General features: G+C 40.6%; 1 protein-coding gene across 2 annotated transcripts; it reads right to left on the bottom strand.

Annotated features, from left to right (window-relative positions):
• Positions 1–26,346: 26,346 nt before the first annotated feature.
• On the bottom strand, positions 26,347–60,525 carry NFKBIZ (NFKB inhibitor zeta). 2 transcript variants are annotated; one of them, XM_033211405.1, is made up of 13 exons: positions 59,234–60,525; positions 57,736–57,811; positions 34,845–34,984; positions 34,305–34,335; positions 34,083–34,186; positions 33,208–33,983; positions 32,409–32,514; positions 31,883–32,029; positions 31,629–31,692; positions 31,170–31,339; positions 30,186–30,296; positions 29,890–30,057; positions 26,347–28,027 (listed from the first exon to the last, which is right to left on the bottom strand). In XM_033211405.1, the coding sequence occupies exons 3-13, from the start codon at positions 34,971–34,973 to the stop codon at positions 27,974–27,976; spliced, it is 1,860 nt and encodes a 619-aa protein (XP_033067296.1). In that variant the 5' UTR covers positions 34,974–34,984; positions 57,736–57,811; positions 59,234–60,525; the 3' UTR covers positions 26,347–27,973. The 2 variants fall into 2 exon arrangements, with proteins under 2 accessions (XP_033067296.1, XP_033067295.1); XM_033211404.1 differs by lacking the exons at positions 57,736–57,811; positions 59,234–60,525 and adding an exon at positions 37,116–37,649.
• Positions 60,526–60,948: the final 423 nt, after the last annotated feature.

Below are 60,948 nucleotides of genomic sequence, written 5' to 3' on the forward strand. Positions count from 1 at the left end.
CTCACAAAGTGCTGGGATTACAGACATGAATCACCAAGCTCTAAGTTTTAAAGATCTCCTTAAAAGTTTACATTAGAAGGTTGCTTAAAATTGGCTCGTCTTCGGTTATGCCAAATCTGCAATTGCCGCAGATTTCTCTCACCCTCACCTAGCCAGAAGCCCATAGAGACCAACCAAGTCATAACGTGGCCCTGTTGGCTGCAAACACTGGAAATTTTTGTCTTCCTCTCCCTACAGAGTTTGCCAGGATTCTTGGGAGTGCCTTCACCTCACGCTACCCTGGCTTCCAAGAACCAACAGGCCCTAACCCAGAGGCACTGGCCTTCCCTTCTACTTCTGCCTTGAAGGTGCAGAGTCTGTTGTGTGCCTGCCTTGCTAGAGAAATTCTGCCCGTTACTGTTTATGAGGGAGGCGTCTCTCACAGGGATGGCGTGACCAGAGAAACATATTCACACAGAGGCAGTTTTATTTGTTTCATGTGTTTAATTATTTGACTGTGGTTGTGGTTTTGGGGGCTTTACGGTGAAGAAGTGGGGAAGGAGTTGGCCAAAAGAGGCCTAGAGGATAGGAGCAAAACAACCATAAAAAGCTATGAGACCCGACCACACTAAGAAACAATTCCAACTGCCTGGCCCTCCTTTTCCTCCCATCTTTTGCCATACACATCCACCCACCTACCCACTCATTCTAGAGAGGGAGGAAGGGAGGCCACAAAGAGAGACAATACTTCAAAACTGCACCTTCAATTGCAACCAAACTGTTGTTACTAAGTCACCTTATAACAAAGGGATGAAGTCCCAAAGATCTGACCCTTTAGTGATTGTGGAAGATTCTGGAAATCTCATGTTGCCAGGAGAGAAGAAATTGGATATTCCCTCTCCACTCGGTTCTTCTCAGCAAAGCTGCAGAGTCTCACAAGGAAAAACAATAACAAAAAGAATTCCCTTCAAAATTCAAGTCAGGAAAACTCAGGCCTTAATCCGAAGCTCAGGATAGTATAGTATACAGTGCTCCAAGTTGGGAATGACTTAAGAACTACATTTATGCTGCTCTTAGTAAAGACCAGATTCTCCATAGTTTACATATTGGAAGAGCAGGCTAAAGGGAAGGAGGGACAGAGCAACAGTTTGCAAAGGACAGCAAATGCAGTCAATCAAAAAAGTGATGATGGTAAAACATGTGGCACTGCTCCTAGCTTTTGCTGCACTAGTTGCCATGCTTGTGATTTTAGTGTCATCGTTCGTTCCACTACGCTACTACAAGGAAATGGTAAAAAGTTATTTCATGTAGGAGAGTAGAATTCTGAGTGGTGAGTGACCATTATGAGAGGCAGATTTCAGTTCTGGCTGTCAGAGGGGCTGCTCAGAAAGGCAATGAGATGCCTATGCTGTATGTACTCATGGTCATCAGGGGAACTGCTGCTTAGAATTGTAGGGGAAAATCAAGTCAGAGGCACTGGTCTTCAAGATGCCTCTTGGACTAGAGAGTCAATGATTGCGGCAACACAGATTACTGAAACTGTCTTTCTACCCCCAGTGATTAACAAATCTACTTCATCTAAATTTTGCTTCCTCATTCCTATTTAACCTTTCAAAGTAAGCCTACTGGCAAATTTTAAGAGTCTATTAAGTACTCAGTACAGGGACAGATTTTCTGAATAATAGACGAAAATTTATTGTGCTAGAGAGCAAAATGAGAAAGAAAGCTAAAGAAATAGAAAAGTAGGCTGGACACAATGGCTCACGCCTATAATCCCTACACTTTGGGAGGCCGAGGTGAGAGGATCCCTTGAGGCCAGGAGTTCAAGACCCTAGGCAACATAGTAAGACTCCATCTCTACAAAAAATAATAATAATAATTAGCCAGGGGTGGTGTCACACACCTGCATTCCCAGCTATTCAGGAGGCTGAGGCAGGAGGATTGCTCAAGTCCAGGAGTTTGAGGTTATAGTGAGCTATGATTGAACCACTGCTCTCCAGCGTAAGCAACAGAGCAAGACTCTGTCTCAAAAAATAATAATAATAATACATTAAATTAATAAAAACAAGAATAGGAAAACAATTGAAAATTCCAGAACCCTTTGAAAATCTTCCTCTCTCCCTAATAAAGACCACGGGGCCTCCTTGTGTGTAAAGAAGCACGACTGTCCCAGCATTCTGCCTGGCTATGGCTACTCCCTTGCTTGACTCATTTTCACCTAAGGGTAGAGAGAGCAAAATTACAGGGAAGTGTTTGTTGGGTTTCGGCCACACTTTTAAACTTACCTGGGTCACACTCTGTGGGCTTGGAGCCAGCTGCCTCTCCTTGGTGATTAATGCAGCTCCACAGAAACCTTCTGTTCTCTGTTCCTCCTCCTACCTGGGGCAAGTACCAATGGTTTTCAGACTAGAGATGAGAGGGAAGGCCAGTATGAAGAACACTTATCTGTGATTAAAATGATGGCAAGATAATGAAGACCTCATGACTTGCTGTTAGTGGGATCACTATAAAGATCCGACTATCACTTTTACTCAGGGATCCCTTGAGTTAAGAATGCCCAGACCTGCAATACCATTCAGGACATAGGCATGGGCAAAGACTTCATGACTAAAACGCCAAAAGCAATGGCAACAAAAGCCAAAACTGACAAATGGGATCTAATTAAACTAAAGAGCTTCTGCACAGCAAAAGAAACTATCATCAGAGTGAACAGGCAACTCACAGAATGGGAGAAAATCTTTGCAATCTATCCATCTGACAAAGGGCTAATATCCAGAATCTACAAAGAACTTAAACAAATTTACAAGAAAAAAAAAAAAACCATCAAAAAGTGGGCAAAGGGTATGAACAGATACTTCTCAAAAGAAGACATTTATGCAGCCAACAGACACATGAAAAAATGCTCATCATCACTGGTCATCAGAGAAATCCAAATCAAAACCACAATGAGATACCATCTCATGCCGGTTAGCATGGCGATCATGAAAAAGTCAGGAAACAACAGATGCTTGAGAGGATGTGGAGAAATAGGAACACTTTTACACTGTTGATGGGAGTGTAAACTAGTTCAACCATTATGGAAAACAGTGTGGCAATTCCTCAGGGATCTATAACTAGAAATATCATTTGACCCAGCCATCCCATTACTGGGTATATACTCAAAGGATTATAAATCATGCTGCTATAAAGACACATGACACATATGTTTATTGTGGCACTATTCACAATAGCAAAGACTTGGAACCAACCCAAATGCCCATCAATGATAGACTGGATTAAGAAAATGTGGCACATATACACCATGGAATACTATGCAGCCATAAAAAAGGATGCATTCATGTCCTTTGCAGGAACATGGGTGAAGCTGGAAACCATTATTCTCAGCAAAATATCACAAGGACAGAAAACCAAATGGTGCATGTTCTCACTCATAAGTGGGAGTTGAACAATGAGAACACATGGACACAGGGCAGGGAACATCACACACCAGGGCCTGTTGGGGGTAGGGGACTGGGGGAGGGATAGTGTTAAGAGAAATACATAATGTAAATGATGAGTTGATGGGTACAGCAAACCAACACGGCATATGTATACCTATGTAATGAACCTGCACGTTGTGCACATGTACCCTAGAACTTAAAGTACAATTAAAAGGAAAAAAAAAAAAAAAAAAACAAGAAGAACACCCAGAACCGGACAGCATTGTAATGCAAACACCCTGATCCGGTCCCATGTGTTTTTCCTGGGGAAACAGGGACTTGAAATTTTGACCTTCCCAGGCTTCTGTAGACCACAACATCCTCCACACAGCCGTCAGATCTTTCTAAATTATGACCTGATCCTGGTTCTTCCTCGACTGAATTATTTCTGGGGATTCTTCTCTCCTACATCCCAATTTCCGTCAAAGTCAGTGAGGTCCTCCAAGATCTAACCCTTGTTCTCTCTCTCTCTCCCGTCTCATTTCCCACCATGCCAGGTCTCAGACTCTTGCAAATAAGTCAACACAAAATTCTGTTTCATATTTCTGTGACTTTTGCACGTATCTTTCTTCTTTCCTTTGTTGGACTGACTACCTGACAAACCCATACTATCTGAAGGTGTGGTCAATCCTGGGTTTTTCCTGAGTTAGACCCTGGGGCAGTATGTAAATGAAGCCATGAGGAACGGGCAAGTTCTTGCTCATTTTTATATTGCCATGTGCAATCAACTCACATGTGTAATCAACTCCTCCAGATCTTACTTTTTGTAGGGAATGAACAACGCAACACTTCTCAGCCAATGTGGTTAGCCCCTTTTGCCTAGAGGGAAGATGATGGAGAGAGACTTAAGAAGGTGCTTTTCCTTAATGCCATTGAGGAGGACAGTAAAGATTACTTTTCTCTGAAGATTCTAGGTAGCAAAGGTCCACACTCTTGAAGACCCTTATAGAGTGTGGGACATGGATCTGTTAGAGTGCTATGCTAATTACACCCTTCCTCTCTATCTTTCTTCCTACTTCTCTACGTCTCACGTCCACCATTTCCACCAAGTTTAGTGTTTTATAGTCACTGGAGTTGGATTAAAGATTTAGCAGAAAGTAATTGTTAATTTAAATATTAATTGCTTCAACTCTTCCTACTAGGTTACATGTAGTTTTTTGATACACTGGAGAAAATGTATGTCCTGATCAGGTACACACTGCTGATATGTTTTCTTTGGAATAATATGTAAAATGTTTTATATTACCAATTCTATCACTAATTAATTGTTTCTCACCTTTGTAGAGTGCATACTTTATACTTGAGCAGATATTATTACATTATTATTACATGATCCTTGCATCAGTTTAAAGCCTCATCAGAAATTCTGTCTCATCAGAAATTCTGTCTGTTCTGTCTGTTAAATCTCTCTCAGACCTGACTTATCCTCCCTTTTTCTTTTTGCCTCTGCCTTACTTTAGGCCTTGAGCAATTCTCACCTGGATTTTTATATTAGCATCCTCAACAGCCAGCCAGACCAGCCAGTACCCTGTTTTTCTTTTTCCTCTGTCTCCACTGCCTCCCTCAAAGTCCATTCTCCACTACTACATACCTTTCTAAATTACAGCCCAATCCTGTTACCTCTGTAGTTTAATTACTTTGGAGGTTCCCTTTCACCTACACAAAACTCTTTTCCATGGTACAAAAGGCTCTCCAAAATCTGTTCCTTGCCTGGCTCTAATCTTGTTTCTTACCCTCCAGGTCTCAAATTTTTAGAGTTGACGGAAGACATAATGCTTTCTTATACATTTATGCCTTTATATATCTTTCTTCTGTGGAATGCCCTTTTGATCTTTGTCTATTTGGCGACACATACTCATCCTTTGACAGACTAATCTAGCGTCTCCTGTTCTATGAAACTGCCCCCACCACTCAAAGGCAGAACTTACTACTCTCCCCTCTAGTCACAACTTAACCCTATACTTATTTCTATAATGGTACTTATTGCACTGTTTTGAAATAATAACTTCATTATGTTACTGTCTCCCACTAAGCTATGAAAACAAGATATTTGTAATATTTATCTTTATATGTTTATTGCTTGCACGGTTCATTGCAGTTAACCTAGAAATCATTGTTAAGTAAGTGAACAAATGGAGGAAGAAGAAAGATGAATATAGGTCTGTTATTATTATTCCCATTTCACAGGAGAATAAACTGGGCTCAGGGAGGTTAGGCCTCTTGCCCAAATTCCACCTCAAGCCCATGGCTCCTCACTTCAGATCCAGGAGTCTTTTCTTCAAACCATCTTCCTTCAGCCAGATGAGCATAATAATAGTATACCTGAAATCTACTTGCACTCTGGATTTTTCATTTCTTATCTCTGAAACAGGAAACTAAGATCATGCATAGGACTTACAAATCAAAATTTTGTGATCTATGACCTGTATACAAGATAGATCAGTGGTCTATTGCTGCATAACACACCACTCCAAAATGTAGTAGCTTAAAACAAAAATCACTTATTTTGCTCATAAATCTGTAGCTTGGACAGGACTCAGTGGGAACAGCTTATCTCAGCTCCATGGTGCCTCAGATGGGGCAGTTCACTGGGAGACTTAAGGATACACTTTCAAATGGCTCCCTTATATGGCTGGTATGCTGGTCCTGGCTGTCAATTAGGACTTCAGTCAGGACTGTGGGCCAGATTCCCCTGCACATAGTCCTTTTTGCAGCCTACTTAAGCTTACTTACAGCACGGTGGCTGGTCCCAAGTGCCTCAAGAGAAACAGGCAGAAGCCACATTGCTTTTATGACTTAGCTTCAGGAGTAATGCAGCATCACTTCTGAATCCAGATTTGAGGGTAGGAAATATAGATTCTACCTCTTTATGGGAAGATTGTCAAAGTCACTTTGTAAGAAGAACTAGTGGACAAGCAATCTGTCATTATTGATCTCTCTAATGGTATGGAATCAAAAAAAAAAGAAAGAAATGTGAATATAGAATGTATATGCCCAATGAGTATTATCTTTAAAATATCCTGGAAAAGCTACGTTCATTACTCAGAATATCTGGGAGGTCCCCTCTGAAATTTTCTTCAGGGCTTGGCATGGTGGCTCATGCTTATAATCTCAGCACTTTGAGAAGCCAAGACAGGTAGATCACTTGAGCCCAGGAGTTTGAGACCAGCCTGGGCAACATAGTGAGACCTTGTCTCTGTTAAAAAAGGAAAGAAATTGTCTTCAGGATCAATGTTAAAAACATTGAACACTTACTTTTACCATGTACTAATATAAGTCACTGCTAAAACTAGTCATGCAAAACTGAAGGCACTTAAACCAAAAACTTGGTAGTTCTAGTAGCTATACTAAAAGATAGAAGTCAACACAAAATACTATTGGAGCTCAGAGAGATTAACTTAAAATTGGGAAGATAGGAAAACTGTCATTATATAGATTTCTAAAGACAAGTAGGAATTCAGCAGGAATGAAGAAGGCCACATTAAAACTTCTGCAAAAAGGGAGTAATAAATATAAGTCAATGGGAATAAGGAAAGGCTATTCCATAAGGAGCAACATGGGCAAAGGCATCGAGTTGGTAAATATTGAAAGTCAAGTAGTTCAATGTAACTAACCAGAGTTAATGGCACTATCATAGGAAGTACGTCTGTAAAGTTAGCTTGAGCTCAATGAGGGAAAGTCTTGATACTTTTATTCTGCAAAGAGGAGGTCTTGGAATCAAAAAACTTCATCCCCAGAGTTCAGATTTTAAAAGTGGACTCTGGCAGCTCTTTATAAAAGAGATTAGAGCAACAAGAAATGGGAACTCCTCAGGCAGGATTGCTCAGGCCCTCTGCTCATGTTCTACTACTATTTATGTTACTCAGACTGGTCATCTACTTCACTTGGTTTCAAATAATGTTAAGCTGTTCTCAAAAAACCAAACCCACTCTAAGGAGCGAAACTTACTACCCTGGAAAGTTTTAAAAAACAAAACATTCCCAAAAAGTGAAATCCCCAAAGCTGGAAAATCACAATAATGCAGAAATATGCTTTCATTTGGAAGGGGGTAGGCTACATTGGGATATTTAAGTTCAGGTGTGTTTATCAAAAAGAAAGTCATATTACTTTAGAATCGATAGTGGGTATGTATAAAGTGCATATAAATCTGTGAATCTGTGTGTGCAGGTATCAACGTGCCAAGAAGAGATTAAACAGTGTGAGGACCCTGTGTTAAGTGCTGTAGCTTTTGGAGTTCTTCCCTGGTAACCATGGCCTCTCTCACTTCAGATAAAAGAATATCTGTCATTTGCCAGGGACAATGACTCATGCCTGTTACCCCAGCACTTTGGGAGGCCAAAGTAGGAGGACTGCTTGAGCCCAGGAGTACAAGCCAGCCTGGGCAACATAGCAAGACTGGCTCTCTACAAATAAAAAAATTAGCTAGGCATGGTAGTGCATGCCCATAGTTTCAGCTATTCAGGAGGCTGAGATGGGAGGATCACTTGAGCCCAAGCCCAGGATGTCAACGCTGCAGTGAAGAGTGATCAAACCACTGCACTCCAGTCTGGGTGACAAAGCAACACCTTGTCTCAAAAAAGAAAAACAAGAGATGGGGGGTGTCTGTCATTCAACCACCAACCAAAACCAGAGTAACGACTTAACTTGCAAAATAACCAACAAGTACCACAGGGTCTGCCTGCTCCTTTGTTGCCTCCTCAACTCAATTCTACTAATATAAAGGATGAGTTTCAATTGTAGCAAATTATACAGAAGAGAAGTAAAGATTTTATAGACGGAGTAGAATTTTAGTTAACATTATTCATGTCTGGGCCTCTGTGACAAAATATATATATATATATTTACCAATCTTTCAGGGACGTTGTGAGATTTAAATCATTTATGTGGTACCATAAGTTTCAACCAAAGTGTTCAATATGCTTTCTCTACAATTAAGTCAGCTGTATAAAACTACAGCTCATACTCTACATAGCACTTTATTACATAAAATTTGTCTCAAGCAAATTTATTATATAAAATTTTACCCAAGCAAAAGTATATAACCACAACAGGGAACTGGTGGAATCATCTTTGTTTTTTCAACCATTTTTTTTTTTCACTGGTTGCTGAGCAAGATTCTAGAATAGTCCTTCGGGGAATCTCACTAGCAAGATTGTAGCCCATGTGCATTATGAACTCATAATTATTCAAAGCATGTTTTGTTTTGGTAACTTAAATGTTCTCTTTTTGTATGAAATAATATATTTCCTTCTCCTTTTTTTGGTACTCAGCAGTTTCTTAACAACCAAGACAATTTCCCTTTTCTGGCCATCCAAATATATATACAACAACATTGTATACATGTACACAATATATACAACAACATTGGAGTCTCTACGAAGTACTGTCCTAAGTAAAGCAATACCTAGAATCATAAGTTTTAAATGCGGATTAAAATATCCACTGCTCAATACAAGATTTTTCTCTGCAAAGGAGACAATGTTGTATGATAGATAAAGCAGATGCATAATAAAAGATAAGATGAACCGTGCCATGACCTGATATTATTTGCTTTGCCACCTCTCCCGACCTCAATCTTTTCATTCTCAGAAGTGAGATAACCTACCACACAGGGTTAGTAGGAGGAGAAAACCAAATCTTGCCTATGAAATCAGTTTGTAAAGCAAGGAGGTTTATATAAGTTACACTGTCATCAGGATGGTGTAAAGTTACCAACTCTGGATACCTTTCCATTAAAATATGCATACGGTGGGAAGTTGGGATTTGGGGAGAAGAAAGAAGGCACTGGACTAGTTATGGAAAGGATTCGAGGGCAGGGGAGAAAAGGTTAAAACTAGAAAACAGTGCTAGGGAGACAATAATATGGACCTATGCAGAGTCATGTGAAAAAAACCAAAGAAGTAAAAATGTACTTTTACTAAAAATTATTTTGCATAAAACACAACACTTTGTGTCTCCATGTTTTAAAGAACCTATCTTTTTGAGAATGTTTGCCAGAGATGCAAACCTGGTCATTAGAGTTTGGCCTTTTGAAGACAGCGTCAAATGAGGTATATGTTTGCCCACACATGCTTTTGCCAGAGTGCCAACAGGACACTCCCTATAAAGAGAGTGGCTCTGGTTGCTGTCTTTCAACAGGCTCACCTTTAACTGCTTCTCTAAATTACATTTGTTTTTCCTTCTCAGCATTCCCTGTTTAATCTAGTCTCATGGCTGTCCTACTTTGAAAGGTTGCAATCACTGACAGAGAGTAATTTTAATATTATCATTAAAATGTTATTTACCTAAGCAAAGTATACAACTTATTGTCTTTATTGTATACCAGATATTTTATATATGTATTGTTATTCAATTCATGCAAGTTATCAGTGATAACATTTCACAGGTGAGAACACAAAGGCTTGACTCTCCTAGCCCAAGTTCCCCAAGATCAAAATAGCATCCAAGAAATGGTTGGTTAAAAGTTATCTGAAAATTCCATGCTTCTCAGAAATGTTATGCAAGATTTTATTTAATGAAATTTAAGCAAAAATCCTCAGGTTTCACCACTCCCTTGCCGTTTCACTGGACACTCCTAATTCCAGAGCTTATACAACAGAAAACTGCTACAAACATTGAGACGAAATCTACCTTTTGGAGACCTGCACCAAACCTGGAGGACTGAACCAACTTTTTGGAATTCAACTCACAGCAAAAAGCAGGTTCAGAGATAGACTGTCAATATATCCATTCATTTCTTTAAGTAGCTGTGCGTATTTTATCCCCGCTCTCCCTCCACCCTATTTGTACTGCCACCATGTCAAATCTGCCCAAACTTGAGGTTGGCACTACCCTTCTAACAATTATATGAGTCATAGCAGGAGGGTGCCGTGATGCTAACTCAACTCACTCCATAGTCCACAGCCTGGGGAGAAACATCAGGAGGAGCTGAAAAATCTACCCTTAAATTTCACTGAACAAGACTACAACTCCTGCTTTCTGCTCATAGGCGTTTTCCACAAGATCAACTGGACTTTCAGATATTGAGAATAGATGAGGCTTGGATCAGAAAGCCCCAGTTTGTAGAACCTGTTTTTACAAAAGTACGTTGGGATATCAATAAATTCAGAATACTAAGGGCTCCTCTCATAATGATCACATTACCCTGTTCACCTCCAACAATCCTAAAAAAAAGATAGTTTTCTGTCTTCGCGCAACAGGATCACCTCAGGAAATTGCTAAAAATATACTTTCCCAGAGTTCACTCCAAGTCTACCGAACCAGAATCTACAGAATTTCCTGTAGAAACCAGGGATATCTGTTTTAACAAGCTTCCTAGTTGAGCCTAATGAAAATGCAAATTAGAGAAATACTGCTTCAGCCTAAATTGGTGACACAGTCATTCAAAATCATGGTGTAATTCATGGTGCTATGGCACTAAACATTTTATTTAGAACTTGGATCTCTCCTAGACTATCTAATTGCCCTAAGAGATGGCAGTTTCCTTGCCAGAGAGCTCTAAGCTCATGCTTGTGAGCATTCAACAAGGGGCAGATTCCAACTCAGACCCTAAGCCTGGCCAGATGAGGTGAAAAGATAGACAATTTCCTCCCTTCCCCAACTGCCTTCACTCCTGGCCAACCAAGAGCCGGCTGGTCACAAATGTAGTTACTTCATCAATAAGAATCAAATCCTATGTCAGCATTCGTTTGTTTTGGGAGGGCAGGTTCGCAATAAAATGACAAAACTAGTTGGGCAGAATACTCCTTTTTATGTCAACAAAAAAGTTTAACGGCAGAATACATTTACAGAATATGATATCTTCACTTTCACAAGGAAGAACTAAATCTCCATTTCCATGGTAAATACGTTGAACACAAAAAGCTTGGGACTAAGATCCCGAGGGTGAGAGCTCAAAATGGCACTGAATGCAACAGGTAAAGATCTGAATCACAGTGTGGCCTGTAGCCAGGCGAGGCCTGAGTTTACTCTTTATGCTCTGAACCTCAGCGGAGAGGAAGTTCAAAGCCAGTTAGCAGTTTCCAATGGGAAATTCATGTTCATTTTCAGCATTGCCTGTTTTTCCCTTTTTCACTTCCACAGTTGCAAGCTGAGTTTCTATACGCAAGCAGACAGCCACGGGTAAGCCCAGTTGAAGTGGTGCCAGTGGACCAGGTCACACAAAGATAAATGTCTAGTGTCTGATAGAAAGCTGGAGGGAACTGCATGTGGCCATGCAAAATAGGATCATCAGTGTCTCGTGAAAATGGGAGAGTCCTTGATCAAATATTTTCTAAAACACCAAAAAGATACACATTTAAAACAAGCTTGTGAAAATTATTAAAGCGTTCAGCTAAAAATGCAGTAAGAACGTATTCATTGATGCATTCAGAAAATGTGTATTTATCACATACTTACTATATGGCAGTTACTGTTCTAGGCACTGGGGATTCAAAGATAAATAGACAGACTTACCCCCAAAGAGCTTTGATTCTTGTAGGTAGGAGACAAATATGGGAACATCGGTTAGCAATGAGGAATGATGGGTGTTATAGCAGGTGGGTGGACAGGTAACTGTGGGAACCGAAGAGGGAACGGTCAAGTGGTTTTTGGAAAGAAAGCAGGAGAGAGCCTGTGTCAAGTCTTCAATAATGAGCAGGTGTTCGTTGGCAGACAAAGTGAATAGAAACTTTCAGGGAAGCATGAACAAAAGCCTCAGTCATGAAACAGATGGTACCTTTGGAAAAATGAAATAATTTGGGACAACTGGAACATCATAGACTGTAAGCGACAAGACCCAATGAGGATGATTCTAAAGAAGCAGCTCCTCCTGAGGAGCTGTAAACGATATGCTAGGTGCTAAGTAAGGCTCAATGGGACACCAATGAAGAACTTTAAGAGTCTTAGAGCTGATACTGAATATAAGAAAACCGGTATTATAGGCACGGAAAAACCAGGATGGAGACCATTGCAATGATCTGGACAGGATCATAAAGCCTGAATTAAGGCAGGAATACTGAAATAGAGATGTGTACAGATGTTAGAGCTGTTCAGAGTAGATATAATTCAGAGTAGAAATAATAGGCCATTCACAAAAGCTCAGCTAACCTAGTATCCCTCTTCTGATTCTTCCAAGTAGTCAAATTATTTGTTCAAATGATTCCACATAAGACATAAATGCGAAGACAACAGTCTAAATTCGATTTCACATCTCTGATGTTTAGGAATGTTACTGAGCAGTAAGATCGCTGAATATATAGACCAAGCAGGATGGAAAAGAAAAGAAGAGCCTGAGGTGATGTAAAATAAACAATTCTCTATGGTTGCTGGCAGTTGAAGGTTGGGGATTTAACTACAAAAGTTATCGAGAGGGAATTTTTTGGTGGGGAGCAGAGGGACATGAAACTGTTCTATATCTTGATTGTGGTAACATGACTCTAGACTTTTGTAAAAACTCATAGATCTATACACCAAAAAAATAAATTTTACTGTATGCAATTTTTTTAATAGGAGAGAAAGGCAAAAAATAGACAACCCTCGATGATAAATCAAGTTCATAAGAATCTGAGACAGGAAACCTACTCACTCTTCAACATTCCTTCATTTATTTAACAAATACTTATTGAACACATACACCATGCCAAAAACTGTGGTAGGTGCTAGATACGTGGTAGGAAATGGGTTTCATGGAGCCTGTAGTCTAGTGGAAAAGACATCCATTAAATAAATATTTAAGTAAATTCAATTATAATTATGATTTAAAAAATAAAATACATGTTATGAAAGCATTTAACAAGGTTCCTGGAAGTAGCAATATTGAAGCTAAATTCTGAATTACACATTTAAGTTGATTGATGGGGAACAGGTTGTGCTCAAGGGAAAGAACATTTGGAAAGACTCCGAGGTAGGAGTTCTCACATACCCACATGTGCTCACAACTTCCCTCACAAATTTATGATGCAGGTTAATGTAATTTGAGTTTCTAGAATCCTTTATGCTATATAATATTTCTTTTCTTTTCTTTTTTTTTTTTTTTTTTTGAGACGGAGTCTCGCTCTGTCGCCCAGGCTGGAGTACAGTGGCCGGATCTCAGCTCACTGCAAGCTCCGCCTCCCGGGTTCACGCCCTTCTCCTGCCTCAGCCTCCCAAGTAGCTGGGACTACAGGCTCCCGCCAACTCGCCCGGCTAGTTTTTTGTATTTTTTAGTAGAGACGGGGTTTCGCCGTGTTAGCTAGGTTGGTTTCGATCTCCTGACCTCGCGATCCACCCGTCTCAGCCTCCCAAAGTGCTGGGATTACAGGCTTGAGCCACCGCGCCCGGCCATTTCTTTTCTTTTTTAGAGACAGGGTTTCACTCTGTCACCCAGGCTGGGGCACAGTGGCACAATCATAATTCATTGCAGCCTCAAACTCCTGGGCTCAAGCAATCATCCCACCTCAGCCTTCCAAGTAGCTAGGACTACACGCATGCACCACCATACCTGGTTAATGTGCTTATTTTTTGTAAAAACAGGATCTCACTACGTTGCCCAGGCTGGTCTGTAAATAGGATTTTTAATTAGTAATTAATCATGTTCAGGTACTAACTAGTAGTTAATTGGTGATTAATTGATTTGTTATAAAGAATTGGTTAATAAATATAAAGCCTTAAATACAGAACCTAGAACATTAAGTATATAATAATTGTAAGTTATTATTACTACTATTATTTTTAGAAACCTTCTTTTTGTTTCTTAGAGAGGGGAGATGGCTATTAGACTCAATTTTTAGAAACAATGCAGAGAAACTACACGCTACTCCACCATACTAACTTCCTATGAATGGAGTCAGTGTCTGAGTCATAGGATGGGACTCATGACTATTATAAATGCTTTTTCAGCCAAAACAGAATCTTTGGGCCCCCTCTTTGGTAAATTCGTTTCTGTTTACATAATTTAATCTTTAAGAGCACATCTTGCAAACTTTCACTTCCAACTATGATGAAACAACTGGTATAGGACTAGCCCTCCACCCACAAACAATGAAATGGAAAAAAACATGTGAGGCAATTGTTTTTCAGCATTGGACAACAGGAAATTAAACACTGTGATCTCGGAGAGAGGAGAAATTCATTAGGTGAGCCCCATGATTATCCTGGATCTCTGCAAGGGTACATTTTTCCAACCACAGCATAGCAAGCTAGAATCCAGTCTGAGCACAGTAGTTCTGCTGAGCTGACAGGGCAGAGATCAGAGTTGAAGACAGGAAGCAGTATGAACCTGTTGAGCCAGGCACCAAAAAGAAAGGTATTTTGGGGGTGGTGAGAAGGTGGGTCCCAGAAGTTGTATGGAAGATTCTCTATGAATTCTTGACTCAGAGCTAAGGTGCACGTGCCCATGTCAAGACTACCTGGATCCTACAGTAAATATAGAGAATTGTTAGTGCAGAGACAAGTACAGAACAGAAATTGTAGACATTAAACAGTGCTGAAGAACATTGAAGTTTTGGCCAATCCAGAGTGACAAGACCTTGTTATTAATTTATTAACACACCAACCATCTAACTGAGATACCAGAAGAGATTAGAACCATGCTTTAGAGTAAGGTCTACTCCAGGCCCACATTAACAAAAATAAAAACCAAGCCTCATTTTTTTTTTTTTTTTTTTTTTTTGTGATGGAGTCTCACTCTTTTGCCCAGGTTGGAATGCAATGGCGCTATCTTGGCTCACTGCAACCTCCGCCACCTGGGTTCAAGCAATTCTCCTGCCTCAGCCTCCCAAGTAGCTGGGATTACAGGCACCCACCACCACACCTGGCTAATTTTTGTATTTTTAGTAGAGAGGGGGTTTCACCATGTTGACCAGGCTAATCATGAACTCCTGACCTCAGGTGATCCACCCACCTCAGCCTCCCAAAGTGCTGGGATTACAGGCATGAGCCACTGTGCCCAGCCAAAACCAAACCTTTAAAATATCTGCAGAATTGGAGGTTGAAATGTGCCAAGATAGAAGAACTTGGGAAATATATTGAGTTTTCCGGAGATGTACCCTAGCAAAGCATGAAAACTAGCCCACAGAAGTGCAAGGTAATCTGCAGGTAATGAAACTGCCTAATAGAAGACAGGGTAACACTTCTCACAAGAAGAAAACAAAATCCAGAGCCTAAAGTCTACACAATGTATCACCAACAATGTCCAGTGTACAACTTAAAAATTGGTAGACATTTAAAAAAAAAAAAAAAAAGGCAAACATGATCCACATTACCCACAGTCAAAGAGAAAATACCAGTCTCAACATTACTGAGATCTTGGGTTTAGAAGAAAAAAAAAGACTTTAATTTTTTATTTTATTTTATTTTATTTATTTATTTTTGAGACGGAGTTTCGCTCTTGTTGCCTAGGCTGGAGTACAATGGCGCAATCTCTGCTCACCACAACCTCCGCCTCCAGGGTTCAAGAGATTCTCCTGCCTCAGCTTCCCGAGTAGCTGGAATTACAGGCATGTGCCACCACGCCAGGCTAATTTTGTATTTTTAGTAGAGTCGGGGTTTCTCCATATTGCTTAGGCTGGTCTCGAACTCCTGACCTCAGGTGATCCGCCTGCCCCGGCCTCCCAAAGTGCTGGGATTACAGGCCTGAGACACAAGGAAAGACTTTGAAAGCAGCACCTATAAATGTGGCTCAAAGAATTAAATGATATATGTTCAAAGAATCAAAGTATTGGTTTAATGAGTGAAAAGACAGAAAATCTCAGCACAGAAATGAAACCTATAAAAAAGAACTACATAGAAATACTGAAACTGAAAAGTTTAATGACAAAAAGACATCACAGTACATCAGAGATGGTAGAAGAAGCACAGTGAAGTTGAACACAGGAAAACAGGCCAATAGAAAATATTCAGGCTAATAGATGGAGAAAAAATAGATTCAAGAAAAATAAACAGATCCTCAGAGACCTTCAGGACAATAGAAAATGGTATAAATAAGTATAATTAGAGACCCAGAAGAAGAAAATGAAAATGGGGCAAAACAATTTTTTAGGAAGTGATAAAAAGGCAAGCCACAGACTGGGAAAAATTCTTACAATACATATATCTGAAATACATTTATATCTAGAATATATATTTTAAAAAACAGTTACAACTCAATAATAATACAATCCAATTCTTTTAATGGATGAAAACTTGAACAGATGCTTCACTAACAAGATATGTGAATGGTAAGTAAGCACAAGAAGAGATGCTTAACGTCATTAGTCACCCTGGAAATTAAATCTATAAGATAATACTACGCATCTTAAAAAGACTGGCAATACCACGTTTGAGGGAAGATTGAAAAATCTCTTCTGCATTGCCATTTGAAGAGAAAAATGACACAACCACTTTAAAAAAGAGTTTGACCATTTCTTTTAAGGCTAAACATACACTTATATGAACCAGGTTCTTCACTCCTAGGAATTTAAAATGAAATGAGAACATATGTCCACACAAATACTGTTCATATCAACTTTATTCAATAATAGTCCCAAACTGCAAAGAACCCAAATAGGTGAATGGCTAACAAACTGTTATGAGTGCAATGGAATTCTAGTCAGCAATAGAAATATACTTTAGTGATCAACGCACCAATCCGGATGAATCTCAAAAATATCATGCTGAATGAAAGAAACCCAGAAAGTAGTACAGACTGTATGATTCTATTTCAATGAGGTTCTTGAAGAGGCAAAAACTAATCTACAATGATACAATAGAAATCAGATCAATAGCTGTGTAGAAGGAGAGATTGACAGCAAAGGGGCATGAAGGAAATTTCTGGGATGTCAAAAATGTTCTGTATCTTGATTGGGTGGTGGTTACATAGGTGTATACATTTGTTAAACTGTACACTTAAAATGTATGCATTAATTACACCTCGCAAAGTTGATTTTTAAAAGAACACTTGCATAACCCTTTAAATTAGGAGCCTTATTATCTTCATCATCATTCTTTAATGAGTCATTCAGCAATAAATTTTATAAGGAACGAGTTATTTACGAATCACACAAAGGCACCCCAAACGAATGCCTAATCATTCGTTCATTTCTGTGTGCACGGCTGGAGAAATAGATGCTGGTTAAACCAATAAAGCCCCTGCTCGTCATCTGTGATCCCAGGCTGCAGAAAAAACTGTAATGTAAGTTCTCATCTTAGTTCCAAGAGCTCTTGACAACTGTTTGTTGACCAGTCTCTGAAGTGAGTGTGTCTATTTATTTTAAACAAGTTGTACCATCTGAAATCTTGGCTGCTACAGAGCTAAGGGGTTCTTTCCCTACAACAGGGTTCCCCAACTCCCGGGCCATGAACTGGTACTAGAGATGGGTGAGCCAGCATTACCACCTGAGCTCTGCCTCTTGTCAGATCAGCCTCCGGCATTAGATTCTCACAGAAGCGTGAACCCTATTGTGAACTGTGCATGTAAGGAATCTAGGTTGCGTCCTGCTTATGTGAATCTAATGCCTGATGATCTGAGGTGGAACGGTTTCATTCCGAAATCATCTGCTCACCCACATCCCATCAATGGAAAAATTGTCTTCCATGAAACTGGTCCCTGGTGCCAAAAAGGTTGGAGACCGCTGCCCTACAAAACATGCCCCACTCTTACAGTAGAGGTAAATGGCTAGAGTATGGCAACACAGTAAGCTGATGCTACTACTGGTCAGATATGCTGTACTAATCACCTTCCCCTGCTCCAGGACCGTTTTATAGATTCTTTTGAAAACACTGGCAATAGGGAAGCTAAACTTTCCTTGAAATTTTCCAGGCTGGGCACGGTGGCTCATGCCTGTAATCCCAGCACTTTGGGAGGCCAAGGCAGTGGATCATGAGGTCAGGAGTTCAAGATCAGCCTGGCCAACATGGTGAAACCCCATCTCTACTAAAAACCACAAAAATTAGCCAGGCATGGTGGCACGCACCTGTGGTTCCAGCTACTTGGGAGGCTGAGGCAGAAGACTCGCTTGAATCCGGGGGTGGAGGTTGCAGCGAGCCATGATCATGTCACTGCACTCCAGGCTGGGCAATAGGGCGAGACTCCATCTCAAAAAAAAAAAGAAAAGAAAAAAAAGAAATTTTCCTATCTGGAATGGGGAAGTGATGGACAAAAGTGAGGTATCATAAACTAAAGACACTGCTAGCCTGTGTAATGACCACACATCCTAAGACAAGTGCCCCGTTTATTGGAAAACTTCTCTTGCTGATTTGCAGCCTTAATTAAAATAGCAGGAAATGTATAAAATTGCACTATAAGCTCAAACCCTATGTTATATATTGTATTCACTTTCTATTGTTGTGTAACAAATTACCCCTAAATTTAGCAGCTCAGAACTCCACCCATGTGTTATCTCACAGTTCGGCAGGTCAGAGTCTGGGCGGGGTTGGCTTGACTCTCTGCATGGAGTAACACAACGCCAAACTCAAACACCTGTCACCAGGGCTGGGCTCTTATCTGGAGGCTCTGAGCAAGAATCTGCTTCTAAGCTTAATCAGGTTGTTGGCAGAAGTCAATTCCTTGTGGATGTAGGACTGATATTCCATTTTCTGTTTTCATATTTAAAAACTACCTGCATTCCTTGGTTCATTGCTCCCTTGCTCCATCCTCAAAGCCAGTAATTGTGGGTTGAGTCCTTCTCAGGCTTGGAATCTCTAGGATTTCCTCTTCCGCCTCCAGCCAAAGAAAACGCTCCGCTTTTAAAGGGCCCATGTGATTAGATGAGTAGTTTCCCTATCTTAAGCTCAGCTGGTTAATAATTACTTTATTTACATTTGCAAAATCACTTTTGCTATGTAACCTAACAGAATCACAGGAGTAACACCTGGGGCAATGGACCATCTTAGAATTCTGCCTACGATTCCAACGCTGGAGTCTATCCAGCACCACTCACCTTTGTGTCCTCAAAAATACCACTGACTCAGGCATTTTAAAGTTGTATTTAAAAAGTAAATGCTGCAGTAGCACACACCTGTAATCTCAGCACTTTGGAAGGCTGAGAAGGGAGCATTACTTGAGGCCAGGAGTCGCCTGGGAAATATAGTGAGACCCCCATCTTTACAACAAAAATAAATTAGCCGGGCATGGTAGTATGAATCTGTAGTCCCAGCTACTCAGGAAGCTGAGGAGGGAGAATCACTTGACCCCGGTAGGTCAAAGCTGCAGTGAGCTATGATCATGCACTGCACTCCAGCCTGGATGAGAGTGTGAAAAAGAGAGGGGAGAGGAGAAGGAGTGGGGAGTGGGGAGTGGGGAGGGGGGAGGGGGGAGGGGGCAGAACAAAAGGAAAGAAAGAGAGAAGGAAGGAAGGAGGAGGGAGAGAGGAAAGGAATGAAGGAAGGAAGGAGGAGGGAGAAAGGAAAGGAAGGAAGGAAGGAAGGAAGGAAGGAAGGAAGGAAGGAAGGAAGGAAGGAAGGAAGGAAGGGAGGGAGGGAGAAGGGTAGGAAGGAAGGATAAAGGGAAGGAAGAGAAAATGCTGCTAGTCAGTGATTCATAGCTCACTTTCCTGATTGCAATAATTAAGTCTGGAATATGACAGAAAATACCAGATAATGAAAGTTAGAGGAATTGTGTTTTAATCCCAGGAGTTCAGGGAAGAGAGCAGTCAGTATGAGCTGGAAAAAGTTTAATAGAGAAAGTGGCACCCAAGCAGGGCTCTCTAGGATGCACAGAATTTGGGGAGGTGAGGACATGACAAGAGACAGGAATAAACGGAGCACCAGCTGATACAGTGAAGAGACCCACCTGATAGCCCACTGGGGAAAAATGAGATGAGATAGCCAGGCAGGGTCAAGCTAAGGTCAACATACCTTTGTAAACCAGAACAAAAGTTTGCATCTGATTCAACAGGCAGCACTGAGCCTTTGAAAAACTTTCTATGTTTCTTTAACAGTATGCCAAGTGGTGGAAATTTTTTGATTGGTAAGAAAAGCAGGAAGATTGGAGGAAAAATAATTAGAAAGCTATTTATTGGGGACACAAGTTACTCAGCTATTAGCGATTTTTACTGACAATTTATAATGCTTGGAGTGGGCTTTAACTTATTCTAGAAGAAAATGTGGGGGCAAAGAAGAAACAAAAATGGCAAAATGTTTATAATTGATGAAGCTTCATGATAGATATATGTGTTCAATATACTATTCTGCCTACTTGTGTGTTTGAATGTTTCCATAATAAAAAGTCAGGTTTCTAAGTCTATTGTGGTAATCCAAGAATAAAGTCTTGAAAACTTATATGTGGGTGGTGGCAGAGAAGATAGAAAAAAATATTTTAACAGACTTTTTTTAACTACCCTAATAACTGATTAACAGACATTTTGACCTTGATAACAGATTTGGTATAACTTTAGCTGAGGAAAGAAACAAAATTGATTGATTTATATAGACAGGGAAATAGAATAATGTCATAAAAGAGAAACTTGTCAGCTGTCTATAAATCCTGCACTTTAAATGATGTACCTCATTAGCCTGTATGATTAGAATGTGTATAGAAATTAATAACCTGTGTAATCCCAGCACTTTGGGAGGCCGAGACGGGAGGATCACGAGGTCAGGAGATCGAGACCATCCTGGCTAACACTGTGAAACCCCGTCTTTACTAAAAAAATACAAAAAATTAGCCGGGCGAGATGGCGGGCGCCTGTAGTCCCAGCTACTCGGGAGGCTGAGGCGAGAGAATGGCGTAAACCCGGGAGGCGGAGCTTGCAGTGAGCTGAGATCCGGCCACTGCACTCCAGCCTGGGCAACAGAGCGAGACTCCGTCTCAAAAAAAAAAAAAAAGAAAGAAATTAATAACCTGTGTAAATTAAACTTCTGTCTATACATCTTATTACACCACACTGGCATGATCATGGATGGCTCACTGCAGCCCAGAACTCCTGGGCCCAAAGAGTCCTCCCGCTTCAGCCTCCAAGTGGCAGACACTACAGGCATGTGCCACCACACCTGGCTAAAAATGTATATTTTTAAAAAATTTTCCAGGAATATTTTGGGTAGAGGCACCATCCAAATGCTTACTTGTTTTCCCAAATCATATATTTTGAATTTTCCTTACATATGTGTAAGAAGTTACACCAGACAAAATTGCTATCCTGAAGACGACCAATTCTTCCATATCTGTGAGAGCCTAAAAAGGAGAACTTTTTGAAATTTTGAAAGTATTCTGGAAGGAATACTTCTTGGGAGCAAAAGAAAAGGATACCTTTTTTAAAGACAAAAGAAAAGTGACATCTAATGTGAAAATAAATAAATAAATAAAACAACTCTGGCACCAATTCAGAAAAGCAGACTCGCAGTGGACACACTCCCACTGAGGCAAACACCAAAACTAACCCTGGAGTGCTGGAATAAAAGAGCAGTTCGCCTCCAGAGCAGTCCACACCTGGGGCTTCCACAAAGGCCAGTCAGGAAGTACCCTACAGTCTTAGGCAATCACTCGAAATTAAAAGTCCTACCTGAGAGATGTTCAGAAAGAAATATTCATCTTATAAGTTCTAGAGATCTGTTGTACAACGTTGTCCCTCTTATTGTACACTTTACAATTTCTTAGGAAAATAAAATGAATGTTCTTACCATGATAAAATAATTTTTTAAAAAAGGAAATATTAATCTTACTCGTTTTTTAAGAGAAATAATGGTAACAGAAATTATTATAAATCCTCTTTCCTGGCGTAGTAAGTTTTAAGTTAAGGTTGCCCAAAAGATATATCCACATCCTAATCCTCAGAACCTGTGAATGTGACCTCATTTGGAAAAAGGGTCTTTGTACAATTAAGAATATTGAGGCTGGGCATGGTGGCTCATGCCTATAATCCCAGCACTTTGGGAGGCCAAGGTGGGCAGATCACTTGAGGTCAGGAGTTCGAGAGCGCCGTGGCCAAAATGGTGAAACCTTGTCTTTACTAAAAATACAAAAATTAGCTGGACATGGTGGAGCACGCTTGTCATCCTAGCAACTTGGGAGGCTGAGGCTAGAGGATTGCTTGAACCCAGGAGGCAGAGGTTGCAGTGAATTGAGATTGTGCCACTGCACTCCAGGCCTGGGTGACAGAGAGAGACTCTGTCTCAAAAAAAAAAAAAAAAAAAAGGCTGAGCGCTGTGGCTCACGCCTGTAATCCCAATACTTTGGGAGGCCGAGGTGCGCGGATCATCTGAGGCCAGGAGTTCAAGACCAGCCTGACCAACATGGTGAAACCCCATCTCTACTAAAATAGAAAATTAGCCAGGTGTGGTGGTGCATGCCCGTAATCCCAGCTACTCAGGAGGCTGAGGAAGGAGAATCGCTTGAATCCAGGAGGTGGAGGTTGTAGTGAGTTAAGATGGCACCATTGCACTCCAGCCTGGGCAAGAAGAGCGAAACTATTCCTCAAAAAAATTAAATTAAATTAAATTAAATTAAATTAAATTAAATTAAATTAAGATGAGGTCATCCTGGATTACTCAGGTGGCCCCTAAATTCAGTGGTAAGAGTCCTTGTAAGAGATATACAGAGAGGAGGCACAGGGAGAAGAGGAGAAGGCCATATGGAGATGGAGCAGACACTGGAGTTACATTACCACAAGGCAAGGAACACCTGGAGTCACTAGAAGCTGGACTAGAAGGCATGAATTCCACCTACGGCCTTTGGAAGGCACATGTTTCTGCCACCACCTTGGTTTCAGAATTCTGGCCTCCAGAACTGTGACAAAATGAATTTCTCTTAGTTAAGCCACCAAGTCTGTGGTTGTTATACAGTCCTGGGAAACTAACATACTTGAGAAACTTACACTAGAATCACCTTAGAAAAGTGATTTCTGAAATCAGGAAAAAAAAAAAAATAAAGCAACTCATGATTGTATCTTCAAAGCTAGTTTCTATACCATAGGATCCAACGTGCCTGGCACACGGCACACCATCAATTGCTACTTCATCCCCATATGCATTCCAGCAACCCATTCTGTTACCGCCATATGGCTACTGCCCAACCCCAGCTACTCTCCAAAGTCTGCATTTCCTAATTAATTTAAACTAAAACTGCACTAGAATCACCACATATAACCTGCCAGAAACCTGAAAACCCTAGAGGTTCTGATTCAGGAAGCTTGTTTAACAAGCTTCACATAAGATACTAATGTCCACCAAAGACTGAAACCTCCAACCCAGGGCACTCAGCAGCTGCGCTATCTCATCCCCAAATCCTCTTGGGCTGATAAGCCAGGGGAATGGTGTGATGGAGAGAGCAGGGACCACAGGCCAGAGGACAAGGAGTACAAAGAAGAAAGCAAGACACATTTTGAGAGGAATCTACAATCAGTCAGGCATGATGGCTCATGCCTGTAATCCCAGCAGTTTGGGAGGCTGAGGTGGGCGGATCACTTGAGGCCAGGAGTTCGAGACCAGCCTGGCCAACATGGTGAAACCCCATCTCTATTAAAAATACAAAGACATTAGCCAGGTGTGGTGGTGCGTGCCTGTAATTTCAGCTACTCAGGAGGCTGAGGCACAAGAATTGCTTGAACCTGGGAGGTGGATACTGAGTGAGCCAAGATCTTGCCACTGACTCCAGCCTAGGCAGCAGAGCAAGACTCCATCTCAAAAAAGCAAACACACAAACAAACAAAAACAACCAATCTTACTCCTCCTAGAAATGTGCCACCCATGCAATGTTTCTGGGTCTGCACAGACTCCAAAGGCTTGAAGCATAAAAGTACTGGATTAAGTCATAAACTGTATGTGAATACTAAAAATATTTGTAGACTGAAGAATAAATATGCCAAGAAAAAAAAATTTTTACGAAGTCTTGAAATTAAATTCAATTTAGGAACTATTTATTGAATGTCTACAATGTGTCAGATACTGTGCTAGGTGCAGGGCCTCTGATGACTAATGAGGCAGTGTCTCCCCTTCTCTCAAGGATTAATCCAGGGCACCAGCAGGTATAGCCAAAACCTAGTAGCATGGTTACAAGTAATCTCAAACCTTGTACCCAGGCCTGATCTCAGAGGAACCATCACAAACTTAGCCAGTGACTGAAGCTGATTTCTCTCTGAGGTCATATTCAATACAGAATAACTGAGGTTATCAGAAAATGGAAGTTAGTGGCTGTATGTTTAAGTTGACATTTGTTAAAAGTCAGAGACATTTGAGGAAATTTTCCTGTCCTGATTAAGCAAAAATATAGAAAGGATATTAAATGTTACTGATTTGACTAACAAATCGAGCTAGAAGATTTGATCTCTGACTCTTGTAGGGTGTTCTTAGTCAATATCAAACTACAGTACTAACATTAGTCCTTTGTGTTTTTGTTTGTTTGTTTTTTTCTTTGTTTGTTTTTGAGATGGAGTCTCGCTTTGTCGCCCAGGCTGGAGTGCAGTGGCGCGATCTCGGCTCACTGCAAGCTCTGCCTCCTGGGTTCACGCCATTCTCCTGCCTCAGCCTCCGAGTAGCTGGGACTACAGGCACCTGCCACCACGCCCGGCTAATTTTTTGTATTTTTAGTAGAGGCAGGGTTTCACCGTGTTAGCCAGGATGGTCTCGATCTCCTGACCTCATGATCCGCCCGCCTCAGCCTCCCAAAGTGCTGGGATTACAGGCGTGAGCCACCACACCCGGCATTAGCCTTTTGTAAAGACAGACTGCCTGATTTATTTTCTTTAATGAGTCCAACTATGCCCATGCCCATTTTCATTAACATATCATCCATGTCACTGTGAAATCATGTGGCAGAATTAAATTCAGAACCATGATAGTCAATAATTCATTAGTAATTAATAGTATAACTCTGGCTCAAAACATCACCTCCCCCAACACAATCAGTGACTCTAAGTAGGACTGGCATCCATTGGTTCACTCATTTAACCAATATTTTATGAACCATTTCCATGTGCCAGGCACTGTGCTAGGCACTGAAGTTGCAGCAATGAGCACACAGACTTGGCTTCTGTGAGGCTTTAAGATATATTCAATCAAGAGCCATTTCCCATATTCCTGTGGCAGATATCACGAATCAACCACAGTAACCTCTCCTGACAAGCCCCTACGAGCCCAAGGATTTTTCTCAACTTGATACTCGAGAATATTACCAGAGGTGGAACACAAGATGAGTTTGATTGACCACTCCAGAGTCTAACTAACTATATCAAAATCACCTGCTATTCCCACTGACGACTATGCTTTGGTTCATACTGTTTGTTTCTTTTACCTGCCTCTCCTCCCTTTAGATGAACATCCAAATCAACTATTCAGAAGATACAGTTCAAATGCTCTACCTTGAATCCTCCCCATGTTATATGAAAGAAGAAAAATATTTGATGTGCAGAAATGAAACTAGAGTGGATTCCTGCGAGTCATGGTCTTCTGAAGGTTGTAAAGCCCCAAATATTGTACATAATATTTGTGTGTACACATATATTTGCATTTTTCCAGGGAAAGGATTCATAGCTTTCACCAGATTCTCAAAACAGGCTATAAGAACTAGACTATATGTGCAGTAATTGTAATGACATACTGACAGACATTGATGTGTTTGTTCTCATACATGTCAAAATGGCTTGCTGGCAAAGGGAAGAACCTTTCCCAGGTTTACATTTCTCTAAGGATGACCCTGGTAATCTCCAAACTGTTTTTCCTATGATTCACTGCTCCCACTTAGCTTTTTTTTTTTTTTTTAGCATCTAAACATCTGAATGATTGACAGCATCTATTAAACGTCCATGATAATTTCAAAACCTAACACACTTCTACTAGTAAACTTAGCAAATAGATTTTGATGTTAACTCTTGTATACTTTCAGGAAACATGTTATCCAAAAAACCCAAATTAACACATATTAACTAACTCAAAGGTATTTAAAATCATCATTAGTACTTTTTTCTATCTAGGGAAATATAAATAAGACACTAGGAAAAGAAAATGCATGTAAGACAAATAATATTAGTGAATTAGTTTATTTAAAACCATCAGTTTTTCCAACGTGAATGGACTGGTTCATATCACACCCTATTTAGAGATACAAGGTGATTATAACTAATGTGTCTACAAGACATACTGGGTCAAACAATGTGATCAATCCAAAGGGTATCTTTTAAAAAGAATTTAAGTACTCAGCTGCAAACATAAGTTAGTCACAAATGAGATTTTAAAAAAAAAAAGTTTTTAATGAGTCAATTTTATTATAAAAACTTAGCGTGTAATCACAGCCAAATGCATTCCTCAGGCATGCCAGTGGCAAGCAAAATGATGTTAATAGAATGTTATTAAAAAATAAAACTTTTTCTGAATGATATATGTAAAACATCATGGCACATTATCATCATTTGACAACAGAAAACAGGACAGGAAGACATGTTTCAATATTGACTTTTTGTTGTTTCTATAAAGGTAAAAAAAACAAAAATTTCAACAGAACACATAAATCAGAAATTCTAAAGAGTAAGCCATAAAGAGGTGTTCTCTTCCATGCAATTGCCAGCCGGGCATGGTGGCTCACTCCTGTAATCCCAGCATTTTGGGAGGCTAAGGCAGGCAGATGGCATAAGCTCAGAAGTTCAAGACCAACCTGGGCAAGGTGGCAAGATCCTGCCTCTACAAAAAATAAAATTAGCCAGGCGTGGTGGTGCACACCTGTAGTCACAGCTACTCAGGAGGCTGAGGTGGGAGGATCACTTGAGTCCAGGTCAAGCCTGAAGTGAGTCAAGATCATGCCACTGCACTCCAACCTGGGTGCCGAGCAAGACCCTGTCTCAGGAAGGTAAAAAAGCATGCAATTCCCTACAAATAATGTCTAATTTCAATGCATGAGAAAAAGTATCTTTACAATTCAAATATATCTTTCAGCCAACAGAGGAACAACTCCATAACTCCCCATCTGCTTTATCTACAAAGACTTAGTGATTACACAATAAAAACTCCTTGGAATTGTAAAATAAATTTTAAATAGCAATAATTCACTTGTTATTTTCTATTTTATTGACTTATACATTTTCAAATATGACCATGTTAATGACCAAGTATGTACAATATTTTTAAGGACAAAATAACAATTATATACAGTTTGCAAAGATCAAATTCTAACCATGGACACCTTTCTTCTAGTCCAATGACCGAAGCCTGTCCAGTGCCAGTAACTCCCAGGGACTGCATAAGGCCAAATGAAGCCTCAATGCTGTATTTACCTTTTTCCTTTCACACGCTTTCATTTTTCTTAAAGAAACATTTACAATGCACCTGCTTTGAAAATATTAACAATGTTTTGTGCCACAGATCAAAGTCCTTGCCTACTCACAAGCTACTGTTAATTGAAGGCAATGTTACCACTCAGATCAAATTCATATGTCTAGATCCCAGATACCTGGGTATGAAATATGCAAATCTGCCAAGAGAAATTAGATATTTTTCTTTTCTTTTAATATAACCCACTATATAATAGTGAACTAAATATGTTTGTTTCATAGAAACAACTCACATTTGCCAATATGAGGCAAATGGTCTATGTACAGATATATCAGGACTGCCTAACTGACAGTGAGTGTTGCTAGCCAGGCTCCAAGCTAATGGAGCTAATACGGTGGAGCTCTCTGCTGAATGGACTTCCCCTTCAGGATACGTCGGATCTGGAAGAGAAACAAATAAAATTTGTGAGGTTTATTTCTTATGGCCAATGCAGTGTATTTCCTTCTGGGTTTCATTCCTTTCTTATACAATCTACACTACTCCTATTAACTTGTAAGTATGTGAAGAAATACATACAATACTTATCAAGATTTTGAGGTGACTCTTAAAAACACTAAACTCCTTTTAAAGCTTATTTCAGATCTCCTATAATAATCTTTGGGTCCAAGAAAGTAAAACATCTCCATTAAAAATTATCTGAAGTTGAAAATCTCCATAAACTTAAGTAACACCTATATTCTTTTCCTAATTTTTACTCTTGCTATTCGTGAGAACATTTAATATAAGGCAGTAATTAAGGCAAATTATAATATCTCACTTATCTTGAAGTCAGCCTCAACTAACAAGAACACAAAACCCACATTTTATGATACACACACACAAGTAAATCCTTAATACCATTCGAGTCAAAACAGCTGTCATGATATCCATTAAAGCATCTACACATAACTTCATGGATCACAGTAAAGAACCCGGCTCATTCAGAGTGATTCATTTTATACCCCAGTCTGACAAATTTTATTTTCTATCTCTCAGCCTCCAGCAGATAAGAAGCAACAATTTAGAAGAAAGGAGATTGAGGTAGGAGATACAACTGATAGCTGCTAGAAGGAAACACACGATCACAGTATGACGATAAAAGCCAGGAAAAAGACCCTCTACCTGCCCAACACACACAAAATACCAAAGCAAAAAGGAGATAATCTGAGAACATTGAATGAAGAGCTAAATGGCTTAACACGTCAGTAATCCCTGAGAGCATAGTTATAGGACTGCATACCACAGACAGTGAAGCAGAAGCAAATACTGAGCTTAGGACTCTGCCTTTTCACAAGTTAATGATGGTTCTGGTCCTCGGAACCTCTCTGAGTATCAATTTTCTCAGCTGAAACTTGGAAGTTGCAAAGTTCTTCTAACTATTAAATGATATACATGAAAACTCTTTACAAACTATCGAAAGATTCCTTCTAAATTACACAGAGCTCTCTACCTAAAGGCTACTATAACACTATGGTCATAATGACAGCTCAGAATCAAAGAAAAAGCTCAACTGCAGTCCACATATTTTATTTTGTGATTAGTAAAGTATGTAATGACCTACCCACAGCCACAATCTCCCTCATTCCCCCCAGGAAAAGAGTTCTATCAAAAACATTTTAAGTTCTTAAAAGAGTAAGTTCTTATTATCTAAAAAGTTTACTCATGAAACTATTCAATCCTCAATGATAACATATAACCATATTTGATGAATACAGCATTAATTCTGTTTAAAGTATAAAGTATTTCTAGGCTTGAAATTATGTAATTTTTCCATTTTTGGTTCAGTATCACTTTGTAGCTAGAAACAATTCTAACGACTGATGTTCACTGAGCTCTTCTTACTCTGGACCTGGGACTACTGTCAGCACTCCACATATAACAACTCATTTAATATCCACAATATCTGAAGGCTCATACCTTACAAGACTAAGATTCTCTTTCCTTGGTATCTGCAGGAACCTTGGTACCTTCTCTTTCCGCACCTTAAACCATTCTGACTTACTCTAACCCTAAGTCTGTGTCACAGAATACTACCTGACCTCTAACCATTTTGAGTCTATGGATAAACTCTCAGATTTCTTAACTGCTCTGTTTCCAAAGGAAGAGGAACACCAAAATGCTATGATGGCTACCGTGAGACACAGACACTGATAGAGCCCACCTAAAGAGCAACAGCGGGCCTCTGCCCTGCACAGCCTAATCTCCCTTTATGTTTCAGACTGGAGTGCCAAAAAGTACTTCCTCTCCCTCCTGTGCCTCTCACCTGTTCTCCCACAGGGCCATCGGGAACCAAATGCACTGGCTGTTCGTTCTCCAAGTTCCGAGTACTTGGGTCGGCTCCCTTCCTCATCAACAGGCGGACGGCATCTAATTGTGTCAGCCGGTACTGCAGGCTGGCAGCAACATGGAGGGCAGTGTTGCCGTTGTAAGCCTGAAGATAAAATGAAAGACCAGACATCGGGAAGGGGGAAATTTCATGAAAGGAGCTCAACAACTTTGACAAGGTGTACAGAAGGCCATTCCCACTCTGGTGTGGTTATTGAAGCTTTCTAAAAGTACCTTTGCATTCACAAAAGACAGGCAACTGGGCAGCTCCAAAAAGAGGCGAATGAGTTCCAGATTTGCTTCTTCAGCTGCTAAATGCAGGGCTGTGCGGCCACTTTTGCGATCCTTGTCAAAGGCAAGAGGGAGAAAAAAAAAAAAAAGAAAATCCAGATACCATGCCTTGGAATACACTTTTCACCCAGTCTCTTGAATATCTGATTCGGCTTCAGAGACTCACTTTGAATGCTCCCTTCTCCACAATGCCTTGCTTAATCCCAAGCTAAAGGGAATCTTATTTCTCTTAAATTTCCTATTAATTTGCCTATATGCCTCTTGTCACAATGTACCTTTTTATACAGAGTGGCCATAAAATGTAGAAAAATAAATGATATTTTTAAATCCTATGTCGTAACATATCAGTAAACTATGTATTATGTATTCACCTGCATTTCCAGACTTGGTAGCCTCCCGGTAGAGCCATATTTAGCTATATCTCTCACCTCTTTTACTAGACAGTAAGCCTCAAGGGTCCAAACGGTTTATGACTTAGGCAATTTTCCCCCACATATTCAGTGAATAAAACCAAATTTTAAAAGAATATTTTCCAGCTTAAAAAACAGAAGATGAATTTCACATCCCACAACAATGAAGAAACCCTTACAAAAAGCACCACCTTTATTCTCAGTGTATGAAAATGGAAGCCAAAATGACAATATCAATTTTAGGTATTTTCTTTTCCTTTCAAAGACTAATTTATTTTACACCTAAATGACCTTTTGGATAATAATCCACAGATGCAAAACAAATCAAAAAAACACATGAAACAATCTGTTAAAATCTGAGCTTCTTAACCACCCCATACATTGCTACTCACACCATTAATTTCAAAAAAAAAAAAAAAAGAGAAGTTTGAATCTATACTTGGAAGCAAGGTCTTTTGCTCTTCTGCTATAACCAGCTTCTCCCCTACCCCATCTTAAACCTTTTCTTTAAATTTACCTTCGCTTCCACCGCTGCTCCCATTTGAATTAGGCACTTAATGGTATCAACCAGACTCTTATTCTTCAGTAAAAGCTCCTGAACTTCAGGTGAATGAGGCTGTTGATTTCTCTGGAGTTCATGGACCACAGCATTGTGGGCTATGACTGCACAATGAAGGGGAGTCAGGCCTAGAAGAAAAGTATAATCAAGCAGTGGTCGAGCATCCCATCGGGTCTTTTGGTCCTTCTATAACGACAAAAGTTGAGGATGGCCTGTAACTTAACCTACAAATGGGCTTCACAAGAACTAGTAAAGCAATCTGAATATAGTCCCTTTGTTGGGTCTCAGTGCTAATTTTACCTACAGAGTATTTTAGCTTTAATTACCTTCCTTCTTAGTATGATACTTAGTACCCTTAGACCTTATGGGTCCCCCCCCCCAAGGGGCTCTCAATCTAATAAAGTTTCAGTTGCTTACCATCATAGTTAGTTGCCTCAAGATCCACAAACTGATTACTTCCCACTGCTCCCTTCTGAATCGCCTGCAGGTTTTAAAAACAGACATCTGTTAGCAACACAAGCTGTGCATATACGTAACTATTACAATCCCCAAGAAATGAGTAAGTTAACTCAAAATAGATTATTGCAATAGGCAACCTATATCCAACTTCTAATATCCAACTGTATCTCTCCGGCCTTGCAATGATGGAAGCCTGGTCTGCTGCCTCTTACCTGAAGCACCTGGGAGTGGCCCTTCTCAGCACAGACATGCAGAGGTGTTCTCCCCCAGCAGTCTGTGGTGTTCACCTGCGCCCCGAGGTTCACCAGATCCTGCACAATGAGATGCTGATTGGCAGCCACTGCCACCTGAAAGGCACTCTGTGGATATCCAGAGGAAAAAAGGTATTTTAAACATACAATGTTATCATAACAAGGAATATGAAACTAAACTATGACTGAGGGAAAAACCCACATAGAGAAAATAAATCCGTTGAATAAGCAATCAAATACTGTAAGACAAGGAAACTCAAGTAAGCCGAGGGTGTGGCTTTATTACACTCAGTGTTTGGTCAAATAGCTACAAAGTTAATGTTAATAACTTCAAGGTTAATGATAGCAAAAAGTCAACATCTCAAAGTTAATATTAACTAAACTCTCTTGATGTTGAGCTCTAAGATGATCTACACATAAGGCTGGTCATCATTCACTTCACCATGACCCCCTCTTTGCCATTTCAGACTCTGTCAAGGTCCTTCACCTGTCCATTGTGCTCTTTAATATCCAGCATGTGAAGTGCATTCATCTTTCTTGCTAGAACATAGGAAAGTGCCCTTCTCCCTTGGGCAACAGCAATATGAAGGAACCTGGGGAACACAGAAAGGAAAAGGGGTAAATTATTTCTGATTTCACTAAGTTGTTCTTTTGAAAAAAAAAAAACTTCCTTTAGCCCCCTTTTTATATATTGGTACACTCAAATGCAACATTACAAAGCATAATTTGTCTTTTCTGCTACATTGATAATACACCCCAGTTGAAACAGGATGGGTTAGGCTATCAGAAATAAGAAAAAGAAGAATGTCAAGCACCATGCTGATCACCTTACATCTATTATTTTTAATACTCATAAAATCCCTATACAAGAAGTATTATCATTTTACATCTCCAGGAACTGAGACATAAAGAGGTTAAATAACTTGCCCAAGGCCACAAAGGCATCAGGACAGATTAAGATCAATCTGCAAACCAACTCACAGTTTATCCCTAATCATGATCTAATTGTTTCTGTTCTACAGTCTACGCTGGTCTTCCAAACCCAATTATTCAAGATGACACAGATATTTTTACGATTTAGAACAGGTTCAGCCAAAAAATTTCTTTGAAGGAAAACCCTTTCTTGACCTATTAGCTATCACTGTGTGGCGGTTTCTATCTATACTAGTCATCTTGGTAAGCCAACCACTAAGGTATACCTTGGTATACCCTAGAAAAATTCTATGCTTACTAGTCCAACAAGTGTGGCTTACCTAACTAAGAACATGAGATAAAAGGATACTCACGTGTCACCATCTGCATCCTTTGAAAGAAACTGGTCTTGGGAAACATTTGCCAATTTGCTTTCTTCCTGCTCCACTTGCCACTGAAAAAATGATTTCCCTAACTGTATGGTATTCAGTGGATTTCCAGGGATGTTTGGGAATGGCAATGAAGTGTTTGAAGCATCCGAGGCCATCTCGTGCCCCGCCATGGCCTCACAGGAGCTGCTGGACATCATGCTGAAGCTGTGCAAGTGAGCATCATTTTGCTGCTGAACACTGGAGGAAGTCGGAACGGGATGAGCAATATTCTCAGATTCGCTGTCATTATTAAGAAAGGAAACTAAGCTTTGGTTCGGGCAAAACTGTGATTCTTGACCATCAAAGAGGTTTGGTTCGTAAGTGGGGGACTGGGAAGGTCTGGAGAAAGGACTGTATTCCAGAGTTGGTTTGTGGGTGTAGTGCGGCTGCTGCTCTACGTGCTGGCTCTGTGGAGAATACTGGTACAGGGAAGCCTGGTCTATCACTTGTGGGGAGCTGCTGACTTGGAATGGTTGGTATTTCTGAGGTGGAGAAAAGACCTGCCCTCCATGGAAGTCTTGACACTGCTCTGCAGGGGAGCTCTGAGGGACCACCACAGGGTTCAACCAGCTAACTTGAACTGTGTTCAGGGAAACGGGGCTGCATTCATTCTTAATGTTGATAATGTTCTGAAGCAGATCAGCACTGCTGTCCTGTTTGGGTTCATTGTGATGAACATCTTCCATGCTCTCTCCAGGCGTTGGTGTTTGAGGTGGTGTCTGGAAAGAAGTAAAATGCAACTTGCACTCACTTCCTTCTAAAATTATCCCAGGAATAATTTCCAAAGGATAGTCAGAGGACAATGGTAAGATACTTACCAAAAATTGGGAATGCAACAGAGTTGGCCTTTTGCAAGCTGGTCCATCAGACAACGAATCGGGCCCTTTCCTTTTCCCACCATATGATACTGTGTTCTTCCATTCTGTACCCAAAGGAATACAGCCTCTGTGATCATCTTATTTGATAAATGTTACCCATAATTACACTCTATGATTTTACTCTAAAGCCCCGAAAAAATTATGAATACAAGTAACTCTTACCTCTGAACTGTTCTATGTTCACACCTTGTGTCTATAAAGAAAAAAGTTTCCAATTTAGTGTATACAAAATGACTTCCTCTTAATATAACATCAATAAGTAAGCTTATCTCTAACACCCTTTATAGCTTACCACAAATCTCTGATACGGTTTTTCTATCAATATTTATTTTCTATGTCAATTTTTATTCTATCTTGCAACTTCCTCATTTTCACTTTCACCTTAGCTCAACGCAGGTCAAGATGAAATTAATAAGAGCATTTGATTTTTCCTCTTCTAGTTAAAATGTTCCATTTCGGTTGAGTCCCTGAACTTGCCTTCATTTATTCACTCATTAAGTTTCTCTTGCCCGCCTACCAGATGTCTGGCACTGGGCTCAGTAGGATACAACAGACCAAATATGGTCTCTGTCCTATGGACTCTGTCATCTATGAAAAATTTCAAGTAACTTACTTGATGACTGGACCTAGGCCATCATAACAACCCTGGCAGACTAACCCCTCCCCACCACTCTACACTCAAAACAGAAAAACAGATGTCACCTTAAAATCATCCACAGCTTGGCCAGAGCCCTTCTGTTTATGACTTCGGATGTGCAACAGGAGTTCCTTCACCGAGTTCTTCACCCGAACACCTTGAAAAGGGCCTCTCTGCTGCCTGCCAACCCCCATATGGGGCTCAACTGTTCAAAAGAAAACAAAACATATTCCTGGTTAAATATCTTCACAGACATAAACATTACTAATCCCAAAAGTATAGGTGTTGCCTAATGTATAAAGTCCCCAAGCAACAGATTGCAAAACATTTCCAACTTGCTCTGGTCAATCAATGGCCTTGTGAGTCCCGAGCTCTGCTCAAGGGTCCTAAGTTGCCTGATACCTTTCTCTACTGGGTACCCTAAGAAACTAAAGCTCATACAAATGTGGCCAAGGATCCTCAGAACCAAGAGGTAAACCCAAATTAAGCCTATCTTTCAGCTCTAACCACCCATAGGAATGGATCACAGATTTTGCCATCCTGACTCTCATAGATCTATAATTATTCTTGACTTTGGAAAAACCTTGGGGAGCAAGTGATAAATTATGCACTTTTCGCTTTTTAAACCAATGGTTTTATGTTCACATAGAAATTTTAAAGTCTATCAATTCCGCTTACCCAAGAAGGCACAAAACTTCTTTCAAAGACCTCAATGTACCAAAACCTGACAATTAACAATGTCTTAGATTTATGTCTTATTATTTCCTTCAATTCAACCATGCCCAAAAAAAAAAGCTGCTTAAATTAACTGAGCTTAAACACATTTCTACATATGCAAACAGGATTTCCCCTCACTGACTGTTTTTGGAATTACTTACACAGGTCTCCTGAGTAAAAAGGAAATATGCTTGTTTCACTTTTAAATTCTGAAATAGACTTTAGCATTTAGTATAGAAGTACAGTACACCACTTTTGATCACTATTATGTCACAACCTCTTAGTATGTGTGTTGAACATAAATTCACAAAAAGTCAGGAAATGAATAATTCAGCCACTCCATCAAGTGTAGAAAAAATAAGGTGGGGCAAGAAACAATGCATAATTTGAACATATGTATCTATCATAAATATATGAGATAAATAGTTCAATGATAGGGTAAGTGAAACATTAGTTGGCTTTAAGTTTAGGGATTTCAAAAGATACCAGAATTGCCAGAATCTAACACAGCATTTTTCTGGAATGAGAGCAGTTAATAATCCAACGTCACAGAGATTAAAAAAAAAAAAATGCAGTTTCAGAAATCCCCTGTGGCTGTGTGGTAAACCAAGGGACTAGCAAAAGTTTCAACCAGATGAAGGCCAAATGGGGAAGAAAAGGTCCTAAACACACACTCTCTCTGGATCTGCTACACAGTGGTTTAAATCACTTTTCACATCATTTTAAATGACTTAAAATGAAAATGAGAAGTCACTTTTTAAAATAAATGACAACCAAAACAGGAGTGGCTAAGAGCGGGAAACACCGGAAAGAGATGTTCTTTAAAATCATGCTGATTAGACTCTCAACGGTTCAATTATGAAGGCGTTTTTCTAGCCTACCCACAGGGGCATCCTGTTTTCCCCCAAATTATGCAACTCGGTTCACTAAGAAAGGAAACCAATTCGCAGCCAACGAAAGATAACATTACGTCTTTCTCTGCTAGATATGGCTTATCCGTTGTTTTTTTTAAGGCATACAGAACAAAAATAAGACCTCAGAAATTCTGGACAGACTTCCGAAACTCGCCAAACTAAAGGCATAACTTGAGTTGGTTTTCAGCCCTGCTTCACCTTAATAACCGCAGTTTTCTTTTCTTTGACGGTCAAGTATTTTTACTTAAAACTTTCACAAATACTGACGAAGAAATAAGTCATGACCTTTAACGCAATCCCCAAACCCTTATCCTCTGCTACAGCTTTTCACTAAAATAGTCACAAGAAGAAAATTACACCTACATCAGACCCCAAATCTCATCATAGTATATTAATTATAACTCAACAAAGCTGCTGCTTAGAGAGTGAGAGATCTCCTGGTCACTCGCCCGGCAGTCAGAGCTGGGCTGAGCGGTTTCCGAAGCCCCGAGGCCCGCAAGAGGGCGCCGGTACAGCGGGCCGCCGAAGGGCGTGTAGATCTGGCAGGCGTCCGGCCCGGGCAAGGCGGGGAGGGGTAACTGATGGCTAAGGTGCGTACGTCCTAGCTCTAAGGAGGGCGCAGGGGCCACCCTCCATCTGGGGAGTCTTCCAACCTCCCAGGGCGTGCGCGCCCCGAGAACGCAGCGGTGCGGGGCCGGCTGGTACCTGGCTGGCGCTCGGCGCGGGCGCCGCCTCTCGGCCGGGACTCCACGGCGCCGCAGGAGGACACAGACGAGGCGGAGGAGAAGTCCGAGGAGTCGGAACCCGGAGAGCCGGGCGCCGAGGGGCCCGAGGCCGAGCAGCTGGCGTCGCAGGCGCCCGGGGCGGCGGCGGGCGGCGACGCGCCGTAGAAGTAGCCCAGGTTGAGTGGGCTGGTCATGAGGCCGCAGCCGCCCGCCGCGTCCCGCAGTCCCTCTCCGCCGCGGCTGTCGTCCAGCAGCTTGTCCACAATCATACTCCCAGGCTGCGCGCTCGGGACCCCGACACCTGCGCCACCGGCTCGCTGCGCGCGGCTGCCTCCCGGGCGGGCTCAGGTAGCTGTCGGCTGGCGGATGGCGCGGGCGGGTACGGGCGCGGCGCGGAGCTGCCAGGGTATTTAACCGGCCGCTGGGCTCGCCGACCTTCCCGGCGCCCGGCCCGGCCATTGGCGGTGCCCGGGCCGCCTCCCAGCCCCTCCTCCGGATGCGCCCGATTTCCAGTAAAATGTACAGGATGAGGCAATGCGCCCTCCGCCCTCCGCCCTCGCCCCGCCCGCCCGGCTCCGCCCAGACCGACCGGTTGTTTTCCTGCCCTTCACCTGGAAACCCCGACAACGCGCGGCCTCCCGCCTCCTGCCTCTCGTCTCCCGCCTCCCGCCTTCCACCTTCCACCTTCCACCTTCCACCTCCCGCCTGCGGGACCCCGACCCTCGCCCGGGCCAGTCCTGCCCTCTAGGCCCCCGCCGGGCCTGGGAGCCCGGGGAGAGGGCGCGCGGCGCAGGGCTGGGCCTGCAGAGGGAGGCGGGAGTCAGCGGTGGGAACCGGTCGGCCTGGTTCTTGGGGCTGGCAAGTCCGGAAGGAGCGCGCCCCTCACCCCTCTGCCTGCCCTGGCGCGGCGAGCTGTTAGCCCAGTTAACGCATCTCTGGAAGGTTCTTAAGGGCCTGTCTCCTTGGGCGCCCCAGCGTAGCCTCCCTTCTCAAACAGCTTTTGTCGACTTTTTTAGGCAACATCCCGAATTGAAAAAGATGTTGGAGCATTTTTATGTTCTCAAATTATCTTCTGGGACGCAAATAATTTTTTAGGTGCAGCCATGAATAAAAAGTAATGCCACACTTCTGTATCCTTCAGCACTAGAACAAAGCCATCTTAGCAAAATAATTAATACACAAACATATAGATGTCTGTATTATACATAGATGTAATTTTTAAAATTCTGCATGGCTTTACATTGCATCTGATAAACACACACAGTAATTTTGACCTTTCCTGTCTTGAATACTTTTTTCCAATGGATTTATACAACTATTTGTTCAAGTCCAACTAGCAAAAAATGCAGGAATGATAAGGTTAAGTACACACATGCTATGTTAAAAGAAACCGATTATGATTAAATAACACGAGGGATACAAAGTTCAGTGAGCCACCTAAAAAGAGAAAGAACAGGTCTGGTAGAGGAAAAAGGAGGTCAGAAGGAAAGTCTTTGCAGGGGTGGTGGCATTTAAGATAGTTCCTAAAGGATGGGGGGGGGGGGCATGGGGCCCACAGCATTTACAGAAAGAACAAGAGCAAAGAATTAAGGAGAGGGTTCATATTAGAGTGTACAGTCCCCTTTTACGATTGTCAAGAGAAGACGATGACATTAAACATAAAAGGTAACTTGGTGCCTTTGGGTGGAGCACCTCCAGCAGCTGAGACAGTGGAATTTTATTTAATAAACATTGAGGAAACATGAATTTTAGGTAGGCAAAATTAATCTGCAAGCAGTTGAGAGAAGATGAGCCCAGAGGCCATTAGGATCCACTGCAGTAGCCCAGGAAATGACTGGGCACTGGGGCAGATACAGTGGGAAAGGAGAAAGTAAATGGAAAGAAAGCAGAGCTGGGCAGCATTGCTAGGGCAGAACCCACAGGTCTGGCTCTTTTGGAGGTGGGGAGCAATGAAAGGGTCCCCGGTCAGGCCATGGCTTGCAGCCATGACCAGGTGAACAGGGCCACCAGCTCCAGATCACAAGGAAAACACCAGAGCAGAATGTTAGGGTTTTAGGAGGAAGGGAGGGACACCATGAGTTTGGATTGTTACTCAGTATTAGTAGGTGGTATAAGACCCTGGTGGGGACAGGTCCAAAGTAAATACAGCCATGCCCCACAAAATGATGTTTAAGTCAACAATGAACTCCATGTACAATGGTGGTCCTGTAAGATTGTAATACCATATTTTTTACTGTGTCTATGTTTAGATATGTTTAGATAGATAAATACCTCTGTTACAGTTGCCTACAGTGTTCAGTACAGTAACATGCTGTGCACGTTTATAGACCAGGAGCAGTAGACTACACCATAGAGCCTAGGTGACTAGTAGGCTAGACTATCTAGGTTTGTGCAAGTACATTCCATAATGTTCAAACAACAACAAAATCACTTAACGACACATTTCTCAGAATGTGTCTCCATCATTAAGCAATGCATGACTGTATTTCCTTGTTTCTCACGAGTGTATTTCCCTAAAACTTCTTGCTGTCTCTCCCTCTAACTTTTTGATAACTTTTAAAAAATAAATAAATAAATAACAAAACAAATTCCTTGGTGTATCTGTGGAAAATACAAGACTTCAGTAACTGTAATTCCTTGGAAACCAAAATCATTTAAAAGATGCTCCAAATAAGATGTTGAGTGTGATGGTTAATTTGATGTGTCAGTTTGACTGGATTAAGGCATGCCAGGCAGCTAGGAAAACATCATTTTGGGGTATGTCTGTGGGAGTGTTTCTGGAAGATATTTGCATTTGAATCAGTAGACAGGGTGAAGAAGATCCCCCCTCGCCAATGTGGGCAGGCATCCTGCAATCCACTGAGGGCCAGAACAGAACAAAAAGGCTGAAGCTATCTTCTTGAGCTGGGGCATCCATCTTTTCCTACCCTTAGACATCAGCACTCCTGGTTCTTGGGCCTTCAGACTCTGACTAGGACTTACACCACCAGCTCGCCTGGTTCTCAGGCCTTCAGGCCTGACCTAGAACGGCATCACCAGCTCTTCTGGTTCTTCAGCTTACGGATGGCAGATGGTGGGACTTCTTGGCCTCCGTAATTGTGTGAGCCAATCCTTCAAAATAAATCTGTTTCTACATATTTATATGTACCCTATCGGTTCTGTTTCTCTGGAGAACCCTAATACGTTAGAGTTTCTCAATAAAATCTATCTGAATTTTGTTTTCTACCTACTAATACTTTATGTATAATAAAGGATTTAAATGCCCATTCAAATAAATCCATCGAAAGTAATTTTTTACAAAATTAATTATCCTCCTGTTTTAATTATCTTCCCATTTTGCATGAGATACAAAAATTCAAGCCACAAATTCGTGACCCCTGGAGAACTTAATATAGACCAAGATGATCAACAAAAGACTAATGTTTCAACATGAAGTTTTGTGGCAATGCCAAAACAATAGTACTGTTTGACAAGACCACAACCCCCAATGCCCAGAAGCCCTCCCACACACATCAAAAACAGTTGTTAATATCGCTACAAAAAAAATTTAAATGTACTTTGCTTTATGTAAATGTCGAAATACAAATTCAGTTTGATCCGTCAGGTCAAATGATAGGATGCTGCCATTGTTCTAATCAAATATGGTTGAACACTCATGCTGTGGGAGACAGCCACCATGTTACGAGGACACTCCCTGGAAAAGTCAACTGAGGCCAACAGCCAGCACCAATATGCCCGCCACGGGAGTGAGCTACTTTGAAAGTAGATTCTGCCCCCGCACATCAGGCCTTCAGATGACTGCAGCTCTGGCCGACATCTTGACTGTAGTCTTATGAGAGATTTTGAGCCAGAACTCTCAAAAACACTCAGAGATTCCTGATGCACAAAAACTGTATATGAAATATGAGGCCTTGAGAATTTGTCCAGTTACACTGCTCCATCAAAAGCAAAGAAGAGATTAAAATCCTCATCAAATTGACTCTGGAGCCTCATCTTTTGCTTTAAAAAAAGAGATTAGAGGATTCACTTCCTCCAGACTCAGATGGACTGTCTACACCTAAAGATACAGAAAAAGATGAAATGATCTATCAGAGAGTTCTGTGACAACTCATAGAGGGGAGAAATCTAGTCCAAAGCTACTGGAAGAAACATATACGAGAATGCTGTCTTTCCCCAGGCTTTATAAATGTTAATAATTTACCTTATTGTATCTTATGCAGTAGAACATTTTTGCATAGTTTTATGGTGTCAATTAACATTGTAACACTATCTTGAGACCAATAATTCAGAGTTTCAAAAAAGGAATTGAGGGCTGGGCTGGGTGCAGTGGGTCACTCCTGTAATCCCAGCAATTTGGGAGGTCACGGCAGGAGGTACTGCTTGAGCCCAGTATTGCTTCAAGACCAGCCTGGGCAATATAATGAGACCCCATCTCTACATAAAATAAAAAATTAAAAAATTAGCTGGGCATGGTGGCACATGCCTGTGATCCCAGCTCCTTGGGAGGCTGAAGTGGGAGGATAACTTGAGCCCAAGAAGTCAAGGCTGCAAGCAGTAGGCTATGACCATACAACTGCACTCCAGCCTGAGTGACAGAGCAAGACCTTGTCTCAAAAAAAAAAAAAAAAGGAATTGGATTTTTTTTCTTTTTTTTTTTTTTTTTTTTTGAGACGGAGTCTTGCTCTGTCACCCAGGCTAGAGTGCGGTGGCATGATCTCAGCTCACTGCAAGCTCCGCCTCCCAGGTTCACGCCATTCTCCTGCCTCAGCCTCCCAAGTAGCTGGGACTACACGTTCCCGACACCACGCTCAGCTAATTTTTTGTATTTTTAATAGAGATGGGGTTTCACCGTGTTAGCCAGGATGGTCTCAATCTTCTGACCTCATGATCCCCTGCTCCTCGGCCTCCCAAAGTGCTGAGATTATAGGCATGAGCCACTGCACCCGGCTGGAATTGGATTTTTAAGTGTAGATGTAATGAACTTTTGAAAAGCTAAGGACAATTTGGAACAGCTTTTCAAACTTGAGATGAAAAAGCCAGTATCTTATAGGATAAGTTATTATATTACTTTGGCTGAAGAAATGAACATCATAGGTGAGAGACCAGTAAAGCCTGGTAGAGTTCATTTTGCTGAATGCTTTCTAGATGAAAAGTCAGCAAAAGAAATCACAGTGCTGCCACGTTGCAATGATACAGTAGCTCACTGAATTAAAGACTTAACTGCACACTGGTTTTGTCTGCAGAATTGCACTCTTGCCTTAGAAATGGATAGGTTTATGGACTGTCTGGACTTGCTATTTCAGTTATATTCACTTACAGCACCAGCCAGTCATCAAAGGTCTTTTATTTGAATGCATGACAACAAACACAAGGAATGCTGAAACATTCAAAATGTACAATAACTTTTCAAATCTCATCATTTATCCTGAAACAGTTGTGTTTACATTTGAAATGATGGTACAAATGCAATGGGTAAAACTACTGGTGCCTTAAAACAAATCAAGGCAGTGGCAACAAAATGAACTAGTAATCACTGTATTCTTCACCACTGTCTACTTGCAGAAAGAAAAAGAAAAAAAGCCAGTTTCACCTAAAAAGTCCTGGACGAAACAGTAACAGTCTTAAATGACTCTTGTATACATCATTTTAATATTTTATGTGGCAAAATGGGAAATATGCATAGAAGTTGGTGCTGCATCCTGAAATATGGCAATTGTCTCAAGGAAATGCACTTGTCTATTAGCTTGAACAATATGACATTGCCATTTGTTCTAATCAAATACTGTTTTGAGTTGTGAGTTGAACTGCCCTCTGTTTTTCATGGAATACCAATTATACTTGACTGACAAACTGTGTTTCAGATTCAGGTATTTGTCAGTTTTTGGTTTTGTTTTGTTTTTTAATGAACAAAGTGAGCCTGTCATGTCAAGGAAAATAACTAACAGTATTTATTGCCAATAATAAAATTCAAGTTTTTGAATAAAAATTACAATTTTGGGAAACTTCTGTTGGACACCTTGAGCTTGATAACTTCCTAGTTCTAGAAGACTTTTTTGATAAGCCCAATGGTGATGTGCTATTAACAAATGTGATTTTTTAAATATTATATAATGAAATGTGGCAACATTTAGAAAATTTGCATAACTTAATAATTTCCAAATGAACAATGCAAGACATTGTAAAATCATACATGAGTGAAAGAGCCACTCAAAGTGTGAGAGTGGCCAATGGATTTTAATGTATCAGAATATAAAAAGTTCATTGACATGGTTTCAGGTTCCATCTTGTATCTCCCCTTTAAGGAACTACCACTTGTTTTGGTATAATATTAAATTAGAATATCCAAATTACCTGAAAAGACTATTAAGCTATTTCTTCCTTTTCCAACTACATATGTGTATGAGACCAAATTTTCCTTATATTTTCACCAACATAACATATTGTGACACATTTTTCTTTTTTAAGAGACAGGGTTTCACTCTGTCACTCAGGCTGGAGTGCAATGGCATGATTATTGCTCATTGTAACCTCTAACTCCTGGGCTCAAGCTCTCCTCCCACCTCAGTCTCCCCAGTAGCTAGGACTACAGGCATGCTCCACCAGGCCTGGCTAATTTTTTTTATTTTTCATGTTTTGTAGAGACGGGGTCTGGCTGTGTTGCCTAGGCTTGTCTGGAACTCCTGGCTTCAAGTGATCCTCCCACCTCAGCCTCCCAAGTCACTAGGATTACAGGCATAAACCCCTGCACCTGGCCAACTGCAACAAAAGAAATGCAGAAGCAAATATGAAAATCTGTCTTCTGTAAAACCGGACGTTAAGAAATTTGCAAAGATGTGAAACAATACTGTTTGCATGAAGTTTTTTTTTTAGAAAGTACAGTTTTTAAAAATAAATTAGTAAGTAAAATTTAAATAAATTTTAGGGATCGAATGTAGGCAATGTCCTATCAGTCAACTCAATAGTTCCAGATTGGACTCATCATTGTTGAACACCTGGTTCTGAAACTCTCCTCTCTTCTCCATCTCTAATTTCCACTATCTAAGACAGGCCTTGATCTCTTACCTGATGCAAATGATCACCCATCCAGCCCTGCCCACTTAAAACCCATCCTCCAGACTGCCATCAGCATGCCAATGGGATGCTGGAATGCCAGGAATTCTTCGGCCAGGTCTAAGAATTCCTCCACACCAGTGGTGTTCAATCTTTGGGCTTCCCTGAGCCACAGTGGAAGAAGAATTGTCTTGGGTCACACATAAAATACACTAACACTAATGGCAGCTGATGAGCTAAAACAAAAAAGAAAAAAGAGAAAAAAACCACGAAAGAATCTCATAACTTTTTAAGAGAGTTTATGAATTTGTGTTGGGCCACATTCAAAGCCATCCTGGGCCACATGCAGTCCATGGGCCACAGGTTGGACAAGCTTGCTCTACGCTGTTAAAAAATCCTTCAGTTACAAATCTGCACGTTGTGCACATGTACCTTAGAACTTAAAGTATAATAAAAAATTTAAAAATCCTTCTGTGGCTCTCTACTGCTTTTAGCATGGAGTCCAGTCTTCTTAGAATGACAGATGTCCAAGCCCTGCCTTCCTCACAGGCTTCATCTTCCTCGTTACCTTCAGTAATACGAAACTGAATATAGTTTCCCACAGCTCTGGGACTTTGCTCTTGCTGTTCTTCTCTCCTCTTCCTCACCCAAAAACTCATGCTCACTTAATACCCAACACTCACTCAAGACTCACTTAATAGCCAACACTTCTGGAGCCTTCCCTGACCCTCCCTTCCTCCCCTGACCCCAACTGTCACCCCTACTTCTGGGCTAAGGGTCTTCCTCTCAGTCTCCACATAGACTTCTATCATAGCTCTTAGGATGTGCTAAAATTAACCATTTATGAGTCTGTGTCCTCTATTCCACTATAAGCTCCCGAGACATGTATCCCTTGTCAATAGCCAAGTACCTGTTACTTAGTAGGTAGTTACTTGGTACATATTTAACTGGATGGTAGAAACAAGTGGAAATGCTTCCAAAATTATTTTATGTCAATACTGTACAGACATCAAAACAAATACTTTGGCCCCTTGAATTAGAATCTCCTCATTCTCTGCACTTGGATTATTATAAAACTATTTTCATCTATCTTGTAAATATAAAAACCCAGCTGTCTTTTGCCCAGAATTCTTTGTAAAGAACATAAAATCTTTCAGGAGCTTTCAAAACAGATATCATCTCATGTGTTGACTTGTTGAATGCTTTCCCTTAAAAATAATAATTTGTTATTATCCCCATAGCAATGTAAAACATACTTCAACATCTCAAGAAACATTTAAACTTCAGGGTATTCTAACAGACTTTTCTAACTCAGATGAGTAAATCAGACCACATATTTTCAAATTCTAGTTATTCTTCAATATGGTAGTGCTTTATAAATGTCAGGTACTCTTCTAAGTACTGGGACACAGTGGTACATCAGACAAACACTCATCTCTGTCTTTATGGAGCTTATACCTGGCTGTGTGAACATTCTGGTCCATATAGTATCCATATAATAGAAACAATTACTATTTCTGAGATATATGAACTCAGTTCTACTGGTACTCATATACTTCCCAATAGGCCACCTGACCAACCAGGCTATGGCACAGACAGCTGTAGTTAGTAAGTTCTATAAGCTGTTTCCTTACAATGGTGTAACCTATTATTTTGTATGTTTTAATCTGGAAAGATCAAAAGGTTGTCTTTAAAAGTAATTCTCTAGGTCCTGTTTGCAGTAAATTATTAGCACCTGATGTCAAAGCATAGTACACCATATTGAGGAAATTTCTTCAACCAGTAACCTGATCATCATACAGATGAATCAGCAAAAGGTTTGCACATCTCAGAACATCCTGCTCAGTGCTAAGAGAATAAACTTGATATGCCCTTAAGTACTGTATGTATAATATGTACAATGTTGCATATTATGGACTGATTGTGTGAAGACAAAATTAATAGTGTCCCTGGAGTCATCTCTCTGCAACTTCCTTTTATATGAAAGTATCAGAGGAGATGCCATATACCACTTTGTCCTCCTCACAAATATTTTCCGAGCACCCACAATGTGTGAGTGAGTCATCCACCATGTAAAGTAACTCCACTGCTTCCCAGCAGGTACAAAAGGTCTGTCCTCTGATGGGCGGCCAGAGAGGCACCTTGCACAAAGTCAGGTCACACAGCTGAACATCCCAATAAACAGATGCCTTATAAACAGACCCTGAATCACAGCAATGCTACAATACCCTGAAATACTTTTTCAGCATCCCATCCTTCTAGCCCAGCAGGAATCCAAGTGTATAAACTGAAAACAAAACAAATTTTTCTTCTCCTTTAACGTTTCATTTCTAAAGAAATGAAAATTCTTCCATTTGATTTCAGAACGTATCTACATACTATAAAATGCATATGTTTCATGCAAAATCATATATATGATGGAGTGGTGTTTGGTGTTAGTCTGAAGGGCTATCTGTGTACTACACTCTCTCTCTAATAGTAATAACCAAAACTCACACAGAACATCCATATGAAACAAGTACACTTTCTTAACTTTCACCCTGTAAGCGGTTCTTAGCTCATGAGGGTGTTTTCTGGTTTCTATTTATAATGATGAACTTTATCCACTATAGACACTTACAGATAAAAATGAGGTAGGTGAGCTTTGTCCAAAAAGGCAGAGAGCATTACAAGTTCCACGGCTGCTTCTGCTTTCTCTGACTTGTTGACAACTCCAGAAGTTTCATTTCCACACATATGAATGAAAGCATCCTCCTAAACGCTGAATGTGGGAATACTGTCAACTCTTGCCTGCTTTAAAGGACACTAAAATCTGAACTGCCTTAAAACAGAATGGTGAAGGACCAAAAAGTATCTTCTAATCCCAACTCCCCTTTCTCCCTCCTTTTTTCCTCTCCATTCTTCTTTGTGACACTCTTTCCTACATAAATCCACAGATTCTAGACAGTAATACATAGTGCAAAATTACCCAACCCTGTACCCTTCTACTGTAAAAAATGTACATGCTCTGGGAAAGGATCTCAGTTTTCAGGAAGAGAACTAATGAGCTAATTTACATTGTACTATAAATACATAACATTGTTACTTTTCCTGATAATATTTACTTTTTAAGGAGAAAAATCTGAAGGCAATTAACCCCAAAGAACTGAATATTTTATAGTTGAATTTTAGGATCTACAGAAATTAAGTAAAGAAAATTTCTGACCGAAAGACGCTTCACCATTCCTTTGTATGAGGCTTTGGCCTACATGGACCTGCAAAGGCCTAAAGCTAAGAAACTTCTAACCATTATACTTTTCCTTTATATTTTGACTTAAATATAAGCCTTCTGTTTTCCCCTAAAGAAAAGGCTAAATTTGGAAGGTTAAATTGAGCTTAAACTGAGCTCATTAATATAGAAAAGGAGTACAGTACTTATAAATGTTCAGTACATAGTTGCTTCATAAACATGTTGATTAGAATTTATGTTTTTCAAAACTTTCATATCCAAAATCTTCTTCCCCCTTCCCTTTGTAACACAGATAACACACATTTGTCAAACTAAACAAGGGATAAGAATATAATGTTATGTCTTATTTAAAAGCATGAATGCCTTATATGCCACATTTTTTCATGAAGAATTTCAATTCTGGAACTTTTAATTCAGAATTTAAAACTTGAAGTTTTTTGTTTTGGGAGATTTTAGGAAATTTTGTTTGTTTTTATAAGTCTCTAGGGATTTATACTGAATTTCTGTAAACAACGACAATAGTGTGTGCCAGACAGAAAGACTAATTATAAAAATGTTTAAGATCTGAGAAGGAGAAATCAGCTTACATCACGTGTAACATATATTAATATCAGCAAAATAGTAATAAATCATAGATCCATAATATAATAATACTTTGGAACACTGATAATGTTTATAATAACTACCACTATTTAATATCTACCATATGCGGAATACTATGTACTTTATATACATACATTATCTCTAATGTATATAACAACTGGGAGAATGGTCAAAGATGGAGGTAAAATACGCAGTTATGAAATCTTGCCAAACACAATGAATACTAACAGACAAAATACATCAAACATGCATAGCTATCAACAGGAATAATTTTATGAAGGAATAATTTTATGAAGGAATAATTTAATACTGGAATTAGTGAGGAAATCTGAATTCTCAGTTACTAAAAGACTACGCAAATTTAATACAAAGTTGATGACAATTATTTATTCAAACAATCACCTTACCTCCCCCAAATTGCTTTTGCTTACATTTTCTGGATACTTTAGGCCAGGAGTTGGCAACTACGGCCTGCAGGCCAAATCCAACCTATTGCACAGCTGTCACCTAAAAATGGTTTTTACATTTTAAAATGATAATATTTTAAATGTTTGTGTAAGTGCCTGCATAATATCCTCCATCTTGTCTCTTGGCCCACAAAACCTACATTTTTACTATATGGCCCATTACAGAAAAAGCCTGCCAACCCTTGTTTAAGCAAAAGTGCTTAGAGGCACTGCAGTGTCATGGCTTTGAAGCCTGCATACCCATCTGTGCCTTTTACCAGCTACGTGACCTTGGGCAAATCTCTTAATCTCTGAGCCTCAGTTTACTTGCCTATACATTGATCTACAAGTATCTAAATCAAATTTCTAATATGGCATGAGATAATGTGCAATGTATGTCAAGCACTTGACACATCCTAGACACTTAATAAGTGTTAGTTCCCTTCCTGTTCCCATAAATTATTATGACCATTGAGTAAACCTCCCTCTTATTTGTGTGCATATGGCTACAGGGAGTGGAAAATGATTGATTACAGATTGGACAAAACCTGTTAGTCATACCTCGCATCTGCATTGAATTTTTCTCCCAGAGCACTTTCACACGTATGCAATCAAACTGATTACAAAGGACTATAATCACAAAAATATCATAATTGTAGAATTTGTAAGTCAGACAACTATTATAGTGAACAGTTCCTAAAGATGCACTAAACTGGCCATAGATTCAGTAAACAGGTTCGACGTCCTTCTCTTTTTCTCTCTTTCCAACAAGCGTGCTCAGAATTTCATCTCCTAATCTGATTCTGGATTTTATAGACTTGTCCTGTTGCCCTGCAGAGTGTCCTCTTCCCATCAGCCTACATCATTCCGTACCGTGTTAAAGTTCCATAAAATTCTAGCAAACAAGGGTCTGGGGGACCAAAAGTTAATTCGGCAGTAAAGAGGAGAGGATGGAAACCAACAAAGTCCCCCTTTAGTTTTACATGTTCTGTTCAGCTTAACTCTCAGATTCTTCGATCTGTGATTCTCACCCCTGTGTTTTCCACCTGACAGGTATGGCATGCCCCATCAGAAAGGTGCTCTGTGGCCTGTACGATTTTTCTTGTTTTCTTTTCTTTTTTTTTTTTTTTTTTTTTTTGAAACAGGATCTCACTCTGTTGTTCAAGCTAAGTGCTGTGGCTCAATCACCCACTATGATTTTCAAAAAGGGGATGTGTGGCCCTTGAAAACATTTCCTCAGTGATTTTTTAATAGTCCTTCAAGGAAGAATTCCCCATCTGCTGAAGAACCGCTTTAAATGACTTAACACAATAATTCTAGTGCCAGGTATACCACTAAGACTAGTGAAAAAGAAAAGCTAGATTTACTGAGAGTCTTCACCTGTATGAAATACACGTAGATTCACATTTAACTTTGATTATGATCCCTTAGAAAAAGGAAAGAGTAGACTCGGTTTAAATGCCTATCCTACCTAAGGTTATATCTTATGACTTCATGACACCATCCCATAATTGGCAGTACTCCCCGAGAAAAGAATGGAGAATGGTGTAAACAAATTTCTTATGTTCGTATCATCTGGCACCCATATAGGTACAATGAAATGGGAATCTTTAAATACAGGTATGGTGAGCAAAGGGAAAAGAGACCTCACAGAAACCAAGGACTCCACAAATAACCTATGAAAGTCACAAAAAATATAAAAGTAGATACGAATAGATAATCTGATCAAAGTAACCAGAGTACTGAAATGCCTGGCTTTTTAAAGACAGTCATAACTACTTTCTCATAAAGAAATGATGGTAGCAGAGAAGGAACCAGGTGATCTTGGTTTGGGGAAAGTACAAATTAAGGGAAAACACAGAAACAAACCCAAGTTTTTAGGCTGGATATTTAGAGATTCTCAAATACATGTGTCTATACGTTCATTTATTAAAAGACATTTGTTAAAGAACAAATTTTTACTTTAAGAAAAGATAAAAGGGAAATATCGAGCAATCTAATTATCAAACTAAATTATACTGATTATAGAAATTCACCTATTCATGGATTCACTCAGTAAATATTTATTGAGTACCTACAATGTTCCGGACACACTTCTAGATACTATGAATACAGTATTGAACAGAAAGGCCATCAATGCCCTTACAGAGCTTGTGTTCTACTGGGAAAGACAGACAATAATCAAAAAGCTATATAATAGAATGCAGGCAGCCATGATGTGCTATAAAGAAAAGCAAAGCAAGGTCAAGGAAGAAAGCCAGAAGTGCTATTTTACCTAGAGAGTTCCTGGAGTGCCTCCCTACTATCCTCCAAACCAATGTGACAACAAAGCAGTTTCAGATCTGAGCATTCTTGTCTCTTGTCCTTTTTGAAGTCTGAGCAATCTTATCCACTTCCACAGGTTCTATTCTGACCTGTGTAGAGTTGATTCCTATTACTAGCTCTGACCTTTTCTCTGAGTTCTAATTCCATGTTGCCAAGAGTATAATCAAGTCTAAAATGAAACTTGCCATATCCCCCTCTCTGTCCCTCTACCCTCACCAAAAGATTATCTTCATTTTTCCAGAAACCTCTAGAGGAATTAAAGATTTGACTATTTCAGGCCGGGTGCAGTGGCTCAAGTCTGTAATCCCAGCACTTTGGGAGGCCGAGACAGGTGGATCACGAGGTCAGGAGATCGAGACCATTCTGGCGAATACAGTGAAACCCCGTCTCTACTAAAAAATACAAAAAACTAGCCGGGCTAGGTGGCGGGCGCCCGTAGTCCCAGCTACTCGGGAGGCTGAGCCAGGAGAATGGTGTGAACCTGGGAGGCGGAGCTTGCAGTGAGCTGAGATCCAGCCACTGCACTCCAGCCTGGGCGACAGAGCCAGACTCCGTCTCAAAAAAAAAAAAAAAAGATTTGACTATTTCAATTCTTTTATTCCACTATAGAAAAGTGTTAATAGTTCCCTCTCTAAAATGGTTCCCATTCACCCCTTAGTACTCTACTCAGTCTAACTACCTTTATGTTTAAGAGTAGCTGGAAGTTTGCTTGAGAAAGCAATGACATTCATGTCTTCCCCTGCTGAACCACAACTCTACCCTGTGAACTTCCATATCAGAACTTAATGTCTGTGCCTGGTTTTCACATCCTCTAAAATCAAGCTACATCAAACCTATCTGTTATGGACTGAATGGTGCCCCCCTAAAATTCACATGTTGAAGTCCTAACCCCCAGTACCGCAGAATGTGGCTATGTTTGGAGACGGCGCCTTTAAAGAGTGTAAGTTAAAATGGGCTGTTGGGGTGAGTCCTCATCTAATCTGACTGGCATCCTTACAAGAGGGAAGAAACACCAGGGATGTCCATGCACAGAGAAAATGTCATATGTGAGGACATAGTGAGAAGGCAGCCATGTACAAGTCAGGAGAGAGGCCTCAGGAGAAACCAAAACTGCCAAGACCTTATCATGAACTTCCAATCTCCCAGAACAGTGAGAAACAGATTTCTGTTGTTTAAGCCACCCAGCCTGTGGTATTGCATTACGGCAGCCCTAGCCAACTAAAACATTATCCCATCATACTTCTATCTCTGTTCTTCAACATGCAGTCTTTATGAGTATCTTCTAAAATAGCACACTAATTCTTGCCCCCAAATTTTTACCCAAGCTAGAATTCTTGCCTGTAATATTCTTCTCCCCTTGATTAAAAGCATGGGGTTCTGAAGTCAAACAAACCTGGGTTCAAATCCAAGCTCCATTCACGTAATAACCATCCAGCTTTAATTAACTTCTCTAAGACTGTTTTCTCATCCATAAAATGGGTATATTAACTGAATTCAGCCAGTAAGTAGGTTAGATGTGGTAGTGTCACAAGATGCCTAGCACAACTCCTGGTATATAATATACACTCAATGATGGTAGTTATAATTATTATTCAGTTTTCAAAATTCTAATTAATACTTTATTGTTAAGCATTTTGGCCTCTTTGGACTATCGGCCCAACTTGAAGAGAACATAGGAGAAGAGGAGGACTACAGGGTCAAGTCTGGAACCCTTCAGGGCCTTGATGTTGCCTGCAAACAGTGGACAGCTGATGTGATGGGGAGCCATTCAGGGGTTTCGAACAAGGTAAAAGCACGATCACAGTGGCAGCTGTGTGCAAGTGATCAGGAAAGACTCTGCAACAGTCAATGTGACAGGTACTGGAGGTCTGAACTGAAGTGGTGCTCCTGGGCATGGAAAGAGGGGAACTGTTTAGAGATTTCACACATTTAATCTATAGGACCGGCAAGAGACTGAACACAGAAAGAGAGGGGAGGGGCCGGGTGTGGTGGCTCACGCCTGTAATCCCAGCACTTTGGGAGGCTGAGGCGGGTGAATCACCTGAGATCAGGAGTTCGAGGCCAGCCTGGCCAACATGGTGAAACCCCATCTCTTCTAAAAATACAAAAATTAGCCAGGCGTGGTGGTGGGTGCCTGTAGTCCCAGCTACTCTGGAGGCTGAGGCAGGAGAATTGCTTGAACCCCAGAGGCAGAGACTGTAGGGAGCCAAGAAAGCACCACTGCACTCCAGTCTCGACAACAGAGTGAGACTCTGTCTCAAAAAGAAGAGAGAGGAGAGGAGAGGAGAGGAGAGGAGAGGAGAGGGGAGGGGAGGGGAGGGGGAGGGGAGGGGAGGGGAGGGGAGGGGAGGGGAGGGGAGGAAGAGAGATGAGGGTCAGAGGTTACTCCAAGGCCTTGAGGATTATAGTGGTGGCACCAAGAACAGAAACAGGAAAGCCAACTGAAGGAGAGTAGGGGAGGCACCAAGTCTGATTTTAACCTTCACATTCGGTTCACTGCACTGCTCCTGCCACTCTACCTCACCCCTTATCTGCACTCTGATTGGGGAAGTCTCTGTGCCCTTCTCATCCAGTAAAATTTCAAGAAAGAATCTAAAAATTAATTCACACCAAGGCATCAACAGTAACCCTTCTTAAAGGTTATTTGCATTTTAAGAGAGGCTCCCAAAAATGAACAACCATGAAGTTTGGAGAGCCGACAAACCTAAGTGAGGTGTGGGGTGGAGAAAGCATGTCCTTTAACATTATTATCACTACCCAGCCCACCTCCTGTCTGCTACAATTTGGCTGCAATCTGTCACTCTGCCCTAGATTTTGACATTAGTGTTGGGTTTAACAATCCCTTTCTTATCTAAGTGCTGGATACTGTTCAATACTAGAGATAAACATACACAACTGTTTTCATTGGCTGTTTACAAGATATGAAACCTTACCACAGAAGAGCAGGGTTGCGAAGGTCCATGATATATCAGCCTCTGCCATCTTTCAGACTGTTCGTCTCTCATGATACTAGAAATTCCAAGGGTAAATTTGGCAGTCTTGCCCAGTGATTACTTTCAGTTTCTTCAAACTCTTACCTTCCACCTCAAATTAAACACACCTCCTTTCCCCATAGCAGAGATACAACATAGAAAGTTCTTATGGCCTTCAGAACAACTTTTCACAACTGTTATGATTAAAAAATAAATCATCCTTTCATTTTTTTTCCATCCTGGGTTATTTGTTCAACCAAAATTTAGGAAGTCACCCTGTGCTATGCTGCAGAGGTAAGGGAATGGGTGTGGAAGGGGAGGAGAAGGGCAACAATCAGAACTCACACAATTCCTATCTTCAAAGTGTCCTCAGTTCATCTTCATTCACAAGACCTAATCCCCACATCTGTGGATCATCTTTGTAGCTCTGGCCCTTTTAAACCTCCAGCAAGCCTCCCTAGGTTTAAGATGTGGAACTCTACTGCCAGTGGTCCAAATTTCCAAAAAGATCTGACCCACATGGAATCTAAGTGCATTGCCTCAATGATTCTCATAGGAGTTATTCCCAACCATGCACATCTTCGTAAGTGTGTGCACTGTAGTATGTGGCCAAGCAAGGGTGAATAAATAGGAGATGTTGTTTTAATAGTGGTGCTGAATCATTCAGCAGATTTACTCAGAACTTCGTGTCATTTTCTGTCATATATTCATGGTATACACACTTATTCACTGCACTCTGCCAAATACTGCACAAAATGAATTAAAAAGAAATTCATCATGGTGCAGCCACTGTGTAGAATAGTATGGCAGTTCCTGAAACAATTAAACATAGAATGACTTGATATATCCCCAAAAGTAATGAAAGCAAGGATTCCAACAGATACTTGTACACCCACGTTCACAGCAGCATTGTTCATGACAGTCAAAAGACAGAAACAATCCAAGCGTCCATGGACAGATGAATGGATAAACCAAGTGTGGCAGGCACACTTACACACACGCCGGAATAGTATTCAGCCTTAAAAAGGAAGGACATTCTGACATTTATACAACATGAATGAACCTTGAAAATATTACGCTACATGAAATAAACCAGTCATAAAAAGATAGGTATTATATGACTCCACTTATATAAGGTATGTAGAGTCATCAAATTCGTAGAGACAAAAAGTAGAACGGTGGTTGCCAGGGACTTGGGGGAGGGAGGAATGCAGAACTATTGTTTAATGGATATGAAGTTTCAGTTTGGGAAGATGAATAAGTTCTGGAAATGGCTGGTGGTAAAAGTTGTAATATGAAAAGTACTTAGTGGCACTGAACTGTACACTTAAAAATGGATAAGATGGCAACTTATGTATCTTTTATCACAATTTTAAAAAATATATTTAAAGCATTTAAGGATATAATAGAATAAAACTTTCCTGAAATAAAGAAATATAAAGCCAGGCATGGGGGCTCACACCTGTATCCCAGCACTTCGGGAGTCCAAGGTGGGAAGATCCCTTGAGACCAGGAGTTTGAGACCAGTCTGGGTACCATAGCAAGACCCCATTTCTACAATAAAAAAGAACAAAGAAGCTTGGCATGGTGGCATGCACCTGTAGTAGTCCCAGCTACTGATGAGGCTGAGGCAGGAGGATCACCTGAGCCCAGAAGGTAGAGGACACAGTGAGCTATGATCATGCCACTGCACTCTAGCCTGGGTGACAGAGGCTCAAAAACTCTGTCTCACAAAAAAAAGCAAATCTTTGTGTGACTGAGGCAGGTGGCTCACTTGAGGTCAGGAGTTCAAGACCAGCCTGGCAAACATGGTGAAACCCCATCTCTACTAAAAATACAAAAATTAGTCGGGCGTGGTGGCATGTGCCTATAGTCCCAGCTACTCAGGAGGTTGAGGCATGAGAATCCCTTGAGCCCGGGAGGCGGAGTTTGCAGTGAGCCGAGATGAGGCTACTCACTCCAACCATGGGTGACAGAGGGAGATTCTGTATCAAAAAAAAAAAAAGAAAGAAAGGAGAGAGAGAGGAAAAAGAAGCGGAGGAGAAGGAGAAGAAGGAGAAGGAGAAAAAGGAGGAGGAGGAGGAGAAAAGAGAAAAGAAAAGAAACTAAAAATGTTGTTCCTCCTCTGGAAACCAGTACTTTTAAAATCCATGAAAAATGAGGATGTAGACACAAAGCAAGACACAAAAAGACAACAAACCACAGAAAAATATTTTGACTTCAGTTGAATAAGTACATGCAGAGCATTTATAACGGAATGTCTCAACCTTTCTTTCAGTATTAGACCCACTACGGAGTCTTTTTAGACATCTTTTTCCTAATCATCCCCTGATGAAAGTTTAATACCACAGATATACTGTATATCTATTATGTACTATGCTCCCTTTCGGGGTCACAAACCATTGTAATAGCTAAGATTTTTCCCTGAAGAACCAATTTTTGCCCTCTTGTAGATAATATCAGCCTCTCTGAGAATGCATGATTTACAGTATCAGACCCTCTACAGATTCACAGTAGTAGGCTGTCTAGCAAACTTGACTGAAACAATCAGAGGACTGGGGATGCACATAAACTACGCAATGCTAAAATGTATCCAAAAGTCTTCTACCAATATTAAAAGTGCCTGCATGTTGCTAAATATCTGAACAAACAGTGAAAAAAATCATTTTTAATGTCTCCAAATATCTGGAGGTTGGCATTTTATAGATATAGCAGCTAGGTAATTAACAGTATTTTGATAAGTTTAATTCAGATATTTGGTATCATGTATACAGAACGTAGCACTGTGATTATTGTTTAATATAACCATGACAGAATTCACCATTTGTCGTGGTGAAGTCTATCAAAAAGACATATGCACCTGTGTGTACATTGCAGCACTTATTCACAATAGCAAAGACATGGAATCAACCTAGACGCCCATCAAGAGTGGACTAGATAAAGGAAATGTGGTACATATACACTGTAGAAATCTACACAGCCATAAAAGGAATAGAATCATGTCCTTCGCAGCAACATGGATGCAGCTGGAGGCCATTATCCCAAGTGAATTAACACAGGAACAGAAAACCAAATACCACATGTTCTCATTTGTAAGTGGGAGCTAAACATTGGATACTCAAGGACGTAAAGATGGCAACAAAGACACTGAGGACTGCTAGAGGCGGGAGGGAGGGAGGGAGGCAAGCAAGGGCTGAAAAATCACTATGATCAGGGCCTGGGTGATGGGATCAGTTGTACCCCAAATCTCAACATCACGCAATATACCCAGGTAACAAACCTACACATGCACCTCCTGAATCTAAAATAAAAGCTGAAGTTATGAAAATAAATAAATAAAATAAAACTAATTACAGCTACCTAAAATGCTGTAGGGCTAAATGAGATCTTGCTGGTAAGCTCCCAAAACAAGTGTTTAATAAGTGTTCATTCCCAATCCACTAACTCCATCAGTGGCAGTAAATATTTTCATTCACTACATTCGAAAGGAAGGTATTTTACTTCACAGACAATCCCAAATTAAAGGAGCAGAAAGTGCTTTAATCAGAAATCACATATGCTAGCTTTAAGGAGCCTCTTCACCAAAACTATGAGGGGGCATGATGCTCTCCAAGCCTGTTAAAGATTACTTAACCCTGAAACTGTCAGTAATCAGAGAGCTGACTTCCCCTCTTAGATGTATTCATATGTCCTCCTGCTATGGAAAATAGCGGAAATTCAACAAATTGGTTTAAAAAAATACTACTAAGCCACACACACACACACAAACACACACACACACACACAAAAACTTAGTTCTCATGAAATCACAGTAAAATGCCTATAAGTAAAATTCATAGTAATTTTACAGCAACTTCAAAAAAATAGCTAATTTAAGAAAAGAATCTTAGAAAAATCCCACCACCCTCTTTGACATCAGCCAGGGGCTAGGTAACACCTGGATGCTACTCGTTTAGAAATATCAGCCCTTCTCACCCTCGGGAGTTCAGCATCAGGCCAAGAAAGCCAAAAGGTGAAGTTCAGCCAGGGCCCTCGAGATCTTCCTGTTAACCTGGGAGAAAAAATCAAGAGGCCTCCAGTTCAGTGTCAGCTATGAGTCAAAAGAAAATGGTGTTCTCAGAAGCAATTCATTGCTGGTCTCAGAACAATTAGAAAATCTTTCCCTCAGTAATGCTTCCCATGGCTTTGTAGCTTCTGAAAGGGTTTCTTTTGCTCTCTGAGAGCAGGATCTGTTTCAAGGCAAGAAAAGAGAAGGGTTTGCTTCCTTTTCCTCAGTGAGGAAAAGTCTGTATCTGAACAGCTGGATTATGCTGACCTTGGTCATCACCTCCACACTGGAAAGGATGCTGCCAAACGTTTCCCGTCATCTGCGCTGTGCGCTGATGTCATGTGCTAACTCCTCTCAGACTGACTCCTCTGCCACCACAGTGCTCCACGCCTGTACCCTCCCCAACTGTGTCTTTGACCTCAGCAGGATGATGTTAGAAAGACGGTGGGGAGGGGTGGTGGACTATACATTGTATTTTGAAGCCAAATAAAAAGACTGCAGGGTTATCTGCATGTTTAGATTATCTGTGTGGCTGATGCCCTGCTCCATCTGGGATTATGTGGGGTGGTGAATGAGACTTGGAAACTTTTCTCTCCTTTTATTGTTTAAACAACCCACTGTCTAACAGAAGCAAAAAAATATTCCACCCAGCCAAATATTTATTTAGATGTCAGATTTAAATAGAGGGAATATATATTACCAAATGCTTAAAATTTATATAACTGTCATCCTCTTTGGACAGCACCTTCAGCCACTACAGCAAATTCACTAATCCCAATGCAAAGAATCTCTAATCCATTCTATTTAGAAACATGCTTTTATTCAAACAAACCCCTTAACATATACAGATTATCATGAATCTGGAGGTCCAGTCAAATCATCAAATTTCAGGTTTTCCTCATTCATAAAATGGCTATTCATACATTTTAATTTTACAGAAGTAATGTAAGAATGAATGAGGGCATGCTATAAAGTACTTCAATTTACTCTGATATATTTTCCCATATAGTTTCATGTCTATGCTTGGTGGGAAAGTACACCTCTAAACCCACACATCACATCTCCTGGAAAGGCTTCTGCCTCGGGATATCATAGTTCTAGGTCACTGACAGAACATACAGTGTTACATTAGATTTATGATACTTCATCACGCATTCTATCGATCTCCTCCATTAGTATCTTAGTCCTTCCCGGGCCTTTAAAGCAAACAGACATGATTCTTGCTATTACTAAACTACAAAAACGTCCGAGATGTTCTTTCTCCAAAAAACTATCCCCCAATATTTTGCCCCAAAGCAAGTATGGCTACTCAAACACAAGAGAGTGACTCCAAAGTTAAGAATCTGACTATGGGAATAGGAAAGAAAAAGAAAAAAAAAAAACTTAGCATTTATTTTAATAAAACATCAAATAATAAAAATATACCTTTGTGTTTGAAGAGTCAAGTCAAACAAATACGTAAGAGGAAATCAATTGTTTCCAGCTCTAATCAGCGATAATAACCCAAGTACGTGACAGCATGAGAAAGACGATCAGTTTCCTTTTGAGGTTACATGATAAGCAGCAGCTAACAGCCTTTTTCTCTAAGAACTCGCCATCTGACCTCGTGGCAAGAGGAAGCTCGCCCCTCGCACTGGCGCCCTTTATAGCATTCGCTTTCAGTTCACCACTCGAGTGAGGAAGGGGGCGGGGGAAGCTAAGAGCCTGTTTTCTAAAATACAGAATACGGTCATCCTCTCGTTCGAACTGGGTTGTGTGGGCACTGAGAACGGCCAGAGGAGACAGGGAGGGGGTAGCGAGGACTAGGTTTGTGGATTTTTTTCTGCACACTGGAAATTCCCAGGCCAAAAAGGTACCGACCCGAGTCCCGGACATTCCCCTCGAGGGCCGGCTCCAAGACCTGGACTGGAGCCGCAGGGAGGAATCAGACGCAACATCTTCAGACAAAACTTTTTCTTTAAAGATGTCCTTTTAAAATGTCCTAATGAATCTCCTGGTGGGCGTTAGAGTTGCCTCTCATCAGATTCACTTCATCTTATTTCACTTTTTCTGTGTGGCCCCTAACCGTGGGGGTGCAGTGGGCGGGTGGAGGGAGTTACAATACAGCTTTTACAATATGGCAAACAAAAAGTAGTATCGCTATCATGTGCCTTCATTGACTAATTAAAGGACAAGGAATCTGTGGCGTAAATAAAGCAATGGTCCTGTAACATGAAGATCACTTTATTTTCAAGGGGTAAGGGGAATGGTAATGGGGTAGATTTAACAGCAAATGAACCACTGCAGAACACTGAAAGGGTTTCTCCTATGACATTTAGTTTCACTTCTTTTCCATTTAGGACACCAGCTGCTGTAATCTCAGTACTACTTTTTTTTAAGTTATCTTCCCCAAGCAGTGTTACAATCCAGTTGGAATGGGCATTAGATGTACACATTATTAGACTCTTAAAACTAAAAGAGGACCAATAGCCTCTCATTTAACCAGAATATTAAAAAAGAAAATATATGTACACACATATAAATATATTTAAGTTCACACTTTTTTATTTTTTATTTATTTATGTATTTATTTATTTATTGAGACAGTTTCACTCTTGTTGCCCAGGCTAGAGTGCAATGGCATGATCTCGGCTCACTGCAACCTCCACCTCCCAGATTCAAGCAATTATCCTGCCTCAGCCTCCTGAGTAGCTGGGATGACAGGCATGTGCCACCATGCCCGGCTAATTTTGTATTTTTAGTAGAGATGGGGTTTCACCATATTGGTCAGGCTGATCTTGAACTCTTGACCTCAGGTGATCCACCCACCTCGGCCTCCCAAAGTGCTGGGATTACAGCCATGAGCCACCGTGCCTGGACCACACTTTTTTAAAAAGTTAAAACATAAAAGCACTTTTAAGAGACAAGTTAGACTGAAGTTGGTGGAGTACAGTGCTCTCCTAGCTTCTGTGTCCTTTAAACTCCTGCCCTCAATCATCCTCTTATCTTCCACCACCTCCACTCCCCTAGGATTCCCAGGTCCCCTTAGCACTCAAGGGGCTGTGGTCTCACCTTCAAATGAAAAACAACTTCAAAATTTTATTTATTTGCACACTGAGGTGTCAAGAATCCTAAGTACACTAATACTACATTGTAGACAT

This window comes from Trachypithecus francoisi, unplaced genomic scaffold (genome assembly GCF_009764315.1).
Source record: "Trachypithecus francoisi isolate TF-2019V2 unplaced genomic scaffold, Tfra_2.0 Lachesis_group0, whole genome shotgun sequence".
NCBI classification, from domain to species: Eukaryota; Metazoa; Chordata; class Mammalia; order Primates; family Cercopithecidae; genus Trachypithecus; species Trachypithecus francoisi.

Bases quoted from the DNA above. Each gene is read 5' to 3' on its own strand.
- NFKBIZ (XM_033211404.1), bottom strand. From the start codon at position 37,404: ATGATTGTGGACAAGCTGCTGGACGACAGCCGCGGCGGAGAGGGACTG. The intron at 31,693-31,882 runs GTAAGAGGCAGC...TAAAACCTGCAG, and splicing joins GCCACTCCCAGGTGCTTCAG to GCGATTCAGAAGGGAGCAGT. The intron at 31,340-31,628 runs GTAAGCAACTGA...CTTTTCTTCTAG, and splicing joins TGAGGCAACTAACTATGATG to GCCTGACTCCCCTTCATTGT.